The sequence below is a fragment of the Sciurus carolinensis genome, chromosome 12 (genome assembly GCF_902686445.1).
Source record: "Sciurus carolinensis chromosome 12, mSciCar1.2, whole genome shotgun sequence".
Taxonomy (NCBI): domain Eukaryota; kingdom Metazoa; phylum Chordata; class Mammalia; order Rodentia; family Sciuridae; genus Sciurus; species Sciurus carolinensis.
This window is the reverse complement of record NC_062224.1, coordinates 112,993,296-113,065,384: the sequence shown is the minus strand read 5'-3', so window position 1 is coordinate 113,065,384 and position 72,089 is coordinate 112,993,296. Positions and strand designations below refer to the sequence as shown.

The following is a 72,089-nucleotide window of genomic DNA, read 5'->3' as shown; positions in this document are numbered from 1 at the left end:
TTTACAAAGTTCATCTCCAGAACCTCCTAGGGAATGATAGCAGATTAGACTTCACAGAAGAAAAGATCAGTGAACTTCAAGACGTCACAAGAGAACAAAGGAAATATAATGAAAGGCTGGGTGTTGTGTTTGAGGAGGAGGAATCAAAGCTCTATAGAGCTGAGCAAGTTGTTAGCTGAGAGTTGTGTTTAAATTATTTGCTGTCTGTTCTTGATGAAAACTCAACACCAACTCCGTCCCTTCTCCTCCTAATTGTTAAATCTCCAGTGTGTGGGTGGATTCTCTGGGGGAAACGCGAAATGTTTTGAGTTCCACACACTCGAGCAAGTAAAATCCGTACACACGCTAGAACAAGGTACAAACGAGTCTTGTGAAGAGGATTCTTCGTTCTTACTGCAGACGTGGTGTAAGAATGACCCAGTGCTTGTGACTCTGCTGAGTTGGCTGTTTTTACTTACACACATTATAAATATATTATTTTTTTCAGAACCACACCAAGAGACATTGGAAGATAGTCAGTTTTACCATAGCAAACTCTAGAAGTGAACAAATAACAAAGATATTGAAGATGAAGGAAGATTTGAGGTCTTAGGATTCACAAACTGTTCAAATATTAAGTATGCAAATACTTGAAGGGTATATTGGAAATAGGAGGCTAAACACATGAATCATGAACAGCACTAAGCGTAATTATATTTTCTATTTTAAAGTTTTATATGAAAATCATCATGGTTCCTCCTGTATTCTGACTGCATGGGCTGAGAACACCACAAGCTGAGTATCTCCTCAGGCCCAACAAGGCAATGCCACCTTCCAAGTTAAGGCAGTTCCCGACGATTGCTTCTTAGTTCCTGTCCAGTGAAATCAAAAGGTCACTATGTCCTTGATCCTGAGATGCTATTGACTGCTGTGTGCACTATGAATTTAACAAGATGGGCTCAAAAAACAAACTGACTCAATATTGACGCCAAATCTGAGATGTAATGCAGCTAGTGAAAAAGTCAATTATTGGTGAGGTGTATATAATTGTTGAGAAAAATCTGAGCAGAGCTGGATTCCAAGAGCACAACTGTTTGCTGGAGTTTGTTGTGTTTTGTTTTGGGTTTTTATTTTTATTTTTTTGAACCAGGGATTGAATCCAGGGGAATCTAAGCACGGATCCACATGTCCAGCTCTTCTTACTTTTTTTCTTTAGCGACAGAGTCTTGCTAAGTTGCTTAGGGCCTCACTAAGTTGCTGAGCTGGTTTGAACCTGCGTTGCTGGCTTCAAGAACTGTAGCAAAACCTTGCATCCTTTTGATTCTCAGTCCCCCAACTTGAAAAGGAGATGCTTCCTCCTCCCTGAGAGGTGGAGGAAAGAGGGCAGATGGGATGGTCTTTTGAGAGCCCCAGCTGTGAGCCCCGGTGTTCTGTGTCTCTCCATCACAGCAGAATACCCACAAGCAGCAGATTCTCTTTGATTAGCTCGTGCAGACGCCCGTGTCTGCTCCATTCTCACCGGAACCATCCCCAGGTCCTGGAGCGTTCCTGCCCCTGCAGCCCCTGGTTTTGCAAGGGCCCTCGTCGGGGTGGTTTCAGGAGCTGCGGGTCGTTCCTTCTTCATAAAATCTCCGACGACAAGCTCCAATAGCTGAAACAGACACAGCTTCCAACGAGCAGGACGGCAGCTCCACTTCTAATAAGTTAATCCAATGGTTTTTGTCATGAGCAAAACAAGAAATCATGTTTTTAATCATGCTAAAAGGTCTCTGCATCTTGTTAACATCTGGAGTTCAATCACTTCTGTGCTAAAAACCGGAGAATGCTTCAGCAGGGCATAAATCTCGCCCCTCGTTGTACATGCGATCCAGATGCCGGGGCAGAATTAACGTTTGTTTGTAACACATCTGGTGTCGGCAGCTTTGAGAAAGCTCTAATAGAAAGAGTGCGGAACTAACATGGCATTACACCTTCCCTGCGGCCAGAGGTTCTAGACTAGAGGTAAAAGCCCCAGGTGTCCCTGGGGGCTTAGCAATAAACTGCACTAATCAGCTCTGGCATTGTGTTAAGTGCGGGGTGTTTTGCATTTTCCACAGAAATTTCACAGCCCAGTAATTCTACATTCCAACTGTCTGCTTCTGACAACTCTTTAGCTTTGCCACCATCTTGAAACACCAGATGAAGGAAGGGTCCAAATTCATTGTCAGGGTTTGGACTGTCCAACAAGATGGAGGTGAAAGATCACTACCAGAGCAGTAGGGATCAAACAACAAGAGCAGTTTTACCTGTAGATATAAGAAAATGCTTTGCATTCACCAGTGAAGACACTAGAGTGGAGTTAAAGGGCTTTGAACTTAATTTGGGATATCTGAGTTTATGTCCCACCTCTGATATGTGTGTAGAGTCCAAAATTACCAAAACCACAGTTTCTCACAGGGGTATATGAGAACCAAATCAGATCGTGGCTTTTTGTAACAAAAAGATCAAGTCCAAATTTCTTAGCATACCATTCTGATCTACTTGTAATATAAGCTTCCTTTCCACTCTCCTTTATCCTCAGCATACACTTGGGTTTTAAGCTATAACAAGTATTCTGCTTTTTAAAACCCCATTATATAATTGTGTGCATTGAAGTCTGTGTTCTTCCTGTTGGTCGCGGGGCTTGCCTCCATCCATTTGTCTACCTGTTAATTTGCGGACACCTGACTTTCTCCATAAAGCACTGTACAAGACTCATTGCAGCGCCTCTTATGGATGAAGATACATTGCCCATTGCTTTTTGTGCTTACCACCTTGGCTAGACTGTGATCCTACTTCATGAAAATCTGTGAGCCAAAATTTGCAGCTACAGGAGGCATTTAATAGGAAGATACTAGGGAGATACTTCATGCTATTGCAGAAGGCCCCTGGTTAAATTAAACTTCAATGAGAAAATTATTTGTGATAGTCAAATGAGAGGGTACATAAATGCTCCTGGTTAACTGGAGGGTTTATGTTAAGATTTAAGAATATCTAGCTAACTAGAAGTGCATTTTTATGATGGACTGTGCTCTGTCTATAGTTGGCTCTGGATGCGGGAAGTAAAGTAACTCAGGAGAGGCACACAGGAACCAAGACCATCTGAAGGAAGGACAGGGTCCCGTGTCCCCATTCACGCTCTGTATGGCTAATGTGCTCACTGAGGGGAGATGAGGGGTGAACTCTCCCACTACCAAAGCATTCTTCACTTTACGTTGGTGTGGACGTATGGTTGGATTTTATGAGTAAAATGTGCATGCGACTTGGCTCCACTAATAATGTTTTGAATTTGTTATTTGTAACTGTAACTAGAATCTCAGATAGAAACACTTCCCCATTTAGACTTGAAAACTGCCACATAACTAAATAAATCATAAGGAATAAAAATATAAGGCATTAACAATGATAAATGTTTACAATATAATTTTAAAAAATGTGGATTAAATAAATTTGACAAGTATTGATGTCTTAAAGAGACAGATATCTAATGGTCGTAACATTCAGACAATTTCACTTTGCTTTCAGATAAGACTGATGCTTCTCCCAGTATTTTCATGACTCATTCCTTCATTCATCTCTCTTACCTACCTCTTGAATAAGGGCCAAGATCAAGCCTGAAGAAGAAGGAAAAGAATGGATGCATCCATCTAAAATAGTCACACAAGATGTAACAGTTGTCTAGCAGAAAAGTCTAAGTGAATCTATAAAGGTGTGCCATGGAATGCACCTTAGATTAAGCGAGTCATATTCAGTTCAGGTCTGATGAATAACTAACAGAAGATGAAGCTAGTAAACTGCTGAACTGTGGGGAGGGAGGGGGAGGGGGAGAGAGAGAGAGAGAGAGAAATTCCCCACCCTCAGATCTCAACTATGGGAAATGCTGGAATACGGGGGCTGGGCTGCAGCTCAGTGGCCGTGTGCTCCCTGCTCTGCCGAGTTCGAGGCCCTGGGTTCCCTGGCCGAATGGTAAACTAGCACATGCGCAGGGGAGAGGCTTTTAAAACATTGGTTGAAGCATGTAAATAAGAGGAGCCAGATGTTTAAGCCTAAATGTAGAAGTGCCATTATAAACCATAAAGTAGAACAAAAAAGGGAAGGTATTGGCTAAATAAATCATGCAGCAATTCCATCTCCTTCCAAATTGCTCCATGTACACAGATCACTGAAAAAACATATCTGGGCTTTCCCTAAATGAGGGCCCTGGTCAAAGCTGTAGCTCTGCCTTCTGTGCCCAAGTGCCTGGCAAGAGGACTTTTGCTTCCAACGTCAGGGAGTAATAATGTGTAAGAACCCGTTCTTCATACCTTCCTGGCCTTATTTGCTTTTAGGACTGACGCGAGCGATCCGTTTTGATTTTGACAACTACCCTGTCCTCCCTGCCCCATCTCTGAATACTTTTCTTTGAAGATGTCACTGACCGACCATCCTGTGGTTTGGTTTTGGCCGTTCCTCACTGCAGAGACGGACCTGTCCCAGATGTTGGTCCAGGTCTATCCTACATCAGAGGGCAAGTTATAGACAACTAGGTGTTGGTGTCAGGACCCTTTTGACCACATTTTAGCAGCACAGAAGTTTAAAAGAAGAGGTACTCGGGCTAAGCGTATCTGAATTCATCGTTGACTTTAATCCTGCCTGTTCCATAGATAATGACTAGCATCTTAGAATGTGGGCCAGGTTACTTTGTTAGGAGTGGTACTTCTGCAGAATTTTGACAAGCAATAGTTATGAAGTTTAATAAGGGAAATACAAGACAAAATTAACAAGAACAAACCAAACTCAGTTGGCATAACCAAAAAACATGAATTTTTTATAACACCAAATGTCACAAAATACTTTGAAAAAGAAACCCATTCATTTATAAAATTAGCTTAGTTTCTGTCAGAAACTATTTAAGAGAAGACCATGGATGGCAGAATATGCAGAACAGCCATGGTTAACATACACAAAAGCATATCAGATTCCCAGGGATCTCATACAACTTTGGCACATAAAATAATAATGCATTTATGAAAATAAAGGTCTAAAATATGTCTTTTGGATTTTTAGGGGCCCTCCTTTCGAAAGTCCCAAAGTTAGTTCTAGACCAAAAGGCCTACCACACCTGGCCTGGGTTCACATTTTTAATTTATGAGAACTCATTTATTTTCTAGTCAATTAGGTACTCTTTAAACCACATACAAACATAATCATACATGTAGACAGACATATCGTACAATACACACATACACATAAATATACAGGCAGAAAGCAAAGATTCTGTAACCTTCACTTAGATTCGTCATTTCCCAGTTTTTAAAATTTTTTTTCGTTATACTACTGATTCGAACATCTCCTTTTTTGACCTAAGCAATCTTTAGTCCTAAACTTGCTTTTCTGAAGGTGTGACTCCTATTTGAAGTATGGTAGAAAATTTACATCTCCAAGATGCAGAACTTAACCTACACACCATGAAAAGAAGAATGACTTTTATGCAGATCTAAGTTTCTTTCCCTGTTTTTGGTCAGCAAGGAGGGAGACATGCTTACCAATGGGAAATCCTTTTTCAGTGGGTCTTTTAAATGACCAACTAAGATGTCAGAAAGTCAGACTTTAGACTCTCATCTAGTTAACAAGGTCCTTTAACCTAACATGTATGGCAGAGAACATTTTCTTTGCCCAGCCTGGACAAAACTCCTTGAGTTCTCTAAAGTTTTCCCTTTCTATTTTAATTCAACACAAGTTTCAACCATTTTATAAAGAGACTGCTCTAGATTTTAAAACACTTTTCATTGTGTCAGAATTTAGATGCAACCAGTCGGAGGTTTTCATATATACATCTTTTTTATCTTTTTATTTTATTGCCCAAAACCTCTAGTTTAGTGTGTAAAAAAAACAATTTAGGAATATCAGATATTCCTTGTTGAAGGGAGCAAAAGCCAAGTCATGCTTGGTAAAAACTTTCTGTTTTCCTGTGTACTTGTTGAAGCATTTTCATTATCAAACACAAATCCAGCTAGAGTACCAAATGTTGATTTCTCTCAAACACTTTTTCCTTTCTTAAATTTCTGTTTCCCATCTTAGTAGGGGCTCCCCAACTCCCCAAAATTGTAACCTTTCATGTTGATCTGATAGGGCTTTGTGTTTTGGATTGGCTTATGTGCTGCTTATGGGACTAACTTCCTTTGCTTTTGCCTCAAAGATGGTTCCTTCCACTGTGTCTCAGGTTTACCCTGCAAGTCTACAGAATGAATGTGAGGGTCCTCAGCACACTGGGTGATCACCCCTTATGTGTTTTTCCCAGATAAGCAAATAAAGATCCTTCTGACCCAGAAATGAGACATGTTCCCTATGAGGTCATTGCACATCCTGGGAGGTTCTAGCTGACAGCTCCACTCTTTAAGGTTGGAAGAAATAAGTGCCTCTTACCTTCAGCATCTTGTGATTGAGTTTCTATAGTAAAAAAATGGAAAGGCTGCAATGATTACGAGTAAGAGACAACAAAGCAAAGAGACAAATTTAGATACTGAAGTAGTGGCAGGTAAATGACAAAAGACTAGTGAACAAAAGTTCTGAAATAATAAGATATACAAATCTGTGGGACCTGGTGGCTTCATGGTCCCTACATCAACTTGTGCAGATTTAAAGTATTTAAAAGATAATTCCTTTATTATTCCTTTTCCTTCTGTTTTACTATCTGGGAAGGGAATATTGTCTTTCCCTCCTTCAGGAATCATCAACCTAGTTTCATCTTGGTTAGAATCTTTATTATGGAAAATCATGAAAGGCTCCACATAAGAGATTTCATCCCATTTATCTGACCTTTGACAAAACAGTTCAAATTGTAGAGACTTATTAAGCAATCACCTTTTGCCAAAATCTGGCACACACTTGGGCTGTGTGCTGTTACACACACATTCTGTTACGATAGAATACCAGTTTCTTTTTAGTCATAAAATGGTAGCTGAAATCTGTCTACCCAACTAGTATATTGCTCAGAGGACTTAGATGGTATGGGAACTGAGGTGCCCAATCTAGAAATAAAAGTAGTTATAAGAAGAGGGGGGGGGGGGAAGCAAACCAAATGAATTCTCCAAACAAATTTCCAGCAAAGGAGTTATTGAGAATTTGTACATTCAGTACCTTATGTCATACCAACCAGTGGTGCAAAATGATCGGAGCAAGGTCCAGATGGTTAGTTGATCCCCAAGTGGTGAAGATAACTTGTTTCATACCAGCTGATACCACAAATCACCTAAGTAAGGTCCAGATGGCTAGTCAAGACCCAAATAGCATGGATAGAGGATCCCCTTTTTGATTTACCAAGAGTGAAGCCTGTCGGTACCCAAAAGACCAAAGATCATTTTCCTACACCAACAAAACATTTATAAGTAACTGAGGCCATAAGAAGAGAGAAGAGAGAATTCTTGAAAAGAAAAGGATTTTCTGAAGTTGTTGGGATGTCCCCAGAATCCCAATCACAGGCTCACCTCTGAGGTGATCACCATTTCTTTTGGTAGAAACTGAGAGAGCCGTGCTGCCCGAGAGCACGCTCCTGCTGGCTCACCAAAATGTGTCACAGGTGTCAAATGTCCAACATTCCTTTCACTCAAAGAGACCAACATTCAAGATATGAGAGTTGGTAGGAAGGAGTCAGGTTTCCTGAAGGACCTGAAATCTTGAGAAGACACAGGGAATGTTACCTCAAGTCTCTGACTTGAGAGGATCAGGTACACAGAAGGCTTTACAGGAAGGGAAAGCAGGCACCGGGAGACAGTGGGCGGAAGCATGTGTGCTGGGCGGGTCTTTATCATCCAAATTGCATGTCTCCTTTTGGTGCTCAGAGTATTGCAATAGACTTCAACTTCTATGTTTAGTTAAATAAAGACTAAGGAAGGGTATTAAAAGACCATCATATTCTGGGATCTGTGAATCTAAAGAAAGATTTCAAAGTCAAATCGCAAATGCCTAGGTAAGCTTTCCCTTCAGCCAAGGGAGTAAGAAGGGGCAGAAGGGAAAGGGGAGGGGAGGGAAGGACTCCCTCCTGAACTTCTGAAGTTAGTGGCTTTGAATTCCAGTTACACAGCATCTTCAACAAAGAATAGTAAATATTTTAAGACGTGACAAGACAAAGGAAAACTACTGTGAGTCTCTAGGGCTGAAAACTTGAAGAAAGGCAAATAAATGGCAAAGGCTAGTTGGTAAAGCTTGTCAATGTAGATCATCACCAGGCCCATGATGGTCTAAAGTTGTCTCCAGTGCTTAACACTTGTCTCCTTGTCAGAGATGGAGAATGAGACCATTTATCTTTGTAAAATACAGGTCTTGCTTTTAGTCAAATAGAAGGAGAACAGATAGAGTTCTTATATCTGCTTCTTTTTAATTGTCTTCAGCTCAAGAGTTCTTCATATTTTGGGAAGGCATTGTCTGGTATCCTACAGAGACAGAAACGAAAGATATGAATTGTCACCAGATTTCTTTGGGGGCAGTTATCTCATTTTCTGGTCACAAGTTCAGATTAATTGAAACATGGACTACATTCCATTTTCCAATTTGCTTCCCTTACATATAAAATTCCTGAAGTACTGATTTGGCTGACCTGCCTGATTCCCAGGAGCCCTTTAGGCAAGGATCATTCCTTACTCATCTCTGAATCTCCCAAAGTACAGTGCCTCCTTTAATTGATTCACAGTTGTCCAAAGAGGCTTGGGTGCCCCAGCTACTTCTCACCTGTGATCGCAGATATTGAAGTTGTCACAGCCAAAGGAAGAACTTAGGCATTATTGAAGATCCTTTCCTTACGGTGTAGACAATTACATTCTCGCATCACGAAACAAACAAACAAAACGAAACAACCAAAAAATACTTAAACTAAAAAAATCTTAAACTGAGTATAACACATTTTACCCTTGAAGGGAAAAATTTCTACCACTGCACTTTAGAGTCTGGTGAATATTTTACGGTAAAGACAAAATGGGAAGAGGCAGCCAGGAGAAAGGAGCAGCTCCTTGAGAAAGGTGGGAAGAGAGAATTTATAAAAACTAGGGCTTTAAAAATAGCAAGGATTCTCTTTCATCCAAAAAGGAGGTGGAAAGAATGGTATATGGCCCACATTTATGAAAAATACACAGGGTTGATGTAGTACATTCTTAATATGTTTACAAAAATAGATGATTAAGAATCCATGCTAACCTGCAGTAAATTAGTTTATATATCAACATTTTAAAGTGTTTTTGTGTGTCTATATTATATATAGGGCATACTCTTTATGTTCTTATTTTGTTTTATATATTTATCATGAGTTTCATCCTTTTATTCCTCTTTCTTCACTTCCATGGGGTATATTACATTTCTTTGTTTCCTTTACTTTTACTACACAAACTTTATTATATTAGTCATTACCCTGACCCATTTTTTACCTTTAGTTTTCATATTTTACTAAAGGAAAGGGAGGAGTAAGTAAGATAGTAGTTGATTTAATTCTCAAAGAAAAACAATAAGATACTAACCTTTGTTTTTTATACGTTTATTTTTGGGTTTTTGTACCTGGAATTGAACCCAGGGATGCTTTACAACTGAGCAACACCCCCAGCCCATTTTATTTTGAGACAGGGTTTCACTAGATTACTAAGGATGGCCTCAAAATTTGGCAATCCTCCTGCCTCAGCCTACTAGTTGCTGGGATCACAGACTGTGTTCCACTCTTAATATCACCACACAAAAACTCAGTCTGCTCCCTGCATGACAGAAGCCAATCAGTGGAGATGTGAGGTGATGATTGAGAAAGATCTTTACTAAGTGACACGCCGGTTGATGAGAAGATGATAGACTACTGTCCTAAATAACTATCTTAGCTCAGCCTAAGTTTAAAGCTCCTTCTATCCTTAGGCAAATGTTAGGAAAGGACTGATAACTGCAGACTTCTTAGCATCTCTCCAGTGGTCTGGAAAGGGGTGTGGTGAAACCTGTTGGTTGGCATTCTGTTGCTCATGATGCCCCTGCATATCTTGAAAATATCCTAGTTACTTCTATCTTAGTATCTTCAGGTTTGAAGGCAGGTAAATTAGGGGTAAATTAACCTTGTATCTCCTGTTCTGGACAATCGTTCCCTAAATGACTATGTGAAGAGCTGAGCAGAAACAATCTGACCAAAGGTTAAGGTAACAGGGAGACAGATGCAGTCTGAAGGCAGAGATGCCAGGCTTTTTCACCTGCTTTAGTCATTCACCAGGTGCAAGTGATGACAAAAGTGGCCTTCAAGCCCCAGAAGGTTACCGAGGCAACCATATCCTCATAACCCACGAGTTAGATGTATTATCTACAGCAAAGCTAGTGGGAGATAAATAATATATTGCTTGGCTATGTGACTTCCGAAGGTAAGTAACTAAGGGCAAGAGAAGTCAGAAAGTTTGCTTAGTTTTTTCTTAGTTACACCAATATCTGAAAAGGCAGAGCAGTATCTGAGAATAAGGTTCTACATATACAGTTTCTATGATTGTATGGCCTTGAGCAAACTATTTCACTCCTAAATTTCCATTTCTTCTTTCATAAAATATGGATAGTAATGGTGCCTACCTCATTGAGTTGTGAAGATTAAATCAAATCAGATATTCAGAGCACTAAAAATAATGTCTGGAATGCAGTAATATTTACTAGTGTTAATGACATTTTTTTCTCGCTGGAATACATTTTTCGTAGTTCTTTCAACAAAAGTATTATGGAAGTAAAATTTCTGATAGTTTGTATTTGAAAGCATCTTTATTTTATCCTCTTAGAATAATTTTTGAATAAGTAGTATAAATGAGACCAAATTCACAGGCACAGAAATGCTGCAGATAGTAGGTGAGCATTCTATCCACACATCCTGTTCTCCTCCATTGAAGAAATCACTCTCAACAGCTCTTCGTCATACTTATAGAAGTAACCTATGTTTACGAGCAGGTGTGCACACATGTGCACATGTGAGTCTGTGTGTAATTGTATATGTACACATATATAATATATTCTTATATTTTGAACACTAAATTGTAGTATATTCTAAAGCATGCCCTTCCTTGGTTTTTAGACATGAAAATGTATTTCAGAGTTAATCTCGTATGCTGAGGTTCAGAAAATTTTTTGCCAGAGTATGGTGTTCTGACATGCTAAAAACTTTGAACTAAAGAGGCAGCCTTAGAACCAACGTCTCCCTGACCTCCTGCCTCTCAAAGTCTCTAACCTCCCTTCCATAGCTCCCATGATCTCTTACCTCCCCTCTACACCCTCATGGTCTCTTCCATTCCTTCTGCACCCTGCCACAATCCCTTACCTCCCTCTTTCTCCTGAAGCACAAGGAGAGATTTTCTCTAAAATCTCTTTATCTACCTAGGGGAAGTTTCTCCAGAACTGCAGTTGTCTTGAGTCCCTTCCCTATAATCTCATCAAACAGCAAAGATTAGTTTACAGGAAGATAACTAGAGGTAGTGTCACACTCAGATTCCAGATGAATCTTGTCCTAGGCTATTTTCTGTTCTTTAGGGTCATTCATCTCCACTAAGAATCATTTAGTCTTCCTTTAAAATTTCTTACAGCTTCCACTTCCTTTTTCCCTGTGAAGTTAACAAGCTTCTAAACCTCATTGGTGAATACTGGCTATTCACCTTGCTGCAATGTTCTCATCGACATAATAAATATGCATGCCTTTCCTTCTGTGAATTTGTCTATTGTCAATTCTTTTTCCAACCTCAAATGTTGAACCTTAACAGAGGAGAGATAGGAGTTTCTCTTGCCCTTACACATATGTATACGTTAGCCCTTTGATGGAATTTGTATTATTCCATTGTAAGAATATGCCATCACTTATTTAACCAGGAAAGCTCATATTATTAGACATTTAGATTGCTTTAAAACTCTTGCTATTATAAACAAACTGATATAAATACTTTTGTAAATACATACATTTAAATGTACTCATAGGGAAAAATTCTACAAATAGAAATTCAAGGACTTTGGTATACATGCATTTTTTTAAAAAAAATGAGATCCCACAAGCACAAGCAATAAAAGCAAAATCAGACAGATAGGATTATATCAAACTAAGATGCTTCCGCATGGCAAAGGAAACAATCAGCAGCGAAGAAACAACCTGCAGAATGGGAGATAATATTTGCAAAGTGTTCATACACTAAGGGATTAATATCTAGAATATATAGGAACTCAAAAAATTAATATGCAAAAAATAATCCAATTCAACCTGGGAAGATGATCTGAATAGCCATTTTTCACAAGAAGAAATGCAAATGGCCAACAACTATATGGAAAAAAATGCTCAATGTTATTAGTCACTAGGGAAATGCAAATCAAAACTAAACTGCGATATCAAGTCGTCCCTGTTGGAATGGGTATTATCAAAAAGACACAAATAGCAAATGTTCACTAGGACTCAGAGAAAGGGTAACTTTTTATACAATGTTGGTGGAAATATAAATTAGCCATTATGGAAAACAATACAAATTTTCCTCAAAAAAAAAAAAAAAAAAAAGGAGAACTGGAAACCCCATTACTGGATATACATCCAAGGGAAAGAAGATCATATCAAAAAGATACATGCAGTCCCAGGTTTATTACAGCATTATTCTCAGTCGCCAGGATATAGTCAGTCAAGGCATCCACCATCAAGAAAATGTGGTACACGTACATATTGGAATACGATTCAACTATGAAAAACTGCAATCCTGTCTTCTGTGGCCACATGGCTGTTAAGTGAAGGAAGCGAGCACTGGACGACAGATACCGCCCACTCTCGCTTGCTCGTGGGAGCTGTAAAAGCTGATCTGAGTGGAGGCCAGCAGAGTAGTGGTCACAAGAATCTGGGCAGAAGGGAGGGTACTGAGAGAGGATGAGTAATGGCCCCGAAATGCAGCTGGACAAGACAGCTGGTGCCGGTGTTCTGCAGCACAGCAGGGTGGTCCACGGCAACCTACGACACACAGTGAAATGACCGCAGGAGTCAGAGTTCTCCACCGTGGAGATGGGACACGTATGCGGGTGGAAATGCTGATTAAGCTGATTTGGTCATTACACATTGTACACATATGTCGAATTCTAAGAGACCCTATAAATAAGTATGAATAGTTTGTCAAGTTAGAATTAATTGTTTTAAAAAAAATTAATAATATATAAACTCTAAAAACCAGTAATTGCACAGTCAGGAATATATTCTACAGATTTACTCATGTTAAAATTTATGTACATGTATACACAAGGTTATTCACTACAATCTTATCTAGAAAAGCAAAATGCAATCTTATTTAGAGAAGCGAAATTTGGTCTGCACTCACATATGCAGCAGTGGAGCACTGCTCACGTAAATTATGATGAAGACATCTAAGGGCACATTAAGAATAGTAAAGAAGGACTTTTGTGTGTGGATGTGGGATGATCTCCAAGGTACATGTTTAAGAGAAAAAGAGAACTTTGTGTATGGCATATGAAGATTTGAGTAGCAGTCAGTAGACAGAATGACTTCTGTGATTGGGGTCCTAGGCCACTCCAGTCACGAGGCAGCAAGAGACTACCTGTCACCCGCCACGGGTACCTTTCTGTGAGAGCCACCACCCTTTGGGTTACCTTCTTCCCCACACAGAATGTCTTCCATCCTCATTTTTGACTTGTCAAAATTCAACCCATCTTTAGCTCTTCTGTGAATTAACATTACTCCTTGATTCTTCCAGCACAACCATCTGAACTTGGGTTCTTTTTTTTAATAAAAAGTAGTAAAATGTGTTAAGTCCACATAACACTGGAGGAAGAGGGGGCGATTAAAAGAACAGCCACTAAAAACACTCTGCAGAGTGTAACGCCCGATGTCACTTAATTCTGTAACAACCCTACCATGGGGCTCTGTTCTAGTCACAAACGTTGAAAACAGCTTGAGTAGATTAGAGAAAGTTCCCAGTGTCCCAAGTCTGGTCCTTGGAGGTGCAGAGGCTTAAACTCAGATAGCTCCCAAGATTTCTCATCCCACTGACAGCCTGTGCTTGATGGGATTCATGCCCCTGAACTTAAAGCCCAGACCTTTGCGACATGAGTCCGGCACTCCTGATGCACAAACGAGGAAGAGCAGGCAGGGAAGAGCTTGCGGATGGTTTGTGTCGTGGGCTGCAGAGCGGTCTGTGAAAACACGTGTGTGTGATTAGGACCGGGACGGCAGGTCAGCTCGGTACTTCACACTTTTCTAATGGAGTTTAGAATTAACAGGATAATTGATAGTCTTTAAAATTAAAATGCTGGCACAAGCCGCAGTGGGGGTGGGAGGAGTTGGGAACGGAAAGCACAAACATCTGAGCATGCATGACTATCTGTGAAAATTAATGACCACCCCTGACATTTATAAGAAGGCTTCGGGGTCATTAATTCTTTGCCAACCCTCCTTCTGTGGGAAAGGCACAATGAGTTTTTGACATTCTGATACAAAGTCCATGTGCCCTACAATAAAATCCCGAAGTCCCAGCACTTACTCGCCTCCTCCCTCCAGTATCTGGCTCCCATCCCGCAGCCTCTACCACACTGGCTCAGGAAGTAGGCAATTTCCTGCCCTGGCTGAGCCGGATATTAAGCCTTCTTTGTTCCCTTATCTCTGAGAAATAACACCTCTCTGTAGAGCTGCAATGGCGGCCGGCTCACGCCCATACTTAGACTGTGCTGCTTTTTATCCCTCCTGTTGACTGGGGCAGAGGGATGCCCTCATTCTAGTTGTGAAATGCACGGGGACGTGGAACACATGGGATTATCCTAGTAGGTAGACTGGTGTCAGAAGTAGTGAGATATTTTAAAGAACTAAAACGCTGGGGGACCTTTCTCTCTGCCTCCTCACCAGTGCAGGCACGAGCCACACGATTCAAGTCTGATTTGTGTTTCGGAAGCATCCTCTTGGTAACACATCAGCGAAACATCCAGGCTGTGTACCGTGGGCAGCTGGACTCTTCCCCTTAGAGGCAATGCAAACAGAGTTAACAACTGCTGACAACTTCCTGGTACATCCAATGTACAGAGACACGTGCCTATCGATCTGCGCGCACAGGCTGTGTTCTCTGCCTGAGGATGCTTAGTAATACCATCTGTCACATCCGCCGCCCATCCAGGCTCCAGGTTTCTTCCATTTGATGGAATGTTCTTAGAACAACGTTCCCATTCAACACTTCAAAGCCTTTTCAGACATTTCACTTTTCATGTAATGCATGCCCTACATTCCAGATTCTTCTCTTTGGAGCTCTGATCATAGACAAAGCTAAACAGAGTAAATAATGACAACTGAACACAGAAAATAAAATTTAGACGTAAATTTTACGTAGGAAGCACAATCTGCCCTCCTTCTTCACTGGAAGGCTTAAAGGAATCAAAACGTTCTTGGGCTAAAAAAATCATAAAGATCCTAGTGTTACTGGCTCATTTGACAAGTGTGGAATTGAGGCTTGACGAGAGGGGCAGCATTTTAGTTTGTGGGATGGAGAAGGCTGCCCGTGAAGGAAACAGTAATGGCCTAGACAAAGGGACGCTGACTGTGCCACCAGGAGGACCTGGCTCGATGGACCCATGGGAAAGAAATAGAACAGGAGACTAAATAAGTAGGCTGGACAAGAGGACCTTGAGGTTTCCACCAGCCACTTGAGAACCAATTTTCTGCTTTGCTGGAAATTTGGATATTGAATCACATAGGTTAGACTTGGAAAGGAACTTGGAATCTCGTCTCTTGTTTCTTTCCTTCACATCGCTTTATTTCATTGTAATTTATTCATTTTTTAACTTTAACATCTTTGCCAGACACTAGTTTGTGATCTACACAGCGTCTGGCACAGTTGGAAGAAAGACATCAAGTACTCAAAAACTATCGGCCGAGTGCCTGAGGTCATCTGAAGCAACCTTCTACAAGAAGACCTTCCTTACAGCCCCCGAAGCTGACTCTGCATCTGTGGTCTCTGTGCACATCCTCGGTGATGACGTCCAGCTGTCACCAAGGCATCCCGCACCCCTGTCAGAACACCGTCACTGAGAAGGGCCTACTTCCTGTGGAAGAGGAGAGATGGACTCCAGGTTGACAGAATATTTTAGGCCAAAGAACATGAAAACATTGAATGTTTCTTATGGTTCTAGTAGGCACTGGGATTTAAGTAAGAGAGGAGGAAATGAAATATTTGAGGGCCTTTTTGTATTTATGAAAAAATCCCTGTGGAATTAGGCATATCTATCCCCGTTTCACACACGTGGTGACCGAGCTTTCAGTACTTTGTTCAAGGCCACACAGCACACCCTAGTGAAGTCGATTTGAAACCAAGTCTGGCTTTGAAGCTCAGATTCTTTCTCATTGGTTATCCTGCCTCTATTAAAAAGTCTCAAACAGAATTGCTACCCTCAAACAAGTCCCCATCTAGCTGAAGAGACAGATTTATAAACAATCATTGTATTAATTATCACCGGTATGTAAAATGCTCCAAGCTATTACTTTTGCCTGGAGTTTGGAAATGTCAGGGAAGGTTTCACATGGCTCTGTCCTGAGTCATGAAGGTGACTGTCAAGACTGAACTCAACTCATCAGAAGGAGTCTGTCAGAAGTCCCAGAACGTGGTGTAGTCCGGGAGTTTTCTCACTGGGCATACGTCCTAGCAGGGCTGGCCCCTCAACCACTCAATATGCAGTATTTTTAGGGAGTTTTTTGCGAGGTTTTGCTCCCCCTGCCTATGTGCACGCCACCCCACCACGTCCCATTACTACTTACCACACCTGGACATGTGGCTTCAGTGTCTTTTCACTACCCTCACTGCCTCTGAGAATTAATAAATAAAGCAATCAGTGTATGTAAATATAACAGTATAGCAGAAAGAATTTTAAATGCCAGACATGGTTAATTTAACTGACTTAAATGCTGCAGACCCTTGTCTAGTACCAAAATTTTAGTATAGGGAGTAAATACTGTCTAGGCAGCAGTAGAGAAATTTCCTGGACTTCTCAAGTTCATAATAGAAATTGGCGAATGTCCTGCAGTTTGCTTTTAATGTGAATGGAGTTAGTCTCTCACGGAAACACATACCTTCCTGTACATTTATTGTATGAGAAAAAAAAGGCTTGTCTGGCTTTAAGGCAGCCACAGACCACCTTGCTCTCTCACTTAGAGAAAAATTCAATTAGAGAATTTAAAATTAAAACCCTAACCTGTCCATCACACAGGAAAGCATCCAATATTAACAGGGCAACAGCGAATCAAACTGACAGGTATTATGGTATTCAAACACCATAACAGGAGTTATTTGAGATATTCAGTAAGTGATTGATTTGTAATTCTTGCTTGGCCCTTAATAGGTATTGTGAAAACAACGGCCTTTCAGAGAGCGCATAGCTACTCCTGAGTAATGTTTCTGGTCACTCAATAAAGTTTGAGTCTTTGGAAGAAAACATTAAACTTTAAGTTTCTTCCACCCAACATAAATCCTTGTAGCAGCCAATGAAGCAGGCAGTGACTGTATCCAGCATGGATGCTCGTCAATGACAGTGAGGTGGAGGGTGGTGTGTGTCAGGGGTCTGGACTTGGTCCTGCCGCCAAGCTAAGGAAAATGTTGGAAAAGGATGGTGGGAAGTAACAGGAATGGTGTGCAGAGCAACAGCTGACTTGAGAGTGGACCTGATTTCCGTAGTCTTGAACTCCATGTGCCTCCAGTGTCCATCACTCCATGGTTTGTATGGGGGTAGTCCTAATGAGATCATCGACTACCATGTGGTAGGGCATTAAATCTTCCAGATGTGTCCTTAGAGAGCAAGTTCTGCTGTTGCTGCAGAGCCTGAGAGTTTTCTAATGCACAGAGCTTTACCATGATCAAAGGAGCCAAACATACTTTTGTACAAGAGATCCCCAAAATGGGAACCACAGCAGTAAGTGTTCAAGAAGATGGGAAAAGTTCTGACCTATAACGAAGGACTTAGGAAGAGAGGATAAAAGAGACTAGATCTGAACAAAACAAAACAATTGAACAAACAAAAACAACTCAGTTCTATCTAGATTTGCAGAAAGAAGCAGAGTATGGGCCCTGGAAGAGAAGGTTGAGAAAACTATGCCGCACAGCGTGGTCTTCAGACTCTTCACATCCTATGGTTTGGGGATTTCAAGACTGGATCTAGTCCTGGTTCCTTCGCCAACTAGCTATTGTGTATTAAGTAGACTCTATAAACTTTCTGTGCCCAGTTTTCTCATTTTATCTGCTTCATAGTTATTAGAATAAAATGAAGACATGGCATGTATATTCTTTATAAAAGGCAAGCAGATTTATCCAAAAATAAAGTGTTCCTACCAGATGTTATCTCTTTTGAAGGTTGAGATGGGTATTAACTTTGTATCTTTCCCAGGGACTAGTGTAGACATGATAAAAATATCAATGAAATAGACAGAAATGTCTTCCTTTATATTAACTCAGAATGACCCACTTGTATCCAACAGGGAACCATCCAGCAGAGCTGCCTCCAAGAGGGCTATATTACGTTGTTAAAACAAATGTCCTCTTTAGGGAAAGCAATACCCATCTGCAACACAGTTCTAGATCTGGTGATTATAAAAATGTATTGATAGAGAGCTGGATTGAAAAAAATTATTACAGTTCCAGACTTTGGAAACAAGCAAATAATTTTTAGCTATTAGGAAATTTATTTTCTTTAGTTCCCTATTTCAGAAGGAAAAACCTATTGAAATAATTTTTTATATTAATACACTAAATAAATCAAATCTAAAAATACACAGGACTACTCAGATGGTCTGGTTAATAATTCAATGAAATTAAAATCTACTTTAAAATAATATCAGCATTTACATACTGACTCAGTAATTAAATAACTTAGTGAAATTATAGTTCAGTTTAACCATGGCAATTAAATTTTCTAAAAATAGAATCTACTCCATAGATACAACCCAACCTGGTTTCACTTGTCTCACTGTTTCAACTTGTTTCACTTGGAAGAATAGGTATTTGAATTCATAAAAGGTTGATTTTTAAAATGTTTTATTTCTATTTGTCCCTGCACCTTCTTAAATATTTTGTTGTTTAATCGGGACATCAAATGACTAATGCTAACACTTATTCTTTTGCTTCATCTCAGAGGGTATTCATCAACAGCACATAAAAATATACCCTCCCTCATTTCAGAAGTGGCTGAATTTCAATGGTATGTTTCATGAAATTCAACTGTGCTGGAGCGAGTACTGTCAGAACAAGAAACTTGTCCAAAATGCCGCACCCGGCTTCCCTTCTGAGCTCTAGAGCATAGCAACATGAGTTAACTTTTAAAGTTCCAGGACCAAATCCTACCAGGTGAAATGGCACTATTGAAAGAAAACAGGGTACCTGAAACATGAATTTGGTTCTCAGATTAGGTTTTCCTCACTAGAGAAACTCCGGACAGTGTGTTGTCATATACAGAACATTCACTAATGTCATCAAGACCTCCGGTTCTGAAATTCCTGACAGCTAACAGCTTTTAATTTGCAAAGATAGAAAAATGCTCCCAGACACATGGGCATTATCCCATGCCTGTGGCAGCAGTGCCTTGGATGATCCTCACACAAATATTGTGGTGTGTCAGACTGCAGTCTCGGGGGACTTTGCTAAATCAGAACAAGAGCAATATTTTAGCATCTATTAGCAGCTCCCTGAATATTTAAGTTTAGGGAAAACGTATTCCTATTTTACTCACAAGACAAGATCAAAGAAGAGAAAATTGCCTCTGCAGGATAAAAGAAGATATTCACACAGTTTGACCTGAACACAGTACAACAGCAACTTGCTTAGCGATGTTCTCTCGTCTAGGGTGATAAGAGGAGACCAGAAGATTGGGAGCATTGACAAGTGACCTGCATGTTGTCCAAGGTGGTACGTGATTACTCTTTATCAAAAGTTCAGAAGATCTACAAGCAATCAACAGACATATGAAAAAATATTCAACTTCTCTAGTAATAAGAGAAATGCACATCAAAACCACCCTAAGATTCCATCTCATCCCAATTAGAATGGCGATTATCAAGAATACAAGCAACAATAGGTGTTGGCGAGGATGTGGGGGAAAAGGTACACTCATACATTGCTGGTGGGGCTGCAAATTAGTGCAGCCACTCTGGAAAGCAGTGTGGAGACTCCTTAGAAAACTTGGAATGGAACCACCATTTGACCCAGCTATCCCACTCCTTGGCCTATACCCAAAGGACTTAAAATCAGCATATTACAGAGATACAGCCACATCAATGTTCATAGCTGCTGAATTCACAATAGCCAGATTGTGGAACAAACCTAGATGCCCTTCAATTGATGAATGGATAAAGAAACTGTGGTATATATATATATATATATATATATGTATATATATATATATATATATACACAATGGAATATTACTCAGCTATAAAGAATAATAAAATTATGGCATTTGAGGGAAATGGATGAAACTGGAGAATATCATGCTAAGTGAGATAAGCCAATCTCGAAAATCCAAAAGACTAATGATCTCACTGATAAGCGGATGATGACACATAATGGGGGGTGGGAGGGGTGCAAGAATGGAGGAAGGAGGGACTGTGTAGAGGGAAAAGAGAGGTGGGAGGGGTGGGAGGAAGGAAAAAAATAACAGAATGAATCAAACATCATTACCCTATGTAAATGTATGAATATGCAAATGGTATGCTGTTACTCCATGTACAGAAACAACATGTATCCCACTTGTTTACAATAAAAATAAATTTAAAAAAAAGAATAGGTGTTGGCGAGGATGTGGGGAAAAAGGTACACTCATACATTGCTGGTGGGGTTGCAAATTAGTGCAGCCACTCTGGAAAGCAGTGTGGAGATTCCTCAGAAAGCTTGGAATGGAACCACCATTTGATCCAGCTACCCCACTCCTCGGCCTATACCCAAGGGTCTTAAAATCAGCATACTACAAAGATGCAGCCACATCAATGTTCATAGCTGCTCAATTCACAATAGCCAGATTGTGGAACCAACCTAGATGCCCTTCAATTGATGAATGGATAAAGAAACTGAGGTATATTTATACAATGGAATATTACTCAGCCATAAAGAATAATAAAATTATGGCATTTGCAGGCGAATGGATGAAATTGGAGAATATCATGCTAAGTGAGATAAGCCAATCTCAAAAAAACCAAAGGAAGAATGATCTCGCTGATAAGCAGATGATGACACATAATGGGGGCAAGGGGGCAAGAATGGAGGAAGAGGGGACTCTATAGAGGGAAAAGAGGGCGGGAGGGGTGGAGTGGTAGAGAAAAAAAAACCAGAATGAATCAAACAACATTACCCTATGTAAATGTATGATTACACAAATGGTATGTCTTTACTCCATGTACAAACAGAGAATCAACATGTATCCCATTTGTTTACAATAAAAATAAATTTAAAAAAAAGTTCAGAAGAGGTAGGTCAAGTAAACCGATTGGCTCCAGAAGCAGTCATTCAATGAGCATCCACAGAATGTTGCAAGATAATGGGTCAAGTATTACTTCCTCGGGCTACACGGAACCTGCAGACTACCTCAATGGGCTGCCATGAAGATCAAGGGACACATGGGGGAGTGCTTGACCCAGTGCCTGGCACACAACGGGAGCTGAGCAGATCCCTGCTCCAGGGGATCAGAGGTGTGACCAAGGTTCTGCTCAAGGTTATGAGCACTAAGCAGAGAGCAGCAGTATACTCTCATTACGAGAGGGTGTGACAGTCCAGAAACCTCATTTCAAGCATTCTTTAAATTTTTTTATTGGGGCGTACCAACTATACAGAATAGTGGGTTTCATCGTGTGTATTTCACACGCATACAACATAATTTGATCGATTTCACTCCCAAATACTTCCTCCTGCCCTTCTCACTCCCTCCACCTCCTTCCTCTACCCTAAGGGTCTCCCTTCTACTTCAGCGAGATTCCTCCTTCTTTAGTGAGATTCCTCCTTTCCCCCTCTTTCCCCCACTAGCTTCCACATATGAGAAAAAACATCTGACCCTCGTCTTGATCTGGCTTATTTCACTCAGCATGACATTTTCCAGTTCCATTCACTTTCTTGCAGTTGACATAATTTCATTCTCCTTCAAGGTTGAATAAAACTCTGTCGTGTATATATGCCACATTTTCTTTATCCATCATCAGTTGATGGTTCCTTAACTTGGCTACTGTGAACTGTCCTGCAATAAACAGGGGATCACGTGCATAGCTGGAGTGGGCTGATTTTATTTTAATTATAGCTGGGTCAGATAGTAGCTCCAGTTTTAGTTTTCTGACAAACTGTACTCGAAATGGTAATCATCAAGAATGCAAGTAACAATCAATGCTGGTGAGGAGGCTGGGGGAAAGGAACCTTTATACACTGCTGGCGAGAATGTACATTAGGGAATCATCTCTTTCTCTAAGTGAAATGAGGGCTTTAGCCGTATAAACCAAGTTCAAGACTAGACAAAGAAGTTGATTGCAGTAATAATTGGAGGTGATCCCAAGAACTCTGTGGGTAAAAGGTCAAGATGTGCTGTCATCGGGCAATAAAGAAGTTTATCAACTAAAGAAAGCAAAAATAATTGAAGGAACAGAGTAATAGCAGCCAGTGATCAATGATAGCATCAAGACCTCCCAGGAGCCCTGGAGTTGTACTTGGCTACAAAGGGACAGTGATGCAGTGACTTTTCTCCTGTCTCCTGAAGCCACCAGCTCCCAAAGTCAGTAAATAGTTATAAACTACATTATAATATTGAGGTCTCAAAATCAAAAGTTTATAGCCAAATCAATATATTTATCCCAAAGGGGCTAAAACATCCCCCCATTTGGTTTATTTTAAACATTTGAGAAACAATGCTATTTTATTTTTTAAAGACAAGCCACATACCTAGAAAGGACAATAGAACCTAAGAGTGAAACATAAATAATTTGAATAAAGCAAGTTCAATAGTGGATTTTTTTTATATTCAGAAAGATAAACAACAGATTTTCCAAAGTAACAGAAAAAAAAAAAAAAAAAAAAAAAGACCTTTTTCTGATGTAATCTTGACTGGTCCAGGAACCCAAGAAGCAGAAAACAAATGCAGCAAAGATCTCTCCCTATCTCCTTGCCCATCTTGGGTCTTCCTTTTGTGCAGGCAGGGAATAAAATAATTTCCAGAGAAATATGAGATTCTTCCCTACCAGACAAGGGCAGAGTCTATAAAAAGGTTGAGGGACACCTACGGAAGCCCACCAGCTGGGAGAGCTGCTTAAGCATCCACAGGGACAACATATTCCCCCATCAGCATGCTCAGGAGAAGGAGTGGAAGCCGGTCATCTCCCTTTGGTAAATGGAGCCAGCAAATCAGATTCCAAACACTGGAATATGAGCTCAAGTGGCTACACGGTGACTCTGCCAGACCTTCACCGTTCTCTCTTAGAGCTAGGTGCAGAAGATCCCCGAAGAAGGGTTTGCTTCATTATAGAACTTCTAATTCTACAATTCTACAGTCACTTCAAAAGTGAAAATGGAAAAACAATTGTACCTCTTATAATTGACAACATGTTACCCTTCTTTCTTTTTACTCTTCTTGTCATTCACTTAAGTCAATCTTGTACTTATCTGTCAATTTTGCAACAAGAACAAAGTATTTTTGTTTTGTCTATACTAAAACTGGCTGCCTTCCACTAAGAAGTCAGATACCTCTCATTGTATTTTAATTTCTTGGTGTTATTTGGGTATCTACTTGGTATGTCTTCAACCTCATTTCTTAAATATGGCCCCTCATTAATGTTCAGTTTTTTAATTGCAATGATATTTCACCAAAAGAAAAAAAGTCACCTTTCTTTGTTAATAATGACCAGCTCAAGACCATTTACACAGCTCTGAAAAGCCATCTTGGTTTCTTACCTGCCACCATATTCAGGAATGATTTAGGGAAGTTTGTTAATGACAGATCATGGTTATAAGTACAAAATAATACTGTCACAATTATCAGTTGGTACTTGAGCTTACATCCATAGAACCTCTGCACTTTTAACTTATACAGTGAATAAGCATGCTAGAAGCAATTAACTCACATCAGTGTGGGTGACTGTTGAGTAGGTTGTGACAAGGGCTTTGGATATTGCTAGTTTCAGGACCTGGTTGATAAAACAGTTCTACTAAGGATGGGCTTGCAGCCATGTGGATGGTAAACAGTGTTCAGTATTTCCAATAGCAGTGGAGATTGCTTGTAGAGAAGCATAACACGAATGCTTCTGCAGCTCAGGGAGCCTGTGACATCTCCTTGCATAAAGATACATAAAGACAGTGCTTGCTGCAATTGCTAAAGCCCCACTGAGTACCAAGGCTGGGACTGACAGACTAAAACTGCAGTGCACAGTCATTCTGCAGGGAAAATGCTAGAAAAGACAGCTATGTTCATCCAGAGATGCTGAGATGAAGGTATGAAACCAGTCATGGAAAAGAGATCCTTTGGATCATCTGAGAAGCTGTGGTCATCCTCTCATCAAGTCCCACTGATAACTGCAAACTCCTTTTTTAAATTGCAGATGCTTTGTCCCAGTGGACAGCATAGGACCAGGCAACAACCAAATGAAGTTCAAGGCAAACTCATGTAAAGGTCAAAAGCAAGCCACCTATATCCAATATATAAAGGCACAGAGTAAATATTTCCATTCCAAAAGGGAGAAAGAGGGGCATAAAAAGAAGTAGTGGGATGAAAGACTGAAATTCAGATGGACAAACAAACCCTGTAGCTGCATGTCCAACATCTGGGTCACATGGTATTGTAATGTTCTCTCCAAAGTGCTGTGTAGCTCCACCCCTATGGCCTTGCTGACTGCAGCTCATACGGCCTCTCTCTTCACTTTTTTCTGCTCAATTCCTACAGCTTTCCTCATCAGACATTGCACATTACTGGCTCCTCTTAATCTTGGGAGTCTACACTGCAGTTTCGTCTTCCATCTCACTTCTTCATGTGTCATCCTTTCAGGGACAAACTGCAGGGACAACTATCTTGTTACACTTTGCCTGGTCCCTGAGACCTTCCTTTGAAATCTCAGTTTAAGCCTCCATGACCCCTAACACCAGCCTCCTGTATACCAAAGAACCTGTACCATATGACTGCCACCAAGGTCTGCCACCATCTCAAGCAGTAGCCAAGCCTCCTGGGACCATAGCTATCGCTGCCTGAGTGCCTGGGTAATTGAATATGGTGAAACAACTTCTTAGACCCCTGTATACAAGCGGGGTGCCCAATTGTTTCTTCTCAATGAAATTTTTATACCTTTGAGCCTGAGATGGATGTGGTATTGCCAATTCCCAAGATGTCCTCATCTTTCCTCTTGTCTCTTTGTAAAGTACTTAATGTCTCTTTAGTGGCTGTGATCTCTTTAATAACCATAACTTTCTTTGCCCCAATTGTATTTGCTCTTTTCTGGTCATATTGCAAGTTTTTCAAATCTTTATGCTCTGCTTTCTGCTCCTGATAATCACAGTAAGCTTGGATAAAAGCCATTAGCAATATCCATGCCACTGCCTGAATGCTGTGCTGCCTTGAAATTTCTCCCACCAGATTTATTAGTCCATCACCTTTAAATTCAACCTCAAAGAAAGTGTAAGAACGTGGGCAAAATGTAGACAACTTCTTTGCCAGAACGTAACATGAATGACCCTCTAGTCCAAATCCCAGTAGAATCTTCCTCCTCTGAAACCTCACGAGCCCAGGCTTCACTGTTCCCAGTCTTTACTGTCCCCAGTCCTATCAGCATTCTGGTTTTCTGACAGAATTTCCCATTATATCCTGCTCACAACATTCTAAAGCTTTGTAAGCTTGCATCTCCAAACTTTTCAAAATTCCGGCAAGTCAGCTCCAAATGCTTATGAACAATGTGGGCAGGTTTAGTCAATGACCCCATTTCTGATACTAATGTTTGTTTCAGTCAGTTTTTTTTTTTTTTTTCTTATTGAGGTCACAAGACCTGACGAGAACAACGTAGAGGAGGAAAAGTTTATTTAGGCTCACAGTATCAGAGGTTCAGTCCATGGTCAACTGACTCCATAACTTTGGACTCAAGGTGAGGCAGAATATCATGACAGAAGGGCATGGTGGAAGAAAGTATCTCAAGATATGGCAACTGGGAGTAGAGAGAGCTCTGCTTACAAGGGCAAAATACATACCCCAAACACATGCCTCCTCCAGCCATACCCGACCTGCCTACAGTTACCAACTGGTTAATTCATACAGATGGATTGATCCACTGATTAGGTCACAACTCTTGTAACCTAATCATCTCACCTCTGAATGTTCTTGCATTGTCTTATATTTGAACTTTAGGGGGACACTAAATTATGATATGAATCTACTCACTAGCATTACTCTTGAATGGAGAATTAATTGGATGATGGTTTGTCGCCACCCGCGGCAACAGTCGCGGATATTGTTACCACCTGCAGCAACAATTGCGTGGGTATTTATCGGAGGTGGACGGGAAACTGAGCTACTTCTATTATCTTTCTTTAGTGCGCTGCTTTCTTGCTTGTTTGTTCCCTAGCTTATAAAGGAAGAGAGGCTTTGAGAGGAGAGAGAGAGAGAGAGAGAGACTGCTTAAGAGAGAGAGACTACACTTTTGGAGATCTATATCTTCTTAGTTCTGCTGCTGCTTCTTAAAGGTGCATCCTGCATCCTGTGTCCTTCACTCTGCTATCTAGAGGTGTGGCTTTACTTCTCCGTTCTGCAATCTACAACCTGCGTTCTGCCATCATTCAGAGGTGCTGCTTATCTGATGCTTATCCAGTTATCCCTCTACTAGCTGCTTATCCCGTTATCCCTTCTACCAGCTGCTTATCCTCTCTGCTAGCTGCTTATCCGGTTATCCCTGGTGCTTCCTATAGGTGTGTCTTATATACCTAAGGCAGCCAATCAGCTTAGGGTTAGTACAATTGAGGCACTCCCCTCAATCAAGAAAGAATGAGGAATATCTGTTGACTACTAGCACAGAGGAGACATCAACTAATCAGGCAAAAGTAGGTCACACCGTGTTAGCACTAAGCGCCACCTCTTGGCTCAACGCCAGCTGCCATCTTAGGGTTACCCAAACATGTCTTCTGCAATGGTTAGCTTGGTGAAGAAAGTTTAATAGTCTAGACTTAATTATTTCCTTCAGGATAGTGGTTTCGGAGAAGCATTCTTGAATTTATGGTAATTTCTAGATTTTCTTTGAATCCTAGGCAATCATTTCTAGCATTTTAATCTCTATATAATATAAAAAGAACCCAAAAACTCTGAGATGAGAGAAACAAACATACATCTATTGGTTTGCTTTCAGACAACACAGGCTGGATAAATCCTCTTTGGAGGATTTTGATGTCAATTGTTTAAACATTTAAATTTTTTGTTTGTTTGTTTTCTTTTGTTTTTTGGTACTGAGGATTGAACCCAGGGATGCTTTGTCATTGAGCTAAATCCCCATTTTATTTTATTTTTTTGTTTTGAGAGAGTGTCTCTCTAAATTGTCAAGGCTGGCCTCAAACTTGGAATCCTCTTGCCTCAAACTCCCGGGTCTCTGAGATTACACATGGGCACCACTGCCCCTGGCTTTGATGTCAGTTCCTACATCTCCTGGCACGACTAAGACTAATATTCCATCTCCCCGTTCCTTAAGATGTTTTCATTTCAGAAATGTAAGTTCTGCTTAACATTTAAAAACCTACTAAACCCAAAACACTGCCACTCGGAAGTAGGCAGATTTCAAGGGGCAATAATCTCAGAGAATATGTTAACCTCTGAAGGAAATAGAACTAGCCACCTGTGGTACAGTTTATACTAACAAATACTTAGTCGTTCAAGGACAAATGCAAACTTTGGTGTGAATGTACCCTTCCCCCGCCCCCCAAAAAAGGAACCCTAGCTTTCTTCAGACTAAAAATTGGACAAGGCAATTGTTTTGCAGGATGAATTCTAGGCTTTATTTAAATAGCACCAGATATCTATTTCTCAGATAAGGAGTCTAAAAGTTTATTATAATTATACCTTATAAAAAGAATAGTTGATAAAATCCAAAGAAACCTCCAGTGATTTTAGTTTAATAAACAATTTTTCTTGGAGGAACTGACCATAAAGTTGGCATTCAAATGTATTTGGTTTATTGCTTGGGGAAAAGAGAGAAAGGACAAGAAAATTTCTTAGAACAAATTACAAGTAGAAAGGCCTTGAAACATTTAAAAGCAGCATAAATTGCTTTTGTTCACACGGATTGGCCTATTTGAGAATGCATGTGCATACATGCATCCCAGATACCAGAGCACTGGAAATCCAAAGCCTCGGGGTATCCTTATCATTTTACTATCAGCTTTAGAATGGCAGAACGGGCAGTCTTGGTAACATAAGCTTAAAATACACCAGCACTCTGAAATAGTAAAAGTCAATTAAAAATAGAAGTAATCAGAGTGATGGAGGCAATTTAATGAAATACAGTCACCTACCAGGCCTCAACCAAGTCAGGTTCTGCTATTTGAAATATTCCGTGAATCATCTGGGGCTCTTAGAACTGGAAAGCCTCATGTCCCCGGGCCCACAACATAGTAGGTGCTGGATAAGTGTCAAATGATGGGAGCCTGAAGGTTACACAGCTTGGCACCCTAGGCGCTTGGTACGCCCTCTGCTGCAATCACAACCAGACAGCAGGTTCGGGTGTGAATGTCTGGGTTCTTAGATGGATCCCCTGATGTTTTCATCAGCTATTTTGCTGCTGTGACTAAAAGGATCTGACCAGCACAATTATAGAGGAGGAGAAGTTTACTTCAGGGCTCATGGTTTCAGAGGGCCTAGTCCATGGAAGGCCGGCTCCATTCTTCTGGGCTTGAGGTGAGGCTGAACATCAGGGTGGAAGAGTGTGGCAGAGGGAAGCAGCTCACATCATCAAGAAGGAGAAAGGAAGGCGAGAGAGAGAGAGAGAGAGAGAGAGAGAGAGACTACATTCTGCAGATACAAAATACACACCATGTAGCCCCGCCCCCAATGAACCACTCCCTCCACCCACAGTCACCACCCAGTTAATCCCATCAGGGATTTATTCACTGATTAGGTTAAGGCTCTCACAAACCAATTATTTCTCCTGTGAACCATCTTGCATTGACATCTCACATCCAAACCACCACATCAGAGAAGACAGCTCTTAGCAATATTAAAACCAAGGGCTAGCTTTGTGGAGCTGAGTTAAAGGGGAGCAATCAGCTGGGGAACAAAGGGAACAGCAGAGGGAGGGAACCTGAAATTGCAGCTTGTGTGAAACCGTTATGGGACACACAGACTTGTTACGTCCACAGTCGTACATGCAAAGGGCCAGTTATGGGACACACAGACTAGTTACATCCACAATCATCCATGCAAAGGGCCACTTATGAGACATACAGACTAGCTACGTCCACAGTCGTCCATGCAAAGGGCCAGTTATGGGACACACAGACTAGCTATGTCCACAGTCGTCCATGCAAAGGGCCAGTTATGGGACACACAGACTGGCTTATGTCCACAGTCATCCATGCAAAGGGCCAGTTATGGGATGCACAGACTAGCTACGTCCACAGTCGCCTGTGCAAAGGGCCAGTGATGGGACGCACAGACTAGCTACGTCCACAGTCATCTGCATATAGGGCAGAGTAGTTGACTCTCATGAAGAACTGCAGTGGTTCCTATCCTGTGTCAGCACTGGCTTGATTTAGTGACTGCCTAAACGTGGGTTTTCCTTCCATGTAGATGCATGTGGATAAGGTGAGGCAGACATAACTCAGATTCCAACATAAATTCTACCCATAAAGGAGAGATATCCAACAGATTTATTAATCTTCAGTTAATAAAAGCGACTTTGCATATGAAATATACCTACTCGTGATAGGTCACTCGCTTTATCTTGTTCCTGGGAACGTGAGCAGGGTTGGCAGTGGAGGCAGCAGTGTCCATTCAAGTGGGACCTTCCTCGTCCTCTTGCACCAGCAGTGAGCTGGGAGTGGGGAGCAGCCCGGCTGCCCGCGGTGGTCCCTGTGGCCTGCATCCTGGCCCTCACTAGTCTGCTAGCAGTGGAAACAGGTCCCTGCAGCTCCTCCAGCCCATCGTGCGCTGGCCCTCAGTCAGACCCCAGCACTCATTACCAAGGCAACACGAGGCAAACCCGCCCGCTGCAGCCCTCGCCCCGGGTGAGCTGCGGTTGGACGGGCATTCTGTGGGGCCTGGCTCACAGAACCGCCCCCACTGGATCTCTTTCTCACAAGCCCCCTTTGTCCCTGCCCTCCGCCACGACTACCCGCTGAGCAGCAGCCCCCGGAAGTTCTCTATCAATGACCAGCCGCACCAGCAGACCTTGGCACCTGCGAAAGTGCACCAGGTGCTAGCCCCCCAGAAGTGCCGTCCCCCTGACTTCTGCAAATATTTCTAAATGTTAATGGGTTCCACTCACCCACAACCTAGGGGAGGTCACAGGATGGGGCTCTGTGTGTCCAGCTAATCAGCAACCTGAGGACACTGCTTGGCGCCTTGGTTCTGTCCCATCCTCCTGCACTGGCTGAGGCTCTCCAGCCTTAAACTGTTGACACCAGTTTGCCAACCCATAGCTTTCTAGTGACAGAGCTTAGGTGGGTCACTGGCAGGAAAGTTACTTCAAGACACAAAACAGGAAAGGTCCTATCTTTCTCTGACCTTTCTGAAAGCAAGAGAGGTCATTAATCATTGCTAAAGAATTTGAAGTGTTTGTATGTGTATGTGTGTGTATATGTATGTAAATATATACAATATATAGACATGCACACACACATTGTACAGTAAATAGGCACAGAATGATTTTACCTTTGCTTGATAACTTTGGTTATCATGTCCCTTTTGAGTCCCACAATAATAGACATGAACAGAACCCTTGGTGGAAATTCTAATGAAATGGAAATTTGGATCTTCTGTTTGGAGGTGGGACAGTGGAATGCATGCGGAAGGGTGGATATATGTGTTTTCCCAAGAGATACTAATTCATCTTACTTGCATTGTGCTAGTTGTTTCAGGTCCTGGCTGGAGGCCAGGTGAAAATGAATTTAGAGCTACCTGCTATAGGCTGATTATTTCTGTCCCCCAAAGTTTGCATGCTGAAACCCTAACCCCCACTGTGATGGAGTCTGGAGATAGGGCCTCTGGGAGAGGGCAGCTCATGGGTTAGTGCCGTCATGAGAACAGGCAGCAGAGAGCTCTCTGGATCCCTTCCCCTCCCTCCCTCCATTCCTCCTTCTCCATTCTCTCTCTCTTCCTTCTCTCTCTCTCTTCCTCTCTAACATGGAGGACACAAGAAGACAGCTTTCTACAAACCAGGAAGAGGGGCTTCACCAGAAGCCCAACCATGCTCACGCCCTGATCTTGAGGGTCCAGCCTCCAGAGCTACGAGAAGTAAATGCTACTTAAACGCATCTAGTTCCTGGTATTTTGTTGCAGCAGCCTGGACAGACTGAGAGGACCCTTGAAGAGTCTTCATTTTAATTCTGTTCTGATGACCACGCCAGTCACTCTGTGAACAGAGTTGTCATCCACTCAGCCCTGTGCCATTTCCCCATGGTGAAAGTTCCCTTTGTCACTTACAGTCATGGTGCTGCAGGCAGGGTGCCTACGCGTCTTGCCTGGGTCCATGCTGGGGAATGGGAGGCGGCTCTTACATCTTTGGTCTCCTAGAGCTTCACATCATGATCCAGAGACTTCAGAATATGCCATTTATATCATCGGTAGTCCCACTTGAGGTGAAATTTTATTCTAGAACTTTCTAACAAGGAGCAGTAGAAAATCAGGAAGATCCCAGTGAGATCTGATGGCGGAGCAAGTGCAGGGTCACCCAATTCAGATAACTCTTATGAACCCAAACCGGCTACCCCGACAGCCTGGGCACTGAAAAAGGAAGCCCTGCCTTACTGCCTACGTCCATGCGGTTTTACTATGCCGCGACTTTACCGGCATTTCTTTTTCCCTCTTCCAGGACTGTCCTGACAAGCAAAGGATTTGTGTTATGGTTTAGATATGAGGTGCCCCCCAAAAGCTCAAGCGTGAGACAATGCAAGAAGGTTCAGAGGTGAAATGATTGGGTTATGAGAGCCTCAGTCCAATCAGTGAATTGATTCCCTGATAGGGATTAACTGGGTGGTAGGGTGTGGCTGGAGGAGGTGGGTCATGGGGGGCCTGTCTTTGGGGAATGTATTTTGTCCCTGGAGAGTGGAGCTGTTTTCTCTCTCCCTCCCTCTCTCTCCTCCCCCTCCCCATCTCTCTCCCTCCCTCCCTCACTCTCCCCCCACCCCTCTCCTCCTCCCTCTCTCTCTCTCCCACTCTCTCCTCCCCCATCTCTCTCCCCCCTCTCCCCCCTCCCCCTCTCTCTCTCCCACTCTCTCCTCCCCCATCCCTCTCCCCCCTCCCCCCATCCCCCTCCCCCCTCTCTCTCCCTCTCTCTCCTCCCCCCATCTCTCTCCCCCCTCTCTCCCTCCTTCCCTCTCTCTCTCCTCCTCCTCCCCATCTCTCCCTCCCTCCCTCCCTCTCCCCCCACCCCTCTCTTCCTCCCTCTCTCCTCCCAGGTGCCAGGTTCCCAGCTGCTTCCCTCCACCACTCCCTTTCACCATGATGTTCTACCTCACCTTGAGCCTCAAGGAATGGAGCTGATCATCTGTGGACTTAGATCTCTGAAACCGTGAGACCCAAATAAACTTTTCCTCCTCCTCTGTGTTGTTCTTTTCAGGTCTTTTGGTCACAGAAGCAAAAACAAAAAACAAAAAACAAAAAACAAAACAAAACACACACACACACACACACACACACACACACACAAAACAACAGCAACAAAAAAATGACTAAAACAATTTGATTAATTTGATTATTCATTGCAGGAATTTCCCAAAAGACCCGCCGGCTCTTCAGTGGAAAGTACCAGGAGTTATGCCTTAGAGTCTTTCATTCCTTTGCTTCAAAATCGTTCCCTTGCTCTTCCTTCTAATCTTAGATGGCTGTATTGTGACTCTTCCACAATCCTAATCCAATCCCTACGCTGAAAGGGCGGAAGCAAACCAAACTTCCAATCTGCGATGAATTCTGGTAGGCCCTTCCCCTTCCAGACAGGGCCAAAACCTTGTGCCGTGGTGCTTACTACCTTACAAGAGTAGTCCTTTACCAACGATGGTGTCAGTGATCTGGGGAGCTGGCTCTTGATACTCGTGTTTAAATATAACTTGAGATGGCACTAGGATTTTTAGATTTTTAATCTTATGCTTAAGACTGGGAGAAATTAATTTTTTCCAATCTCTATCTTCTTTCTCAACTAAAATTATTCTCTGTCATTTAAGAAGTTATGGTATAACTGTAAAAGTTTAATTAAAAAGAATGTCTAGCAGAAGTTAATTCTACAATAAAATTTAAATAAACTTTAGAAGAAAAAATTCATTTAATAAACCAAAAATATAATGATGGGCCATGTCTTAAATCTCTGAATTTAACTCATAACTAACAAAAATACCTTTAAATCTTTATGTCAATGTCAAATCATTTGGACATTTTCAATATGGAAAAAACATAATGTACAGAATTCTATTTTGGGGAGTCTCTGCAAGTGGGTCTATAAATGATAAGGCTCCAAGACAGGAACTGTCTGCACATCAGGCAAAAGGGTACAACCAGACAGATACGACATGCCTCTACCTTTACAAGTCTATCGCGGATTATTTTCAATCAACAACCAAACAAACCATAGTTATGTAGCAGAGGGAAAATATTTTTCCTACTACTTTTTTAGAGCCTCAATTGGGATCACTTTAATAAAACACGGATTAACAAGAGAAACAGCACACAAATCTATTTAACATAAGTCGTGTGCGACATATTAGCTTTCACAGGGAATGGAGGCCCCCAAAGTGGGAGCATTTCTGTGGTAACTTTGACGAAGAGTAGAAAGTTTAGAAACATGCTATAGGAAAAGGTATGAGCTCAGGCAGGAAACAGGGAGGATTAACAAGGCCTGACCATGTGTACTCCTCTTGCGGTCCCTCCGTCTTGGACACAGGATGCTCCTTTCCTCTGGATTTAGGGGAAGTACGTCTCTGTCACGTGAGTCTTGTACATTTGCTTCAGGAAAAGTTAGAAAGTTATTTCTGTAACTGCTATTTCTCAACTTCCTTTAGCTCAAAATAGTCAGTACACCTAGATGCCATATTTTGGGGTAAAATGTCTTGGACTCCATCAGTTATCAATGCCTAATATGACTACTTACCACCAAAGAACATGCTGTCGATTACACAAAATGTGAAAAATTGGAGATGAGCTGTGCTGGGTCAAGAGGAAGAAGAGTGGGACGTCACTGTCCTGAAGGAGGAATGACTTCATTTATTCATTTATTACAAATGCCTTTGTTAAACTAGGAAGGAAGGAAGAAGGGAGGAGGGAGGGAGGAAGGAGAGAAGGAAGACATGAAAGAGAAAATTCAAGCTGTGGAGGTTTTAGGTACAACTGTGTTTCTATAACCCACACTCCACAGGCTCCCTGCCATGGTGTATGGTCCCGCCATGCATCCAAAGCCATGGACTGAAACCTCTGAAACCGGGAGCCAAGATAAACCTTTCCTCCTTTTAAATTCATTTTCTCAGGAATTTTGTCACAGTGACAGAAAGCTAATACATACCTGCTGAATTCTTTTTAAAATAGTCATATTGACATTAGTGCTATAAAAAAAATTTCAGGACAAAAGCATTCACTGGGAAAAAGTTGTGTTTTTGAACTATAAAATCTACAAAGAAAATATAATTGTTGTGAAATTTATGCACCAAGCATACTAGTTAAATAAATCTCTCTGTTAAAAAGACAAGAACAAATGATAAACCCATCATCATAATGGAAGATCCACATGCCTCTTTCAGAAATCAAAAAGTTAAAGAGATAAAAAAAAAATTATGGTTTACAGAAGATTAGAATAATAGACTTGATTAATAAGCCCTAGAACATTTACGAAAATAAAAAAAAAGGCTACCTGTGCCAATGGATAGCCAATAAAATAATGACAGCGAAGAAAAAAACCAGAATCTTTCCCTGCAAAATTTTTAGTATATCACAGAAATATACTTAAAAATGAGTAACAGTGAAAATACTCCATATACAAATTTACTGAATATTTTCTACTTCTAGGGGAAAATGGGGCTTATATGAAGTTATTTATGATGAAAGATAAATGAATTAATTATTTACCTCAAAATGCTAAAAATGGTACTTATTCCAAAACCATCATATAAACAGGAGAGCTTCCCAACTCAACATATGAGGCCAGTATCACCCTGGGGCAAAGATGAGGACTTCTGCAAGGTCACTCAAAGAGAGGTGGTCAAAATTTTGTCTGTGTGTGAAGTAAAAACCCTCAAAACTCAATAATGAGCAAATATATAATCCAGTTTTAAAAATGGACAAGAAGATTGGAATAGACACTTTGTCAAAGAAGTGATACTTCTTGGTACACAAGCACATGAAAAGACACCAAACACCAGATGTCATTAGGAAATGTGAATTCAAATCACAATGAGCTACCAACACATATCCCACCATTAAAAATGTCCACCACAGACACTTCACAGAAGAACACATACAGGTAATCAACAAATATATGAAAAAGTGCTCATCATCTCTAGCAATTAGAGAAATGCAAATTAAAAGCACCCTAAGATTTCATCTAACTACAATTAGAATAACTATTATCAAGAACACAAGCAATAATAAGTGTTGGCATGGATGTGGGAAAAAGGCACACTCAAACATTGCTTGTGGGACTGCAAATTAGTGCAGCCACTCTGGAAAGCAGTATGGACATTCCTCAAAAAACTTGGAATGGACCTACCATTAAACCCAGCTATCCCACTCCTTGGTTTATACCCAAAGGACTTAGAATCAGCATACTACAGTGATGCAGCCACATCAATGTTCATAGCTGCCTAATTCACAATAGCTAGATTGTGGAACCAACCTAGATGCCCTTCAATTGATGAATGGATAAAGAACCTATGGTATATATACACAATGGAATATTACTCAGCCATTAAGAAGAATAAAATTATGGCATTCGTTGGTAAATGGGTGGAGTTGGAGAATATCATGCTAAGTGAAATAAGCCAAGCCCCAAAAATCAAAGACTGAATGTTTTCTCTGATAAGTGGATGATGATACATAATGGGAGGGTGCTGGGGGCAAGAGAAGAATGGAGGAACTTTGGATGGTGTAGAGGAAAATGAGGTGGGAGGGGGTAGGGGAAGGAAAGATAGTAGACTGAGACAGACAGTATTACCCTCTGTATATGTATGATTACATGAATGGTGTGAATCTACATGTGTACAACCATAGAAATGAAGAGTTGTACCCCATTTGTGTACAATGAATCAAAATGCAGTCTGCAAAAATTAAAAAAATTTTAAATTGCCCACCATTTTTAAAAAGTGATAGTTACCAATTGCTCACAAAGATGTGGAACAACTGGAGCTGTTCTACATTACTGGTGGGAATACAAAAATCGTAAGAAAGGTAATCAACTTCGTGGGGGGCACCAGCAGGAGATGAAGGCTGGGAGGAGGAAGAGGATGGGGGCTCAGTCCCTGGCTCCTCCCGGTCAGGCCATATGATGGCAGTGACAGACTCTCCGCAGAGGAACACTACTGTCAGTGTGCCTTCTACAACTTTACCAACGGCCATTAAGCTTTCGTGCTCTGGTTGCCTCTCCCTGCCTTGCCCCTACAGACCTTGGTGGCCCTGGCTGTCCCCTGTCACGCCTTGTTCATTTCCGTTAACACAGCTCACATCTTTGTAAACACTCCCTTCGGTACATTCTCCATGATCCAATTTGATCATATTCTGTGTTACGTGCCAATACCTTGCTAATTATAGGAACTCTGTAACTTTAATCAAGGAAATTTTTTCTTTCAGAGTCTTTATTGAAATCCTTTCTTATTAAAATGTAGGAATTATTTCCCAGATGAAAGTCTATGACGGAAGGAGAGGCATACACTTACCCACCCGTCAATCTTTGAGTGCTGGGTAAAGCTGGGTAGAGCTGACGCTACCTAATGGGGCTGCCTGCTTTGGCCACTTTGGCCATCAGATTATGTTAATCACTCAGTGCTATTTAAATAAAAAAGCAAGGGCTGGAGTGTAGCTCAGCGGTAGAGGCCACGTCCCAGCACCACCAAAGTGAAACATGTCGTATCTTAAATTTGTTGACTATACTCTCGAATGAATTTGATAATATAATCATTACCATTCACATGGAAGTCCTCCCTGGCTTCTTCCAAGTGCCCTGTTTTTTTCTGGGTTTTAACATACAGAGCCAATCCTTTCCCCATCAGCTGTGGCTTTGGAAAGTGAAGGTCACCACAGAGTTCTAGGAAGTGGTTTAGATCTTGAATCAAGGCTGTCCTGTGCTATCCTCACCTTCTGCTCCATTTGATTTTTGCTCCTCTTCTTTTACCTTCAGTTAGATTTCCTTACTTCCCTGCATATAGATTACATGTCCCTGGGTGTTGTGTGTGTACATACATGTGTGTGGCTTGTGTGTGTGTTTGTGTGTGTCTAGGCACCTTAGATTCTTTCTGGTGTAGGGAACAACATATAAAGCACAAATTTATAGTTTCTTGACAGATGATTTATGTTAACTAAAGGCATAACCAAAGTAATAGCCACGTTATTATGTAATCTCCATTTTATTAATCAATCTAAAGATTATCTGACCCAGAATTGCTCCAATCTTAAAATGTTGACCCTGTCAAACAATCTACCCATGTGAGCATCAACCACAGTTTCATTGCCTTTGTCCACATTCAATTACCTTACAGAACTATAAAGTTTTCAAAATTACTCTCTAAGTACTCTAATAACTAGACTTCTTTAAATAAAAATAAGCTAGTGACTTAGAGTATATTGATGAAGAGCACAAACTCTTGAGTCAGACTGCCAAGGTTAATCACAAGCATTAGTTGTGGCACCTGGGACAGGTACTTACACTCTCTGTTCCTTGTTTTTTTTTTCATCTGGAAAAAGGGTAGATAAAGAGAAAGTGTGAGGATTCAATGATACTGCTCACAGAAAGCCCTTAGACCAGAGACGACCGGAACAAGAACTAAACACAAGTATTTAATGAAGTATTGTCCTAGAAGACATCTTTTCCAGAACCATATTAACATACGAATGATGATCATTGAAGGCTCCAACTGAAATCTCATTCAGAACAGATTCTTCATGAGAATAAGAAACATAAATAAAAAACACTGCTTTGATTTTGTTCTACTTATATGCATTCTGTCAAGCCATCTGCCCAACAGCTACTTAACTTTATGACTGGGCATTTTGCTCAAAATGCTCCATTCCGTAGAGGGACTAAATCCTGTCAAAACTTTCCCAGTTGCTCTATGCCCAAAGCAGCAGTAGCCATTTCCCTCCTAAACTCAGGCCTGTATAACTGGTGGCTTTCATATCACATGTTTAGCAAGTATAAAAGAATCCCTCTTCAGTGACCTGATGAGCTAGTTAGCGTCAGCTGTTAAGACAGAGCTGTATGGATCCTTCTTAACTCTGCATTTCACATTTATATTGTGGAAATCGGCAAATTCAGTATGTTGCTTTCTTTCTGTGGGACCTTTTGTTAAACGTTACAGGCACATCGCTGCTTTAGTCCAAAAGAATCAGCCTTGTGCAGACCCAGAATCAGAGTGCCCACAAGACCTTTTATAAGTGTACCTTATATCAGGAGCAGATATCCTAGAATATCCTAATTGGCATATGTCAAAGACACGTGTTTCCTTCTGCAATATTCATATTTGCGAATCTAGCTTTTTGTTCCATCTAAAAATCTGAGCACAGATCTATAGTTGAAACAATAACTATAGTGGGAACAGTGAGGTTTATGTTTGCAAACAGCAAATTAACTTGGAAATATTGATATGTGATATAAGAACTCTTAGAAATTCAGTCTGCTTTATTCAAAAAAGTTTAAATCCACAATATTTTATTTTGTTCTGTAAATTTTATAAAGGCATTTTGCCAAAAGCATTAAATATTTGATTTTACTTGTTAAGATTTGCAGGAACTGCTTTAAATTTATTATAAAAAAATAACAGCTACAGCAACACATTTTCCCTTTTCATTAAGGTAGTGAAAAAAAAGAACTTTAACAGCTTTTCCATAAAAATGCTCTAAAATATTCCATTAAAATTAAAAGGCAACTGCCATTTCACACGTGGTCAGATTTAACTATTCAAAGTTATTTTAGGTATATCAGTCCCCAAAGACCAAACTACCTGAGAGTCCAGCTGTGTTCAAAGGGGATTCTGATTTCCAAACTCAGCCTCCAAAGTTAGATGGGGCTGACACAAAGAGTCGTTAGAGCAGAGAAAGGAAGAATAATTCTGTGTTTTATACTAGTATTCTACCTCTCCCCAAATCCTCACTCGATTATAGATTTCTTAAACAATCATCCTGAGATGGTCAGGGAAAAATAATGATAGAGCAAGGAGCTTGAGACAAGAGCCAGATTCCAGGGTCAGTAGCACAGGATTCCATGTCAGCAATGCTGAATTGAGAACCCCAGTAGCACACCATGGTCCAGTTGTGAGAAATAATGTCAGTTCAGTTGAAATCTTAAATCTCATGATTACAAACAGTATATTTTAAAGTCTCAATAATATGCATAGTTGTTGTTAATGCTTCTATTTCTTCTGGTAAGGTTCTCCGTGACTCATTTTGTTTTATAGCAATATTATGCATTTGTAAATATGGTTTGAACATTAGTGGTCATGAAGGTTTGTAGTTCCATGCTTAAGTAACTTACTTATGTATGTTTTAGGGTGGTCCATTATATACATATTTAATTATCCTTGGAATCAAATGGTTAAATATTGGTTTTCATGTCCCAAATATCAAGAAATAAGAATACCTTACTTTTTTCAGATATTTATTATTGACTTTTATACTTAAACTTTAACAATCTTTTACTGGAATCCTAGTTGGAGTATCCAAGAACCCCAACAAACTGACATAACTTACCTTTTCCTTAGCGCCAGATGCTGATGTCTGCAGAATTTGATCTTTTGTTATAAAAAGAGTGTTCCCAAAGAAGCGGGGGGGGGGGCAATGACTACAAAATTTTAAAAATAAAAACATGGACACAAATGATACAGTAACTAAAATAAACAATCAAAAGTTTACCAATGGGTGTTTGCACCTAATTTCCTGAACCAGTGTTAGAAACAGGATATGGTAGTGGATATATTTTTGTTTTATTGCTTGTTTGTTTAGTCAAGTAAAAAATCCAGGCTTGAAGCCAAATGTGCTGTATAATAGAGTATAATTCTGACGCCTTCATTTACTCATTTGCTCCATCCTGAGAAAGTCAATGTCAAGTGACTTTTCATCAGATTTCCTTCAGGATCATCAAAAACTAGGAAAATGAGACAACACTTCAGGGATCTCATTCATACAAATAGTGTGAATAACGGAACAGCACGGAGCCAGGGAGGCTTTCAGATTAGACCCTGCCTCTCCTAGACCATCCCTGCTAAGACCTTCTCCGCCTGCGTTAGGATTTCTTGTGTCCAGGAGAGTTATCACATTATTCAAAGTGAGAGGTTTCTTAGAACTCACAATCTCTCCTCTGCTGCTGCCAAACCAGTGGCCCCTGACTTTTCCTCCACCTAAACCAGGGACAGGGCCGCTCTGGTCCGCTGGCCTAGCGGTTTACTGTGAGCACCACTCTCCTAGTTGGACAGCTGCCACACATTTATGAGAGCCTAAGGGATATTGGGTGGTTGTCATCTCACTCTTGCTCCCCCCCACCATACCAAATGCCCTGGCAAGGTTACTGCACCTGGACACTGCCTTCCCTGCAGAGCACCTTGTTAACCGGAATTATGGAAAACTTGGACTGAGTTCAGAGAAGAACTACTAAAATGGTTAAGTGACTGTGGGGGCCATTTTATAAGGAACTCAGAAATGTTTGGTTAAGTGGTAATTATTCTAAAAAAGGTGTGGTGACTTTGGCATCAAGTTTAAATTGCAAGCCATACTTAGCAAGGAGGACTCCTCGCAGGCCTCTACATTCTGAAATACTTTGAAGAAGGGGTAGAATCTTACTTGTGCTGGGGCCTCCAACCACCACACAGGCTGCCTGGGTGGTCTTCATACTCATGGGCAGTAACCTCTACAAACCAGCATAGGAGGCCACGCAGCCAAAGCAGAGAGCCCAGGTAAGAAATGGAAGGATGCTTGAGGGAAAGTCTTTGTGGGAGTCAAGAAGAACAAACCTAGGCTGCGTAGGGTCATCCTCTCCATCCAGGTAAGCAGTTATTCACACTCCACTGCCCCTTGTGTCCGATGGGTGGTACCATTTAATCAGAACTGCCCACCGAGTCCAAAGTGCACAAGTCTCTCCAGAGTGTTGATTGCACTCGGTGCCTCTAAGAACGTGGGTTCCCCCTTGGCCAGAGGGAAAACCTGAGCACAGCAAACAGTCAAGGAGACTGAAAGACACCTGCCCAACTGTCTTTCAGGTGATGTTGCTACCTGTTGCACACATTTTTAAAATGCCTAAAAACGGGAATAAATGAGGCTGAACTCTGTGTGTGAGGTGTATGTCTCCTAGCTGTCAGCTCTCTAAGAACCATTAAAATGCAGACGTCTATTGAGTGCGACAGTGGGTCAGTGTGCACTATTTCCACATTCAGAGTGGACAGGAATGCCTGATTCCTTCTGCACAGGGCCTTTAAACTCAGCCGCATCCACAATGCTTCTTATAAGGCTGCACTCAATAAAGGAACAGTGGAATGAACAGCTCAGCCTAGGCTAGAACTCAGGGTGTGTGTGTGTGTGTGTGTGTGTGTGTGTGTGTGTGTGTGTGTTTGGTACTAGGGACTAGGGATTGAACCCGTCATGAACTACATCCCAGTTGCTGAGGGTCTAAGTTCCCCGGGCTGACCTCAAACTTGTGATCCTCCTGTCTCAGCCCCCCAAGTGCACCACTTTGCCTATAATGAATCTTTTCATTCTAAATAAATAAAATTAACTGTGTGAACCTGAAAGCAGATTGATCAGAAGTCGATCAAGACTGATTAAACCTGAGGGACTCTCACTTGTTGAGACTTTCAAGTCCCTGTAACTAAGGGTATATTGACAGTATTGCATTTTTTTCCTTCCTAAGGGCCCACAAAACTATATAAGCCTTCATATCCTGCAAAACCTGCTGCTAGCATATAAGAGGAAATTGGGTTTTCACCAAATTTAAAAGTTGCGATTGAAATGCTCTACAATATTTTAAACTATGAATAAACACTCTGAACACATCACATTGTAAGTATTACCACAGTTGGAATTCTTTGCAAAGACCATCTGAAGTTCCTGCATCAATTTTTTTCTATGTAATAGGGATTGACATTTTTAAACTTGGATCTACAGTACCACAATTTGGCATTCCATTTCAATTCTTTAAAAATTTCATTTATATTGATCTTGTCTTCTGGAATTTCCCGTAGGCTGCCTGAGATAAAATAAATCCCAGTCTAATCTTCATCTTGTCTGCTTTCCATTTGAGATTATGCCTTCAAAATCAAATACTATTACTTAATCCAAAACAAAACACTCTATTACAGAACACAAAATCAATCACATTAACAAACTGACCTTGGTAATTCATTTTTATCATGATTGATACATCAATATTTAAGCTTTGACTACAGATACCCAAAGCTTTGTAGATTCCTTCCAGACTATTCATAATGTTAAAATATTCTAAAAACCACACACAAAAATCATTATCCAAACCCTTTGTATCTTAGTCCAAATCAGATTTGTACTCTCCCATATTTTATGGCAAAAAAATTGCAAAACTAAGGCTAAGTGTAAAAGTCAAGTTTTACCTTCCTCTCTTTTCTTACTGTGTTGATGACTATCAAAATATGCTGAGCCCAAAATAGCAGTTCTGCACTGCCAGGTCAGCCTCAGTCATTTCCAAGCCAAAGGGGAATTGACAGATGTCCCCTTTACAAGTCTGGTGTTTGTAAATATCTAATGAAATGACTTCATTCAGTCAATTATTTCTGGAGAAAGCTGGCAGAATAACATGTAATTAAACTGAAGACTGATGGAAACTGTTAAACAGGAGAGTTATTTTGCCCAGCAGTTCTAGTTAATGTTTTTTATGTGTTCTCATTTTTTAAAAAAATGCCTGAAATACTCATGCAATTAAAAGGAATTACTTCTTCACTGGAAAACATTTAAAATATTCCAGTGAAGATACCACATGGAAAAGAAAGGGAAAATTTAGTTCTCCAATATATTCCTAAAGTCAGTATGATTTCCTTATTGTAAATATAAATTCTGAAGTCAAAACAATATAAGTAGAAAACACCCCAGAGCCAAAATATCAATAGTCAGGACTCAATTGCCTGTGTGCTATATGTTTACTTCATGCTAAGTATATTGTCTGCTGCTTACTTTGCCTGCTCAGTCTCCCTTTGGTTTTTCCAGTTGGCCTTCATCATGGTATGATTCACCCATCCATTCATCCATCCATCCACCCATCCATCCATCCATCCACTCATCCATCCACCCATCCATCCACCCATCCACCCAATAATATTAATCCACTATCTCAGGCTTGCTCTAGTTACTTGTAATGCAGCAGTAAACAAATATTCTGATAGTGATTGCACTCAGGGACAGACAAAAGTTGTAATGTAAGAGAACAAATTAGAATCTAAAAACTGGTGGACAAAGCTCTGAATATTTCCCAAAGGAAAATGCGAGCTGTTAACTTACTTGCAGCACTTCATCTTAAAAATCACCCTTATAACCATCTTCCCCAGTGACTGCATAGATGGACACAAAGGTTTTAAAAAGGGAAACCAGGCATCTTTAACAGTCTGAGGAATGGATTTAGAGAAGTTGGAAAAAATTAGAAACATCTCAGGGAAACTAAGCCAGAAAATTCCAAGGTGGAGCAAAACTGGGAGAGTTAGTGACTAAAAGCAGCTTCTGCTACACCTCAAAAATATATCTCATTTCTCTTTGTTAGAATACATAAGACGTCACTTACTAAAGATCAATCTGAATAAATAAGCACATGCTTGAAAACACAAATATCATGGGGCTGTGGGGTTGATGATTATTAGTCATTCACATTCTGCTCATAGGAGCCACATAAGAATTTAGTGCAATGTTTGCCATAGTTCCTTACAAACCGAGGAATATTATAAAAGTAGAATGGCGGCATAGTGAAGATCACAGATCCTGAAACCACTCTGCTGGAATCTTAATGCAAGCTGTGAAAACTGGATTCTCTTGGTGCCTCTTTTTCCTCATGGGCAAAATAGGAGTAAAAAAGGTGGAACTGCTTCTTGAGGTGACTGAGAGACATAAATTAGTAAGGAAGAAAGAGAAGGAAACTCAAAAAAAATTTGAAGGAACAATGGCCAGAAAAATTTCAAATTTGGCATTAATGATAAATGTGTATATCCAAGCAGCTCAAAGAACCTCAAACACAAGGAATATGGAGAAAACTATACCAAGTTGCATCACCTTCAAACTGATCAATAACATAATAAAGTCAAAATCTTAAAAACAGAGAAAAAAGACTTTATGTATGAAGGAACAGAGATGAGAATGATAGCAGACTTCTCATCAGGAACAATGCAAGCTGGAGGAGAATGGAAAGGCATCTATAAAGTGCTAAAAGCAAAAAGGTCACACTAGAATTTTATACCTAATCAAACACCTTTCAAAAGGAAAGGCAAAATACTTTTCATATAGACAGAAGTTTAAAGAATTAATCACCAACAGATCTACACTAAAAGAAATGTTACAGGAAGTCCTTTAGGCAGAAGGAAAATAATACCTGAAGGAAATAAGGATCTACAAAAAGAAATGAAGAGTACAGGAAATTGTGTCTCCATGGGTAAATACATGACTTTCTTACTTAAACCTCCTTAAAAGGTAACTGACAATTTAAACAAAAATAATAACGTTGCTGTGCGGGTTTTTTGATGTGTGTAAGAGACATGTATAAAACAACGGCATACAGGCTGGGCAGGGAGAAGTGGAAGATACACTAGTAAGGTTCTTGTGCTATACATGGTGTAATACCATCTACAGATAGACAGGTAAAGATGTGCACTGTGACCCTACACCAACCACAAAATAAAGAATTCATAATAAATAAAATTGTACAGACTAGAGTAGGGAAATAGATAAAAATTATTTTAAAAAAGAGAGAAGATGCACCAATGCTGATATTTATTAAAAGAACTTTCAAGTGACTCTATTAAAATAAAAATATAGATTTCAGATCAAAATTTCAGGGCAGGAGAAGGTCATTTCATCATGACAAATGTGTAAAAGAAAAAAAAAAGATGTGCAATCCTACACATCTATGCACTGGAAACAGAGTTTCCAGCTGCATGGATTGAAACTGAGAAAACTGCAAGGAGAAACAGATGAATCTACAGGGTCTAACATTTCCATTCCCATCTCTGAATAAACAACTGAACACGTAGACAGAAAATCATGAAGGATACAGAGGACTGAAACACAGTCAACCAAATTTGACCTAATTGGTGCTAACAGAAGGTTCCATCTAATAATAGCAGAACACATGTTCTTTTAATTTACACACAAAACACTTTCCAAGAGAGATTACCTTATCTGCTATAAAAAAATTTCAGTGAATTTAAAAGGATTCAGATTATACAAACTACTTGTTTGATCACAATTGAATTAAAGCAGGAATCAATAAGAGAAAGGACTACAGAAAGACATCCAAAATATTTGGAAACTAACAGATTTTAAAAAATTCATGACTCAAAGAAAAAAATATCAAGAGGAATTAAAAAGTATTTTGAATTGAATGAGAAGAAAAACACGACATCAAAATTCATAGGATACTGCTAAACCAGTACTTAAGGGAAATCTTATTGCATTAAACAATTCTTTAGAAAAGGAGAAAATTTTTAAAGCCATGATCTGCTTACACCTTAGAAAACTAAGAAAATAAGAGCAAATAAAATCCAAAATAAGCAAAAGAAATAAAAAGTAAAGATTAGAGTAGAAATCAAAAAATAAAAGTAATAAACAATAGAAAATTCAATAAAACCAAAATCTGGCTATTGGTGAAAAATTAATAAAACCAGTACACCTCTAATGTGAGTGATAGGAAGACAAAGAAAGAAAGAAAAAAAGGAAAGAAGACAAAACACCAATAACCAATATAAGGAATTAGAGAAGTGAAATCACTATAAAGTCAACAGATATTGAAAGGATAACAAGCAAACCAGGCATAGTGGTGCACACATTTAATCCCTGCTAGTTGAGAGGCAGAGGTAGGAGAATGTCAAGTTCAAAGTCAGCCTCAGCAACTTAGAGACCCCGCCTCAAAAAAAAAAAAAAAAAAAAAAAAAAAGCCAGGGGTGCACTGGAGATGTAGCATGGTGGTAGATAGAGTGCCCCTGTGTTCAGTCCCTAGTAGGTGCCCGAAGGATATGTGTGGAGGGAGTTCCACCCTCAGGTTTGATGTTCTTCTAGAAATGACTCACAGAACTCAGAAAACTCACAAGTATAGTTTACACCAATGAAAGGATACAGATTAAAATCAGCAAAGGTAAAAGGCACATAGGGAGGAGTCCAGGAGAAATCAGGTGTGAACTTCCAATTGTCTCCTACCTTGTATTTGTAGAAACAGCACTTAATTCTCCCAGCAATGATATGTGACCATACAAATGAAGTGCTGCCAACCAGGAAAGCATACCTGGAAACTTGATGTGTAGGGTTCTTCCTGGGGGCGTCAATCACATAGGCTTGCAGGATTCTTACAACTGACTACCTACCCAATATTCACCCCTCCAGACATCAAACTAATACAGCAAAGCCTAAGAGGGCAAACAAACAAAAACAGGTATTCACCATAAATCACATTGTTAGCATAAAGTATCTAATAAGGCTAATGACCCCAGCTATAAAATAAGCTTATCAGGCATGGTTTTCCAAGGGTCTATAATCATCTCCCAAAAGCAAGTCAAAGGCTAGTCCTTTCTTTGGAACGTTGGATTCGAGCATTTGAGTTAACTCTTTACTGCATGATAAGAGAATATTATGAACTACTTTATGCCAATACATTCAACAAGTTGGATGAATGGACAAATATCTTGAAAGGAAAACCATCTGGAAAGAGCTCCCATGTTCATGGATAGGCAGAATATTGTTAAAATGATCTTACAATCAAAGTAATATTTAGATTCAAAGCAATTCCCATTAAAACACCAATGATATTCTCCTCAGAACTTGAAAAAAATCCTAAAATTCATGTGAAAATAAGAAATCAAGGACTGGGGATATAGCTCAGTTGGTAGAGTGCCTGCCTCGCAAGCACAAGGCCCTGGGTTCAATCCCCAGCACTGCAAAAAAAAAAAAAAAAAAAAAGAAAAAGAAATCAAAATAACCAAAGCAACTCTGAGCAAAAAGAATAAAGTTGGAGGCATCACAATACCCAACCTCAAATTATGTTACAGAGTCACAGTAACAAAAACAGGTTGGGCTGGGCACCATGGTGCATGCCTGTAATCCCAGCAACTCAAGAGGCTGAGGCAGGAGGATTGCATGTTCAAGGCCAGCCTGAGCAACTTAGTGAGACCTGTCTCAAAATGAAAAGGGCTGAGGATGTGGCTCAGGGGTAGAGTGCTCCTGGGTTTAATTTCTAGTTCCAGGGGAAAAGGGAGCTCAGCTTGGTACTAGCATAAAAATAACTATATGACCAATGGTACAGAGTAGAAGATGCAGACAAACCCATGTAAATTAGGACAGCCTTGTTATGGTTTTGATGTAAGGTATTCCCCCAAATCTCCTCATGTTGATGCAAGAATATTCAGAGGGAAAATAATTTGATTGTGAGAACTGTAACCTAATCGGTTCATCCTAGTTTGAATGGACTGACTGGGTGGTAACTGTAGGCAGACGGGGCATGACTAAAGAGGTCAGTCACTGTGGGTGTTCCTGGAAGGGCAAATCCCTGTGGCCCCTTCACCTCTCCACTCAATACACAGTGAAAGTCACTACACTATGTAATTAATATGCATCAAGAAAAAAATTTAAAGGGAGAAAAACAAAGTCCAGCATAAATAGAGCATATAGTTATATCCCTATAACTATTAATGAAATTGAATTTGAAGTAGACTTTCACACAAAGGAAACTTCAGATGGCCCCAGATGGCTGGTAAATTGTACCAAGTATATAAGGAAAAAAATGACTATCAATGGTACACAAGTCTTCCAGAAAAGTGAAGAGAGACTATTTCTCAACTAATTTGTTAAAGTATTACCCTGATCTCAAAATCAAAGACATTACAAAACAATGAAACTACAGATCAATGTTCCTTGTAAACATATGCAAAATGTCTAAACAAAATTTTGGTCAATCAAATCCAAGGATATATAAATAGGATAATTAATCATGTCTAAGTAGAGTTTATCCCAGGAATGTAAAACTGACATAACACTGGTGAATCAATCAATGCAACTGACCATATTAATATTCTGAAACAGAAAAATCATGTTATCATCTCGAGGGAGTCCGTTATACATTCTGATCAAAGGTCTCTGCAAACTAGAAGCAGAAAGCAATTATATCAGCCTAGCAAAGGGCATTACAGAAAAACTGTTAACATTATATTAAATAATGAAAGACTTTGTGATTTTTCCCTTAAGACCAGAAGCAAACAGTGTTTGATCTCACTTCTACTCAACATTGTACTGATGGGTCTAGCCAATGCAATAAGGCAAGAAAGGAAATAAAATGCAAACAGATTGGACGGAAGTCAAACTGTTTATTTGAAAAACAAGATTTTCTCTACAGAAAATCCAATGGTATTTACCCTCTGAAAAATGCTATCATAATTAATAAGTGTGTTTAATCACAGTTGCAGGATACAAGATCAACAGATAAAGTCAATTTTACTTCCATGTTGTCTTAATACATTTGGATGCTATAACAAAAAAAATCCTATACTAGGTAATTTATGCACAGAAATTTATCATTCAGAGTTCTGGAGGCTAAGAAGTTGAAGATCAGGGCACCAGTGGATTTGGTGTCTGGTGAGGGCTGCTCTCTGCTTCATAGATGGCACCTTCTCGCTGCAGTGCCACACAGGGAAGGGCAAGCAGGCTCCCTCAAACCTATTTATAAGGGCACGAATCCCATTCATGAGGTCCCACAGCCCTCGTGACCTAATCAGTTCCTAAAATCCCCACCTCGCTACTAGTATCACGTTAGGGATTAAGTTCCAGCTTATACATTTTGGAGGGATACAAACATACAATAGTGTATGTGTGTGCGTGTGTGTGTGTGTGTGTGTGTACACACACAAAATAACTGAAATTAAATTTTTTAATATATTAATATTTATATCAACATTACATTATGAACCACTTAGGGATAAATCTGACAGATAAATTAGATCTCTAACCTACGAAATATTGCTCAAGTACTATTCAGAGGCCTTACAAAAAGAAAATGACATCTTGATTTTTTGCAGATTATTTTTAAGGTAATTTGTTAACCAATGAGTTTGTAGCTTCAAGTAAAATGAATAATAAATGTGGTTAATGTTATTCAGCATCATAAAAATTCACACTAGAAAGAAATCTAAAAATACACAGGGAAGTGTTTCAAGTTAACGTTTGACTCAGAAGGGCTCATTGTTTCAATATTTATTCAGTGCTTACTTGACGAAACATATCTGTTTTACTCTGGGTAAATAAAAGATGCTGTCCTAATCTTGAGGAGATATTATCTAACAAAGGGAAATAAGACATAAAAAGTCAACAAATACAAGTAATTTAGAAATTGTAATCAGCACTATGAAAGCAATAAGGAAATGGGGATGCTATTCAGATAGGATGATCATGAAAATCTATGTGGACACTTGAGTTCGGAACCTGGGGCACAGGAGAAACCAGTCAAACAAGAGAAACATCATAGCTTAAGGAACAGCATTGGAGCCTGGCATGGCGGCACCCGCCTGTGATCCCAGAAGGTTCTGAGACTGAATAGGAGGATGGTTAGAGGCCAGCTTTAGCAACTTACTGAGACCCTGCCTCAAAATAAATAGAAAAAGTGGGATGGCTCAGCGGTTAAGCACCTGAGTTCAATCCCAGGTGAAGGAAGGGATGGAGGGAGGGAGGGAAGGAAGCACTGGGATAGCCCTGGGTGGACAAGAAGGGGTTGGGGGTGGGCGAGGGAAGATCTGGCAAATTCTAAAACTCAAAGGAAAGCCAATTTGGTTGGAGTTTAGGGAGTGCAGAGTAAAGGGAAAGAGGACCCAACGTAAGAGGTAGGCAGAGGTCCACTGGGTCAGGGTTATGTAGACCCTGACTCACCCACAGTGTGACAAGGAGCCGTTTTATAGTTTTAGCTAGACTACAGATACTGTTGGATTTTTATATTAAAACATTACTTTAGCTGCCCTGGTGGAGAATCAACTGGAAGCAGTATTATAGTCTCAATTGTCACAGATGGTCCCCTTTCCATAAACACACAAAAATGCTCAGTAATATATAACATGTCTTATTTAAGTGAAAAAAATAAGTTACAGGACTTAAAACAAAGAGACGCAGAAAGAGGGGTCCTGTGTAATATAGGTCCCCAGGATTGGGACTCCCACACATATTTGAAGACAAAATTTGAAGAACCTGAAAAAAATGAGGACTAGAAAAACTGCCTAATACTCTGGAAAAGTAGTAAGAAAGCCTATCTGTGACTTAAAATAAACCCTGGACAGCACACTGCCTGGCCAGTCCGCTCCCCTCGCCAGGCACACCAGCCCGCCAGCGCCCACCATGGCCACCACTCAGCCGCTAGAGGCAGATGGGCCAGGCGGACAGCAAAGGCTTTGATGACGCTATGAAGGAACCAGGAGTGGGACTGACTGTGGAAAATGGGCAAAATGGCCAAACCGGATTGTGTCATCACCCTGCAAGGCCAGAAGCTCAACATAAACACTGAAGGCACTTTGAAAACAACAGTGTTCTCGTACCCTAGAAGTTTGAAGAAACGACAGTTGGTGGCAGAAAAACTTGGTCTGCAGCTTTGTCAACGGTGCATTGGTTCAGCATCGGGAATGGGATGGGAAAGGAAGTCCAGAAAGAAGAAAATTGAAAGATGGAAAGTTAGTGGTGGAGTGTGTCATGAATAATGTCACCTGTACTCGGGCCAAAGAAAAAGTAAAACAAAAATTTCATCATCACTTTGGACAGGAAATAGCTGCAAGAATGAAGCTCAGTTCAATGTGCAAATCTCCAGACTGCTTTTATTTTTTTTATTACTGTGTTCAATTATCTCTATCACAAACATTTTACATTCAAAGGGTTGGTTTAACTAAGATCATCCCTTCGGTTAATAAATAAATGTGTTTGTGCTAATACAAAACCAAACAAACAAAAAACCCTGACACCTGAAGCCTGTATTACATTTGAAGGCAGGATCCAAATTTATATTGTAAGTTGAAAAAATTATCTTAAATCTGGTTTAACACAATGGAGACATCTACAGCCCAGCAAAAGCAAATGTAGAGACACTCTCCACCCCGGATACTTAAGATCCCATGGAATGAAGACATTCTTTGAAGATAAGCTCCCACTAAAATATTATACACCATTTGAAGCATCCAGCCACCATGAGGGAGAGCCAACAGAAACAACAAACACAAGTTTTAGAACATTGCAACTGGAGATCATAATTTTATACAGATGAGATTTTACTATCTTTTACTATATCTTGCTCATGCTTAGTTCTCATTCAAGGCCAATGCAAAACCTTTTAAAATACCACAATTACCATCTCTATTAAGATTATAGATAACTTGAAATTCATCCAGCTCGAACCAAAGAAAATTTGTGTAAAGTTCAACATGAGCACACAAGTTGGTTTAACGTTGTTATCAGATGAACTAGGTGGCTGATGTCTGCAAACGGGAAACGGAATTAACTACTAGGATGCCACCGATTCCCACTTACTATTCTGGAGCTCATCTATGCCTTCGCTGTAATGTATTTTGTCTATGTTCAAACACTGGATGGAACTGTACCCTTCCTTCCTTTTGGATGGCATTTTACTTTTTAAATGTGTTGAAAACGAATGCATATTTAAAATTTAGTGTCTTGGCAACCCCCAAAGAAAACGAGAGTTCCAAACATCCTTTCCCCTCTGATCAATCATCTAGACCTGAAGTACTCGTTTCTTTTTTTTTTTTTTTTTTTCTTGGCGTGATGTCTTATTGATCAGTCTATTCCTTTATTTCCAATTTTTTAAAAAAAACATCATTGACATATTAAAGCCCCAAGTCGCACCTTGGATTCTTAAAAGATAAACCAAGATAAAGAGGTCTTGCTCTTTCGTTCTTAGATACAAAATAGCGAAGAGAAATCTAAAACCCGAGTGGCTGTCTCCTTCACTCCCGGCCCCGTGGGCCTCCAGACGCCCGCATCTTTCCGACTCCTACGTGCCCCGGGGCGGGGGCCGGGAAGCCCAGGGGTTAGCCACCAGGCCCGCAGAGGACGCCCCGGGCACACAGACAGACGGAGGCGCGGCCGAGCGGGGACCCGAGGCCCGCGGGGAAAGGCCGCGGCGACACGGGCGCACGGGCACGCGGGCCTCGTCGGAGCTCCCCGGGGCGGTCTCGGGACCGGCCGGCCTCCCTGCCGCCTTTCCCCGTCTTCTCCACTTCACTGCTCCCGCCATCTCCCGAAGACACCAGTCGGCGAGCGGAGGCCGGAGAGCGGGCGTCGGCCGGGCGGGGACCCGCCTGCGACCGGCCGTGCCCCGCAGTCGACTCGGCACCGCCGGAGGCGGCCTCGGGGGGACCCGGACGCCGACCGCCGAGGGACCGCGTGCCCAGAGCGCGGCGCGCTGATTGGCTGGCCAGTCGCGGCCGCGGCGGAACCCGGATGTGCCTGGGCCGCCGTGCTGGCAGTCCGGGCGCTGCGAGCGGGGCGCGCTCGGGCTGCCGGCGCCGGGCCGATGGCGCAGGGCTGGGCGGGCTTCTCCGAGGAGGAGCTGAGGAGGCTGAAGCAGAACAAAGGTAGCGCGCTGTGCGTGCGGGGCGCAGGCGGGGCCGCGGCTCCCCGGGAGAAGGGGGCGTGGAAGCCGCGACGCGACCGAGCGCGGCCTAGAAGTGGAGGCGCCGCGGCGGCGCGGGAAGGGGCTGGGCGGGCTGCTCGCCAGGGTCCGGGTCCGGCGTGGAAGGCGGCCTGGGGCAGGAAGCGAGCCTCGGCCTGGCTGCCTCCCGTAGGAGCGGGAGGACAGGGCCCCGTGCGCACCGTCGGAACGCGCGCCTTTGTGCAGGCGGGCGTGGGGTGAAGGGAGCCCCGAGTCCTCTAGTGCAGACCTGGGTTCCTCCGCAGTTCGTCTGCAGCACCGCTTCGCTGCTGGTCGCCCGCTGATGTGTTGCACTTCTTTCCAACTCTTGAGAGCAGTCGCAAGGGTTTTCGAGGAGTTACATGTGAAGCCTGACTTACGTTTATATGTATACACATAAACGTGTGTATCTCTAGACACGCTCACACACGTACATACGTGTAACCGTGCCAACAGGGCTCAGCTGGAATTGTGTACTGCTCCCCCGGCTTTATGAAATAAGCATTGAGTGGGTTCATGCTATTTTTAAATGTATTTTGATGAAGGAATTAAGTTTCCAGTGACTTTGTGGGAAACCCTTAGTGATGTAAACTGCTTTGCTTGTGATTGAATTTTCATGAAGGTCTGTGTGGTGATAGCGCACACCACTTCCCGTGAGAAGTTTGCACCACTCTTGGTACCATAATTTATTTGGGGTGTAATTAAATAAGTCTTACCAAGTCCTTTATTAGTTTGTGGGAAAACTGGATGTGACTCAGATAACCTGTGCACTTCAAGCATAGGTGTGAGAATAATCCAGGACTGACAAGTGCAAAAGGAAGTAAATTAGTAAGGTAAAGCTGGTGTAGATTATTTAAATTGGGAAATTTTGACTCTTCCAGCATCCTTTAAAAACTGTGTTTTAAAAGTTGTGCTACAATGTGTGGTTCAACTGACTGTCTAGCTTGATGTACTGAAATTATTATAAACATGCAGTCACATGGGTGTGTTTTCAACAGCTAGTCACATATCCAGATGTAGAGGACAAGTACCCTTGCTTCTGGTCTGAATTTCAAGTTCCAGGTTTCACTTTTTGCACTAGGGATGCAAAGATAAACAAGGCATCCCATCCCTGCCTTCAAAGAGCTTATAGCCTACACATCATGAGACTGTGTGATAGATTTTTGTCCAAAAGTTGGCTGTGGCACTCAGAATTGGATGGAGTTTGGACTTTTCACAGATTAATGAGTTAGCAGAAGTGAATTTGCCAGGGCAAATAAGATTTAATTAATGTAGGAGCCCAAATTAAACAAAACAATTGTTCCCTAAAAGTATACTTTGAATTATTTCTGTGCTGTGGGATTGGTAAAAGGTGCTAAAGATCTAAACTTAAAGGTCCGTAATATGGTAATGAAATGTGAGGACATGGACCCCAGATCACTATTCTGTGACTACCTTGATGACAAAGATGGTAACTTTGTACCCATAGCCAAATATGAGATTGACATAAAGACCTCATGACTGCCTCTAAGTCTTCTCACCTTGTATACCTCATTTGTAAAACACTGAGAATTGGATATTTAATTTTAAGGGCCCTCCCAGCTGTTCTCCAGCCTTAAAAAATGTAATTAAATAATCTAGGAGTGTGCGATTGGTCACTAGCAAAGTGAGGACAATATACCCTGGATATGCCTGAATGTACATTGAGGAACTTGGTCATCATCTTATTTATAATACTAAAAAGTTAGATGCAACCCAAGTGTTTTTTAACAGGGGAATGGATAAATAAGTTGTGCTCTACTCATCCAGTGTACTATACAGCTAGTAGGACTGTATTAACTATATCCACATGCACTAATATGTGTAAGTTACATAAATACAGTGTACAGGAGGAAGTTGGAGGCATATATATATATATATATATATATACATATATATATAATCTGATAATTTGCATAAAATTAAAATCATTTAAAACTTCTTTTAGGAATATAGGAAATCTATAAAAAATGTCAAAGAAATACCAAGTTCAGGTTGGTGGGGATGCAAGGGAATGTGATTAGGAAGGGGTGAGTACATAGGGAAGTTCAGAGGTGTGGATAATTGTGCAGTCTGTCTATGGCAAGCTGGCATCACAGATAACCTTACAATAATAAGAATTGATTTTCCACTCTAGTGCCATGTCTAAAATAGGTTGCCGGGTAACTGTGCTATACATATCACTCCACACCATCTTCTGGTGCTGTCTTAAAGGAGTTCACCATGGGGGTGGGGGAAGGAGATGGAAAAGTGCACACTGACAGTTAAATGCTTTCTCCAGTGAATGACGTGTCACTCCTACTTATATTCCATTCAATAAAAGTAAGTTATATAATTTGGGGGATAGGAAATAGTTTTCTCGTGTGTTCCAGAAGAGAAAGAATATAAGGAATGTCTATCCTTGAAGAGTTGTGTGGGTTTTTGTTTTTTGGTTTTTTCCTGTTTTGTTTGTGGTACTGAGAATTGAGCCCAGGGATGCTGTACCACTGAGTTGTACCTCCAACCCCTTTTATTTTTTATTTTGAGATAGGGTCTCACTATTGCCCAGGCTGCCCTCAAACTTGTGATTCTCCTGCCTTACCCTGCTAGGTAACTGGAATTAAAGATGTGTGCTACCACACCCTGCATAGTGCTTCTGTCTTTGAAAATATCCTTTTTAACATATCTTCTTTAATTTTTATATTATATTAACTCCATGAGTTAAATAAAGCAGATCATTTTCAACTGGTTGACAGATGGAGAAACTGAGGTAAAAAAATGGTTTGCCTGACAGATATGGTCTGTAGCAAAACTGGGACTGTGACTTCAGAACTTTTAACTCTACTTTGGAAATTTAAATAACAAGCTGTGTTGCTTCAGAGGCTAGTATGCAGAATTTAAGAGTCCTATATGAGTTGTTCATTTATAAGGACTCATACTTCCATTTTCAAGGTATTTTATGGAAAATAGTATTTATAGATCTTGTTAAATATAGTATGAATGTGAGACAGATTCTGCATTTGTCTGCCCTAAGAGGTTAAGATTGGCCTGGACAGTCCAAAAAATATAACAGAAGTATTATTATTTAGTTTATGCTTAGAAAAAAAAAAATCCTCCAATTATTTTATATTTCTCTACTGCTTTGTTAAAGCTACTATTAAAATTAGTTTGAGTGCATTGATTAGAGCCTGACTAGACTTTGGGGAATACAACCGTCAGTTGTTTTGCAAGATGAAAGAAAAAAATTCATTAATTAATTCTAATTCCTAGAAATATGAGACTTTACTCAATTATATTTGTTGTAGTGTCCACCTGTGTATAAAATTACCCCTAAAACTGTTGAAAATGAAGAGAAGGGAATCCATTTGCAAACTAACCACCAATTTATTTCTGGAGAATAGGGAGAACCATAAATCAAAGTCAGGACAAGACAGAATTTAGTTGTCTATCTAGTTTGATCAAAATTCTTTTAGACAATTATCAAATCAAGATAAAAAAGAAAACTTGTTTTGTATTTTAAGGCCTAACTCTCAAAATGGACTTCCTATTAAGATAAATTGAGAACTGTGTTCGCTTTTGTTAAATATCAGCAGTATGATGTTTGAACTATTGAACTTCATAGACTTCCCGGGTTTGGAGAATGGGGTGGAAGAATCTCTAGAATTTTTGTCAAGGTTAATGTCAGTGTTTTATTTTCTTAAAGAAATTATAATTATTCTTTTCTCACACAAAATAATTTTCCTTCACCCCCATTATATAGATCCATTTGAACCACAACGCCGTCTCCCTGGGAAGAAAACTCGACAACAACTTCAGCGAGAAAAAGCCCTTCTAGAACAAAGCCAGAAACTTGGACTTCAAGATGGACCAGGCTCATTACCTCTGGAGCAGCTGCTTTCTGCTCCAAAACAGAGACTTAACACTCAAGAACCACATTCTCCCTCCCCTACTCTTCCTAGTCCTCTTACAGTCCCCTCTCCTGCTGGTGATGGAAAACCACAGGGTATTAAAAGTCAGGGAAGGGAACCAGGACTTGAGAATTCCCATGGTGGTCACAAGAAAGTTGAGCTCCTACCTCCAAAGCCAGATTGCAAATTGGAGAAAAAGAAAATGGAATTGTTAGTAAGTCTGTGAGACTTCTCATTTTACCTCCCTCTACCCCTTTGGACTTTGAGGAAATTTGGTTGGTTGGTCAGTTTTAACATTTTCTCTTTTATTCAAGTCTTGAAATGTGATCAGTAATCTTGGAAAAGTAGCCACCACCTAAATGTAGTATAAGCCAGTCATTGTTAGGCATTTTTTTTTTTTTTTTTTTACATCATTCAGTCTTCATAGTAGCCCTACAATGTATGTGTATTATTTTCACTTTATCTGATGCTCAGAAAAGATGGCATCTTCCTAAAGCTAATAAACAGCTAGTAATAGAGTTGAGATACACACATATGTCTGTATCCAGTCTGTGATCTTAAACTCATCAAAAGTAGTTGTTGTGGGTATTGTACCCTTCCCCAACTGAACCCATTTTTCCCTTTCCAGATGACATCTCCATTGTTTCAGAAAGGAGTATTTATGAAGAGATGTGAAGAGATGGTCCAGTGAGAGAGTTTAGGAAATTGAGGGACTAATTATATAATTTAATTGCACCATTAGATTTCTTTTCATTATTCACTTAATGTGGTTGTACTGGAGACAACATACATAATTTAGTTTAGCCACACTCTTGTGGAAATTGTCATTCTGTGACTTTGAATTCATCAAATAGCAATAAGAAGAAAGGATGATATTTGTTTTTGGTTTAGTTTTTTGAGATTTTTTTCAAAGTATTTTACGTTTTTTTTTCTAATCTCAGATATATTTCTATTCCCTGCTGATCCAGATTCTATACTGTGAGTTTAAAAGTGTACTTCCCATTAAGGGTTTATAATTAAGAATTTATTTGGCAAGAGATATAGGATCACATGGATTATGAAACCAACATTGAAAGAGTGTTTAATTTACCTTTGTTGTTAAACTGAAATCAGTATATGTGTGTGGGGGGGGTGAGTTTAAATTAAGCTGGACAATTTAGATTGGGTGCCATTAGGAAGATTATTCTTTTTTTTAAAACACTGAATATATTCATATTTTTAAAGAAGACAAGTAATCTGAGGAGCCATTAATGAAAAGGAGAAATTTTGAGGTTATGAGCAGGGGAAAGAAAAGTTCTATCCTACAGAATGCTCTAAGGTGACATCTCACTTCTCTGAGAAAGAAAAGGATAAACCAGAGACATTGTGTAGAACTAAAGAAGTACAGAAGGGCTTGGAAGCAGAGGCTGCCTGTCTAGGGAGTTTGCTGACACAGCCTGGTCCTAAGTCCTCAGAGGGAGAACTGTTTTGATCAAAGTTACGGTTAGAGAAATGCCAGGAAGTGCCAGGTATTACCGCATTTCAGACCATTTGGGGGACAGTACCAGGTAAGAAGGAACTAGGCACCCAATGAGATCTGCAGTAGAGAAAATGAGGGGTGACCTGTGGCAGCACTAGGGCAGAGCTGGAGGAATGGAGAGAAGAGGTGTCCATTTGGAAGTGGCTACCACATTTGCAAATTTGAAAATAATGGTGGTGACAATAATCGGATAAATAGATTTGCTGTTGTTGGAGTTGACATCAAGTTCATGACTTTATGGTACACTTTATATTTTTTTTTCAGAATTGTACTGTTTGGAAGACAATACATGTTTTCATTTTTTTTTTTAGCCCAATTTCATTTGGCTTTAGTTCATAGCATATTACTCTGTCTTAAAATGTCTAAGAGTTGGAAAAAAGTGAGCAAATTGGAAGAAAATATATGAAATAAACATTGGCTATTGTCTTAAGGATGTTGAACTGGTGGGGACTTTTCATAGAACACTAAAAGGTATGACATGACCTCAGCTCCAAACTGATTTATTTGATCTCCATTTTGCATATAATACATAATTAACTTACACACATTTCTTTGTACTCTTAAAAAAAGTGCTACAGTACTCTGGCTTCCAGTTTGTGGGTTCCTAGATTATATACATATAATGGATTTCAAAGTCCAATTTATGTAAGCCTTTTTACTTCAGATCATAGTCTTTGTTTCTTCTAGAACAGAATAATGAGCTGCAGATGGGTTTCTTTTAAGAGGACTTTTGAAAGAATATATGTAATCTGCCTGATTAAATTTTACACATAGGAAACTGAGACTGGTGAGGTGTGGAATAGGGCAGCAGTCTCTTTCATAATTTTATCTTTATACTTTTTTTGCTCTCTAGGCAAGAAAAATCTCGTTGGGAAGTCCTCCAACAGGAACAGCGACTAATGGAAGAAAAAAATAAACGTAAGAAAGCTCTTTTGGCTAAAGCAATTGCAGAAAGGTGAGGCTCCTGAAGCAGGAGAGATTGTTTAGCCTACAGTCAATTCTGCCATGTTTTTTATTTTCATATGCCTATTCTAATAAACTGGTATTTTCTTTACAACCATTACTTTTAATGTTAATTGAACAGTTCTACTTCATAAATGATATTGAAGTTCCAGATTTAATTTATTAAAGGAGGCTTTTTAAGCATGGATCATACGAGTTTATAAATGCAGTAATAATTAAAACTTAAAGACCCACATCAGTGATTTCATTCGTAACCATCTACACATTCATCATGGAAGCAGTAAATAGCTGTAGATACATGCAAAAGTACAACAAAAGCAGGCTCTAATTTCAATGTGGAGAAACCTTAATTATCTGACCTGTAGAGGAGAAAGGTTAATCTGCATAAGTGTCTTACGCTTCAACCAATCTTAATTGTGTTTCCTATGATGTTTTTCTTGATTTACCCTTCTATGTACCTTCTATTGATGATGCAAGGTAACCGTGATGAGCACTGTGTGAGTTTTCTAGTACCTTTAAAGTAAGAAGTGTTAGTCTGTCAGTGATCCCTTCTTACTTACTATGCTGAGTTGGATACAGTGGCTCACACCTGTAATTCTAGTGACTGTGGAGGCTGAGTCAGGAGGATTGCAAGTTGGAGGCCAGCCTAGACAATTTAGTGATAGCCTGTCTCAAAATTAAATTTTTTAAAAAGGGGGGTGGGGATGTAGCTCAGTGGTAGAACAGTTGCCTAGAATGCACAAAGCCCTGAATTTAGTCCCTAGTACTACAAAATAAAACAGGTAAATAAAACACATCATTCGCTGTACGGTACCAGTCCCAAACAGCATTGTTTGTAGTTACTAATTTCCTGTGGCCTTAGGAAATAAAGCAGGGGTTGAGAACATGTGAACTTAATACAAGCAAGTATTCAGTGTTGTTTTCTTTTTAGACCTCTGGAAAAACCTGACAAAAATTTTATCGCTTGAGGCTGGAATATGTGTAGATACAGGGGCCGGGGAAGAGGTGAAAGGAAGGGGGTGGGTTTAAGAGTGAGTCAGAACTTGAGCAGCAGAGGGTGTATGTATTTGAAATGACTTATTTTCCTTCTTCTGGTGCACCTTCATCTTTCATGAAGCATGGGAGACATGCAATTCCCTGATTTAACTGTGTTTCAAGAAAAAGAACAACTTGTAAAAGAGAAGTGCCCTCTAATTTTTCCCACAAGTGGTTATTTTCAGAAAAGCATTGTCATAGGCTTCAATTTAGAGAAAGTGGGAAGACTTGTGGATTTTTGCGGGAGGGGGCGTGTATTGTTTTAACTTTTGGTACTGGGCTAAGTTGCTATCCTGCCTCTGCCTCTGCGTCCCCGAGAGGACAGGGTGTGCCCTCGGCACCTGGTGGACGGTTCTCAAGGCTCAGCACTGCTCTCGGTGCTTTTGACATAAGATGGAGAGCACTGGTGCTGGTAGAGCTGAAAAGAATCACGCAGCATGGCTGGAGTATCAGCAAACAGACTTTGAAGTGTTTGATGGGAAAGTCATTCCTGTCACGTGGACTTCTGTGGGCAGACAGTAAGGGTGGTACATGCACAGTAGACTCAGGAGACTCAGTCGCAGTGTCATGGTTTCATGTAGGGTTTTCTTCTCCATTGAGAATGTGTGAAATTTTGAAATGAGTGAATCAGGATTAAAGGCTTACATGTGTATTTGCTACTGTTTCTTGGTATGGGAACTGAGAGATGATTTTATAGGTGTCCCACATCTGGGAAAATGAAACTTAATGAGTTAGACAAGGAAAGAAAGGAATATTTTGGTTTTGAGCTCCACAGATAATTTTGAGGATCTGTAGTTTTACCTAGAGAACAAGAATCAAAGCAAGAAAAGTGGAGAAATGGGGCTTAAGACAATTAAAAACAAATAGATATTTTCAGACTTTTAAAGAAACGTTTAATGCAGGCATCTGTTCTTCATGTCAGGTAAGACTCAAATGAAAATGGGCTTAATAAGTAGATGAATTCAATACTAGAATTTTAAAAAGCTGTGTTGGATGGTTGAATTGGAGGAAATATAGATATGTTCTTTTAGATGTATTCGTTTTACCTTGTTTATGAAAAATAGCATGTGCTTATAGAAAATTTGGAAGAATAAGCAGAAGAAACAAAATGTGGTCTTAGAGATATATCAAAATATTACTAACATTTATTTAAATTCTGACTTTTTCTAATTTAAAAAATCATAACTAATTGTGTATTCAGTGTCTTGTTTTTCACTTACATTGTGTATGGATACATGGGTTTAAAACTCTTTTACCATGTTCCTGATTTTTCTAGATCTAAAAGAACTCAGGCAGAGACCATGAAATTAAAGCGGATCCAGAAGGAGTTGCAGGCTTTAGATGACATGGTATCTGCTGACATTGGAATCCTCAGGAACCGGATCGATCAGGCCAGCCTGGACTATTCATATGCACAGTAAGTGAGGGAATCTGAACCTTGATCAAGGGCTCTGGTAGAATTCCTCTTTATTACTAGCCAGGCCAGTAGCTCTTAGGTATATCATCATTTAAGTCTCCTGTCAGCCCTGGTGAGTGATGTTTGTTCTCTCTTGTTCTGATTCAAGTGTGTCTTCTAATGTGAAGTCTTCCTGTAGTCTGCCTGACCAGTTTACCTTGTTCATGTTCTTGTTAGAGAGTTTTCTGCATTTTTGCTTTGCATTTTAGTGTTTCTTTGTATACCTCCAGCTACTTAATGTTTGGGACTCTTAGGAATCTGTCAGGATCTAGCAAAGAAAACATCTGAGTGGCTTGTCCCCAAACTATTACTCTGTAACACCAAATCTATGTATTTCCCATTAAGATCTGTGATGATTTGGTATGGCCTGTGTGGGATTGGAGCCTCGTTCTCTTAGTTTTCTTTGAAGTCAGAAGATCTAGTTTATTTCTTAAAAGCTTGTGAATATTTTAAGACAGTATCACTCTTATCTTAGAATTTTTAAAGTGTGTTTTCTTTTTTTAATTATAATATGTACAAAATGGTTTGATTATTATATGTTTCTTAGGCTTCAACCATTGGCATTTTTATAAAGAGACAAAAATCATCATGGAGTATTTTTAAAATGAACTAACACATGTAAAGAATTACATGGACTTTGCAAACAGATAAAAGGGCAAAAAAAAAAAAAAAAAAGTCCAATTTCAGGGTTTTCCAGTCCCTTCAGCATTTCTTTAATCATCCTGGTTTGTCTTTTTTCACAAGGGAATGCTGTGTTAATGACTTAGTTCTGCATTTTCTCTGTAACACTAGAAATCAATCGGAATGCCTCATTAGTCCAGGGTAAACCACAACATCAGAATGTTTATGTAACAATTTAATAAAGTGGAAATGCTTGATTATGGTTTTTAATTCACTGTTTAGTGTTTAAGAAAGAGGTCTGTGGTTGTCCTTGTGATTTTTGTAATTGTTATTTGAGCATATGCTATTAGACATAATAGATTGCCTTTATTAATTAATAGCTTAAATTAATGCCATCAGTAGCTGATAAACAGAGGTTCCAGATTCCTATTAATAAGGCCATTGAGGAAGTAACCAGGATTTCAAGATTAAACTGTCTTGATTTTTAACATCTTTTATTCTCTAATATGAATTTGCCAGAGGATCATTTTTATGCCTTTGTAGCCTTTTATCTGAATAATTCATAGTATAAGGTGCATTGCTGAGTATCTCAACAAAAACTAATTCTGTCCTACTAGAGGGTAGAAAAGGACACCTTTTCATATTGAGTATTATAAAAGAAATGTGAGTTTTAATCTTCAGAGAACCATAGAGACAGAAGAATTACTAAGTTAAAGGAGAAAACATCCCACAATATATAAATATTCTTTATGAACCTTTAGTAAATTCTTACATAGTAAATATATTTTACCTAGTGTACTTTTACATCTCTAATGAGCCAAGCAAGTCAGTTCCTCCTGGCATTATGTGGTGGTGTGTAAGTGGATGCAGTGTGAAGCAGTTCTTAAAGCCTCAGCTCTCAGGTAAGTTAGAGAAAAGCCTAGAAAACTATGACTGGATCCAGGGTGTGTCTTGTTAGTGAAGAGATTAAGCAGCTGTTGTAAGTTTGCATTTGTGGTTATAGGAAAGTTGTAGATTGGTACTCTAAGATAATGGTGCAGATTTTTCCCGGAATGTAACCCTCAGGTAGTTGATTTCTGTGGGAGATTTCCTTGACTTTCTTTATTTTTTTTTTCAATAAAAATGATATCTTAGCTTTCTAGTTCCTAGTTCAGTGCTGTGTCCTCAAAATGTTCTCAGATGGTAAATAAGGCAGAATGTGCTTTTGAATTGGCTAGTGCGAAGCAGCCTTGGGGCAGTCTCCTCTGAGAAGGCCCACACTTGGCTCCAACCTGAGACTGGCTGCTGCTGCTGTGCAGAGCTGTGGTGCGGGGTACCCAGGGTGGTGCCCGCTGCTGAGAGCCTCACGTGGAGCGTGTCGTTGAATCTGCATGCACAGTGATTACCCCTGTTTATTATTTAGGCTTAAAGGACACCCCATGTGAACACACATGCGTGTACAAGAAGAAAATATTTTTAAATTATTTTATGAATAATTTATAGAAGTCAGAATAAAAGGTATTACAGAAAGGTATTTTATAAAAATGTGAGTGTAGTAAACCTCCTTATATCAAATAATACTTGATTTACAAACTGAAAAGGGTAGAGAGCTCCTTTTAGCGGCATAGGGCAGCCCCATGCTTGTGAAATATTGACTAATTCTTCCTATTGAAGTTGTTAATTGTAGGAGGCTATCATACTTCTTTTTGTCCTTAGAACTACTATCTTTTTCTTCTGCGGATTCTTGAGTTTGAGGAAGTTCACATAGGATGGGTTTTCTGAAGACTCGTAGTCTGAGAGTTCCCTTAAATGTCAGTTTCGCCCCCTGCACTCTGGAGTGTGTCTGCATTTGTGGTAGTTTCTTAGAACTGTGAGAGCAAATTACCACAGACTGTCGGGCTTAAAACGTGAGAAGCTTCTTCCTGTGCTTTCCTGGAGGCCTGGCATTCGCAGGTGACAGTGTTGGCCATACATCCTCAGAGCGCCGCGGTGCCTTCCGTCTTTCCTGTGCTGGATTCTGGTGGACACAGAGGCTTCTCACTGCAGCTACACTACTCCATTCTGTGCCTCCAGGGTCTCTCTGCTTCCTCCTCTCTCAGATTTCCTCTGCTTTCTCGTTTCAAAGGATATCTGTGATTGATTTTAAGGCCCAACTGGACAATCTCAAAATAAGTACTCCCTAAATCCTTAACTTAATCACATCTTTCCTCCTGTAAGGTAGTTTTCCTGTGAGGTAACATTGAAAATTCCAGGGATTAGGAGGCATTTTGGTGGGCTGCTGTGTTAGCCCTCCACGGCATTCATCTTTTGATTTGTCTGACAGCACAATGTTTTGTTGTCAAATGTCTGTATTTGCCAATATGTGCAGATAATGAGGAACTATTAACTCTCAACTGTCTTCAATGAAAAGTAAGAGTAGTTTATAAAGGTGGCGTTTCCAGTCTTCTCTTACACCTTCTCAAGGTGATATAGTACTTGAACAACATAGTTAGAAAATTCAGCAGTGATGGTTTTATTTCATTGTTACGTTATCCTTGTAGATCATTCCTTCAGTCTCTATTTTCTCATTGTTTACTTTTTAGCATAAATGGGAATAATCAGTAAGTAATGGTAAAACAATTCCCAGGGCGATGAGGTAGAAGAATGTGTCAAGATGACTCTTGAATTTCATAATACACCTTAAGTTTATGAAGGGCCCATTGAACCCATCTAATAACTGCAAACTACAATTCATTTTAATCTGTTTTAAAGCGAATTTTCTTTGTTCTTTTAAAGACTTTTAAAAGTCCTATGTTAATCTATACAAATAATTAAAACTTCTCAAAACAGAAACTGAGAAAGTCAAAGTGCATCAGTGGAACCTAATGGCATAACAAGAGTTAATAATTTTTAAAAGTTTTCAGGGAAACCAAAACCAAAAGACAGTTTCTAGAATCCTTTAAATAACATTCATTAAATCTCTCAATATCCCTTTAAAATAACAAATCTGTTCTATAATTGCATTTCCAGTGCAGTATGTCTTACTGTTGTGTATAATGCTCTTACTATTCTGTTCTAAAGTGTGGCATCGTACTCTGATTTGATGTATTTGCCTGACCCCCAAGCTGGTAGTGTAGTTTGTGAAACTAATCAATATTTTGAATATAAATCATTCTGTACAAGAATATATATGCATGTTTCTGACTAGGAGGATTTTAAATATATTAAAAAAATATAAAATGTTTAGTGATTTATCTAGGGTGAAAGATCACTGGAAACCTAGGGACCTATTTGCAAATGTTAATTTCAATTCAGTATTCATGAACGCAGTCTGTAAATCTCTGCTAACTGACTTAGGCTGAGGGAGACCACAGACTCAAAGGGAAGTTTGAGTGGGGGAAAGGGCAGTTCTCTATAGAGAATGTTGTTAAAGCTGGCTCTTGAATTGATGTAAGAACATTCATAAACAGGATATGTTATAAAATATGGAAATAAGGGACCCAGATGTCCAGCAGAGCTCCTTAAGAACAGTTCTTTTAACACAGGGTGTATTGAAACACAAATGATTCTCTCATGTTTACTAGGTGATAGTGAAAAAAAAAAAAAGAAGTACGATAAGTGAACATTATATAAATAAGAATTTTCAAGTGTAAATACTGGGTTCCTAAATTTCCACAATTTTAATTTTAGATACATGTTTACTGGTACAGTAATGGCACGCTGAAGGAGGCTCTGTTTCTTAGGCACCTACTGGGCACTGGGTAGACGCTTGGCCTGTTTGTGCTGTTGAATCTTCAGTCACTCCAGTGAGGTACTTCATCACTATTTTACAAACAGACTAGGCTCACCAGGTAACCGCTCAGAGTTGCTGTGCTGGAGTTGTTGGTCCCTACCTGCCTCCTCCCTCGCCCCTGCACAGAAACCTGGCTGCTTTTCACTGCAGCTGCTGAGCTTAGAGCTCATCTGATCAGAACAAAGATGGGCTGCCCACTCCAGCATGTTGATCCATAGGCCAAACAGTGGCTCGTGACCCAGACACCAAAAACTCCATACTGAGGTGAGCAAGCCCGCCAGGTTCTCCTGGCATTTACAGAACAGGATCACTGACAGATAGAGTGGCGTGCTGGCCACGTTGGGCTGTGAGTGATGGGAAAACTCCAGGAAGAGGAATGGTGTCTTCCAAGCTCCCAGGAAATAAGTTGCCTTGATTCTTAGGTTTGCCTGTGAAATTGCATCTTGTATTCTACAATAAAATTCATTTTTTCCCCAAATTAGTTTGACTGAATAACTGTTCTTTGTATACAAAGACCAAAGCAGGCAACACACAGTCAACAGCAGAGGAAAGTTTCAAACCCTGGGTTTCTAAAATCAAAGCCTTTTAGATTTTCACTCTATGTCTTTCCAAGACAGAGGCTCAAGCTAGGAGATAGAGCTGCTTTCTGCTGTAACCTTTCGCTAGAAGCACTGCCCACCCGGAGCTGACATAAGTGCGCAGTCGTGACTGGGAGCCAATGTGGCCTTCACAGGTGCTCATGGCAGTTACTTGAAGAATGAGTTGGAAATCAGTCTTTTCTCTCAAGAGCGGAAGAAACCTCTTTCCCTATTGTAAAAAGAATAGTATTACATTATGTAGAAAAAGCAAAAGACAATGAACAAAGATTTTACTTTTCTTTTTTACTATCCTGGTGCAAAAGAATAAAAAGGATATTGCAGAGTGACTGGCTTCCATGCTTGAACTACCCGCCTTCAGTAAAACCGGCCCTACTCATCTGTGGTCTGCTTAATGTGAATACCTGAAATTTCTTCATACAAGTGTACCAGCAGTCTTGCTGCTGAGTGAGAAGGGGGAGAACAACTCAACCCAGGATTCTTAACCTGGGAACAGTTTTCCCCTTTACAGGATGCTTGGCAGTGTCCGGAGACATTTCTGGTTGTCACAAGCAGTGGGTGGTACTGGCAGCTAGTGACTTGAGCATCCTACAATATACGGGGCAACCTTTCACAAGACTGTGTGGCCCAGATTGCCAGGAGTGCCAAGTGCGAGAGATCCTGCCTGAACCTGCCTTGTTTTCTTCTCTACTGATGTTTACTTCTTGCCCTCACCTAGTATTTTGTTGGGTGCACTCTGTCCTGCTTACACTCACCTCCCAACCACCGTCCATATCCTCCATCAAATTGTTTTCTTCCTTTATAATCCTTGAATTAAGAGATACAGATTTTCAGCTTTCTCCATCTCTTGTTTTATTTCTTATAAATTATAACCAGTTCTGTGCTGGAGCTATAGAGCAGATTTTGTGCATCTCTGATACTTAGTGATATCACATTGGTGGCTTGAACTTGACCAGAGTAGTAGATTTATACTGGCAAATGCTACAAGTCAGAACTCTCCGCACCCCCCCTTCCCACACACACGCTTCAGAGCTAGCACACCACTGAGGTAACAGTCTGCCTGCCTTCACTCAAGCACAGCTTGGAAAGAAAAAGTGAGCACAATGTGTTGTTAAAGGCTGTTGTGGAAGTTTCTGCATCCATCTCCCAGCTCACCTAACGTGTCGCCAGCCTCTGTGCAGTGTTGACATTCGTGTCTTCATCATACAGTCCTGACCCAATTTTGGAGTTCATTGTTTCTATCCTTTTTTAAAACGTCTTTGTCAGTGGAAAACTAATGGCTCAATCTTTGTCTTGTCCTGACAGGAAGCGATTTGACAGGGCTGAAGCTGAGTACATTACAGCAAAGCTAGATCTGCAGCGAAAGACTGAGATAAAGGAGCAACTCACTGAGCACCTTTGCACAATCATACAGCAGAACGAGCTTCGGAAAGCCAAGAAGTTGGAGGAGCTGATGAAGCAGCTGGATGTGCAAGCTGATGAGGAGACCTTGGAACTCGAGGTAGAGGTGGAAAGACTGCTTCGTGAACAGGAAGCAGAAGCAGGGAAGCATGAGGCCCTTGGAGAGAGGTCATGTCAGTCTGCTGAGGAGAGTGCCAAAGAGGACAGAAAGCCACAGGAGCAGTCTGCTTCCCTGGAGGTAGACAAACAGCGTGGAAGTTCTAGCAGCTTCCCCCATTTGAGTCCAGACTGCCCAAACCAAGGGGTTAATGATGTGCCAACTTCTCTGGCCACATGAAGTGCCAGTGTTCTTTTTAGCTAATATGATATTCAGTGAAGTATATTCTCTGCAATAGATTATGCCCTGTTCTCTTAAAAGGGCCTCTTTAAAACTTAATTTTTGAATCTGTGATTAGTTTTAGTAGGGTAACATGTTTGGCCATTGCAGAGCCCCAAATGACGATTGTTTTATAGCAGGGCATATTTCACCCCAATTTCAACCAGTTGTTCCTTTAACCCTTACTACTGGGTTAAATAAGTGACTTAAAGGATGAAGAGCATGAGACCCTTGACTCAAGCCCCAGCACCACAAAAAGAAGAAAAGGGTAGAAGAAAAAAATACATGGTTAAAGTAATTTTAGACCAAGTAAATACAAAAAGTAAATTAAAAATGACACTCATTACCTAATGACACTCATTTAACTTCTCCTGGGAGAAGTGTTGAAAATGGAATGTAATCAATTAAAGACACAAAAATTAATGCATAAAGAGTGGAAGATCAGGTCTTCCTGATCTTACTAGAGTTGTAAAATTCAACTTGGAAATAGTAGGTTATATACCAAACTACATAGTATATGCTATAGTATAGTGTATGCTATAAAGAACAAAACCACTTCAGGCAACATTACTTTTGTCTTTAATTTGCCTTTAAATGGTTTTAGTTTACCATCTGAATTTTTGTTAGTTGATACACACACATATATGTATATAAAAGTCCTATGTATGTGTAACTTTACTTTTAATGTATTCTCTTTTTAAATAACAGTTGATCAGGTTAATTTAGACAGTGAAAACATTTCTAACATAAGGCTGAAAATAATATGGAAGATCTTATTGCTATTTTTGATTTTTCAAAAAAATTGATGTATTTTCTTTCTAATGTTACTTGTAAATATATGTTTTGTATGTTGAATATAAATTATCTGGCATAAAGCATTTTATTACTTTAATACTTTGTTAATTACCTGTTGCTAATACTTGACCACTACATTGTGCTATATGTGAAGATGTATATAAATATTGTAGCTTTGTCATGAAATCTGTGACTATTACATTAAATTATGATCTATTTATCAGAAATTCCCCAAAATAAAAATAATTTCATCTTAAGTTTTTAAAACAGGAACTACTATAAAAAGATAAGAAAGAATATAATGTTATCTATAATAGTTTCTTGAAAAGTTGGGACATACTATTTTTAAGTGGGTTTGGTTGAAGATATTATCTTTTGGTAGTTTGGGTGATATTTGTACTTGCATGTAATTAGTTAATAGTATAATTTTCATTACTGACCTCTCTCAACAGAAGCATTTATATAGGACCTATGTTTTTATTTATGGGATATCATACATAAAAACTGAAAGCTTCATTGCCCACGACAGTCTTATTTTTTTAAGGAGTAAATCAGTCTTATGTATTTATAGTATGACTTTTCATTTACCCTAAAAACACGAATTTCAAAAGATGACTGTTGGGGCGAGGTGTGTCAGTGATGCATTTGGGATCTCCTCCTAGTAGATACAGTCATCCATTTTTGTATGAGAATTTATTAACAAATAAAGTTCTGTAATATTGTTTAAATATGGTATGTGTACTCTTACAAGCTGAATGGAGAAATGAGAATCATGAAGGAAATCTTATCATCTAATCATCTTATTTTACAGTGAGGAGTTTAAGGGCCAGAAGTTTTGGCAGTGGCATTTTAAAGTGTCAGGAGAGTTCTGTACTCCTGACGTGTTTCCTGCATACGTCACCTGGTGAAGTGCTGCACATCCTTGTACTTGACAGTGTTTCTTATAACCCATTCAGGGTGTGTGTGTGTGTGTGTGTGTGTGTGTGTGTGTGAGTGAAAAGCTTTTCAAAGACAACTATAAAAGGTCTGCTGGAACCATTATTTTGAACCAAAATATGTTATCTTGCCTGGCTTTCCTGGGGTGGTATCTGAGTGCTCAGGTGATGATATAAGTGACAAAACGATATTGCATCAGTTTCATACAGAGGCAGCTGCATCCCATGTGTGGAAGGAACAAGAGCAAATGAGTGAGAACTGGGGCTCCTAGAGATGAGGACCAGTGCACTGGCTTTCTCAGCGTGACCCTGATGTGTGCATCTTTAAAATAAAATACCTGTGAAGCCTTTGATATATAGAGTCACAAATACTCAGTAACTGGTAATTTCTGTGAAGGAAATTATTGATCTCAAATTAGTGCTGTGTTTATTGGGATGCGTTGGAGAGCTGCCATTCTGCTGTTAGAACTTCTCAGCCCGCTGAAGTGGAAGGCAGTCAGAGTTCTGACCGTGGTGGTGAGTAATTGAGGAGCCACCTACTTTGGGGAGCTCACTTGTGCTCTTTAAAAGATAGTCTTTTCCAAAATGTAGTTTTCACTTATTCTCTTGAAGCAAACTTTTTGGTTCAACTTGAATTTCCGAATTTAAGGGTTCTTAAATCTTGATTCACTATTTGCTTGTTAAAATTGGAGTCATTTCTGTGCATTTCAGAGAAGCTGGGTCTTTGAAAACACGGTTCTTTCACTGCAGTGAAACAGAGTTTCTCCTCAGAGTTTTCACCTCGGTATGATTCTGCTGAATTACAAGCATTTGCAGGTGGTGGTAAATCCTCATATCACTGAGAGCACAGCTGGTTTCCAAGCCAGATGATGAAAATCTCTGATTGGAATTCCATGAGCATATTTCATTGCGGGATTGGCATTTGAATTATGGAGTACAGCTCAGCTATAAAGTCTCATTCTTTGGAATCAGCAGTACAGGCTTGCGGAGCTTACCTGAGAAGTCAGCCACAGCCTCTTCTGTGGTGTTGGCACAAAACAGACTCTAGTGATTCCGGCCCAGGCCATTCCTGTGACCTTTACAAATGATGTTTTGGGGTTTGTTTTTATAAGGAGCCAAGTCAGCATTTTAAAAAGCCCTGATAGATATAATTCAGTCTGCCAGACGCTGGGGCCACTCTGGACCCAGGTAATTATACCTCTTCTCAACACAGATCTACCCCTACCCCGGTCCTGACTTGATCTACTCTCTGGAGGGATGAAGCAGAGCACTGTTCTCCAGTCTGCCTTGCTGTTAGGCTACTTTTGCAAGCTCCTAATACCAAACAGCTGTCTTGAAAATGCAGCATCATCTCTCTATACAGTTGATCAAACTTCACGTAGCTACTTATATGTAGTGCTACTTAAGAGGTCTGTGATCTGTGCCTTTGTCCTTAAGAAGCTTATAGTCTAATTGAGGGAATAAGATTTACACTCACAAAAGGCCAATGGAGGAAATGCTATTAAAGCAAAATAAGAGGTTGGAAAGCTAACTGTGGATAATCTTCCAGAACTCACAAATTTTTCCAACACTACTAATTTTAAATAC

The 72,089-nt window shown here is 40.2% G+C and overlaps 1 protein-coding gene across 2 annotated transcripts; it reads left to right on the top strand.

Moving 5' to 3' along the window:
* Window positions 1-52,952: 52,952 nt before the first annotated feature.
* Gorab (golgin, RAB6 interacting) lies at window positions 52,953-70,290 on the top strand. 2 transcript variants are annotated; one of them, XM_047521678.1, is made up of 5 exons: window positions 52,953-53,093; window positions 56,907-57,264; window positions 59,427-59,528; window positions 61,848-61,988; window positions 68,301-70,290. In XM_047521678.1, exons 1-5 carry the CDS (start codon window positions 53,033-53,035, stop codon window positions 68,731-68,733), a joined length of 1,095 nt encoding a protein of 364 aa, XP_047377634.1. In that variant the 5' UTR covers window positions 52,953-53,032; the 3' UTR covers window positions 68,734-70,290. The 2 variants fall into 2 exon arrangements, with proteins under 2 accessions (XP_047377634.1, XP_047377635.1); XM_047521679.1 differs by lacking the exon at window positions 52,953-53,093 and having other exon boundaries at window positions 57,135-57,268.
* Window positions 70,291-72,089: the final 1,799 nt, after the last annotated feature.

Coding starts and splice junctions, on each gene's coding strand:
- Gorab (XM_047521678.1), top strand. CDS start 53,033: ATGGCGCAGGGCTGGGCGGGCTTCTCCGAGGAGGAGCTGAGGAGGCTG. Junction 53,094..56,906: donor GAGGCTGAAGCAGAACAAAG/GTAGCGCGCTGT, acceptor CCCATTATATAG/ATCCATTTGAACCACAACGC. Junction 61,989..68,300: donor CTGGACTATTCATATGCACA/GTAAGTGAGGGA, acceptor TTGTCCTGACAG/GAAGCGATTTGACAGGGCTG.